Source organism: Rousettus aegyptiacus, unplaced genomic scaffold, assembly GCF_014176215.1.
Source record: "Rousettus aegyptiacus isolate mRouAeg1 unplaced genomic scaffold, mRouAeg1.p scaffold_m13_p_8, whole genome shotgun sequence".
Taxonomy (NCBI): domain Eukaryota; kingdom Metazoa; phylum Chordata; class Mammalia; order Chiroptera; family Pteropodidae; genus Rousettus; species Rousettus aegyptiacus.
Window position 1 is genome coordinate 102,816,954 of NW_023416311.1, and position 72,089 is coordinate 102,889,042.

Below are 72,089 nucleotides of genomic sequence, written 5' to 3' on the forward strand. Positions count from 1 at the left end.
ACCCCAATGTTATGTACCTGGGAAGATGACCATGAGTATACTCAGGGCCCCAGCTGACTTTCTTTAGTTTGGACACCAGTCAAAACTACATTGATCTCCTGATGTTCTGAGCCCTAAGAAATTAGCATTATTCCAATGCCAACATCAACCACTTCTGGAAAGCCTGGGTGTTTTCTGTTCACCACCACTACCCATCACCTATGCAAATGACCACAGGTCTTACAGAAAGACTAACGAGACATTTTCCTGGATATTCTTGTTATGTTATAGGGTCCTTCCCTAAGGAAACACAATTGTTTACTTCTTTCAAACTATTCTGCGTCTATGAACACAGAGGGTTTATCTGATGTTAGAAGAAGGGCTATATAATCTAGATCATGTTTAGTCAAGTCAATCTCTACTTATGAGAGTTGTTTTTCTTGCATTAAAACAATTGATGAAATATCAACATGATTCAATCATCATTACCCTTGTTAGATATCTTACCATCGTTTAGCCAATGTGAAAGAGCTCAGCTGATCTTACAAATCTCAGAGATCTAATTAAAACGCCAGTCTCACTTTCCATTACACAAATACATCCACTGAACCGTTGATAGTGAATAGGCTCCTACCCATCTCTACTTCACTATGATTGTCCCATCCCCATCGACCACAGGGTGCCTGTATCAGAGTCCATAGATTCTTCTCGGCCTCAGCCTCCAGGGTTGTGGACCAGAACCACTTCAAGCAAGCCACAAGAGAAGGGATCCAGTCTGTATGAGTTCTGACTACCTCTGTGTAAGCTTAACCCAGAAGTGCATTACCTCACGCCAGCAGCCCACATGTGCCTCACTTCCTGCCCAAGCACTTCCCTGAGGAATTTCAGATGTAGCACTGTACAGACAGGCTTGGGGACTTCCAATGTGAAATGAAAGCATGCAAGGGACACAGTAGTTGAAGAATAAATCTTCTCTCTTTATCCTTCTGGGTAGACTGTCCTCTGACGTAGTTCACAAGACACTTCCACAAGATCCAGTTGTCAGCTTGATTTAATACCAAACAGTGACCAGTTTGTTGTCAGACCCTGATTTTTGTTCTCCCTCTTTCCCTGTCTTACCCTTGCTTTCCTTGTTATTTACACCCTGGTATCATCATTTGCCATAGGCTCTTCTCTCTAGGATGAGACACATGTGATACATTTATTTAATCCAGACTTTGAATATTTCTCTCTATATTTTAAAGGTCTTTCTGAATGCTCAGTGTCTTTCATATAGGTCAGAGTTTATATTCAAGTTGCTGCCATTCTGTACTTATGAACTCTAAGGGGAATGTCATTAATCACTTACCCTGACCTTCCGAGAGCTTCCTTCCCGTTGTCTTGGAGATGAAATCAAAGCACTTTAGCCTTTGACACAGGATTCTCCTCATCTGGCATCGGTGCATCTCTCTAGTTTTAACTTTTGTTACTCCCAACCCTGCACTTTACAAATTATTTTCAGTTTCCCACACGCATCAACCACACACCTGCCAATGTAATTTTGTTCATACTGTTCCTTATTCCAGGAACTTCAGCTGGACACTTGCTCTTCTTGTAAACTTTTCATTCATAAAAACTGAGCACAGCTTCACCTTCCTCTAGGAAACATTTTCTAGATTTTCCTCCCCCAATCTGTGTCACCTTAAGGTTTTATGTTACATGAAATTATATTATTATGGTAAGATTATTTATTTCCTTGATGCCTCTCTAAATATGTCAATTTCTTTGAGATCAGGAACCAAGTTTTATTTGTGTATATATTCCTAGGACTCTGAAAAATGTTGGTTATACAGGAGGTGTCAAATAAATATTTGTTAAATTGTTGTCAAAACACCCAACTGGGGAGATTCAATGGAAACCATTAGATAGAAGCACAATTGACCAAGGACAGAATTGAAGAAAAAAAAAAAAACATTTAGATTTAACTATAAGAAAAAGACACAAGGAATGGTGGAGAAAGCAGCCAAGAGAGATCTGGAAGAAATTAGAGGACAAACACCAAAGTCCTTCCTAATCATGGGCATTTCCCTAGCAAACTCTGTCTCCCTCAACATTTCTCTACGAAACACTCTTTATTATAAACGCTTCATTATAATATCTGACTCCCAAAGTGATTCCACTTTAATTCACCCTCTAAGACCTTTTTATTTATTGCCCACTGAATTCTCCATTGTGATTACAACAATATTATTGTCAAATATCTTTGTTTTGTAACACTTTGTACACTTGAACTTAAAAATTCCATCATTTAAGACCATTTACTGTAAAAGTGTTACAAACAACAAATACCTCAAAGATTAAAACAAATGATTATTATGTTAATATAAGATATAATAATCATAGTTGTTGTCATGTGTTTAGTACCTACTGTGTAGGAAAAGTTCAATATAAGATACTTTATCTTTAATTCTCATAAGTACAATATAAATATATATATATATATTTACTTTACATCTAAGAATAAAGAAAATATCTCAGAAATTTAAGGGATTTGATCTGAGTTCAGGTCTGTTTGAGGTGAAACTTGTGCTATTAAGAGAACAAATGGATATATTATAATGGAATTGATTTTAATAACAATGGATATAGCTCCATGATTGTAGAATTTCGAAAACAAAAATAAGAAACTTTCAGCATTTGGTGCCAAGAGACAAGATTTCTGAAGAACCCACTGAACTGTACTTCTTGCCATTTACTGCTGGCATTCATTTCCGTTTCGTTTGCTTTAAGTCTTGTATTTCATTTCAAATTGCTTCCACTGTTACTAAAAATGAATTCGGAGCATAAAAGAAAAAAAGTACTGACAAGTTATTTCCAGTTCCTTAGATGAGATTTCCAGGGCTTCTCTCATTTTAAAACATGGTCTTTTCTCTTTCTACCCGTAGGAAAGCACATCACTAATGATTAAAGAGATTGCGGCTTTTTTTATATTTTAGATATTTCGGAGAAATTGCCCCTTATGAACTTATATCCCTCTTCCCCCCACTGGTCTCTCAAAATCTTCTTAATGGAATCCAACAGATAAAAATATCCAAGAGAAATATCTTTAATTTATGCTTTAGAAAATCAGATTTATAAATGGAAAATTCGGTTTTTGTAAAGAGCTGAGAGTTTCATTACTGCTTCTGAATGAAAACCAAGATTTAATAACATGTCATTGAAAAACGAGAACTCCCTCTGATAGACTGAGATTGCCCCATCCGCAACGGCAGAAAAGGACATCAAAGGCCCCCAAAGGGGACTTTGGCACGAGGGAAAAGAGGTCAGAGCTGACGACTCAAGTCTTACGCCGAGGCTGGCTCTGGGAAAATGAGCGGCGATGGCTGGAAGCCCAAGCTGGACAGGCCAACCTGGCTAAGAAACCATGGCCTGGGAACAATGTCTGAACATGTGAGTCTTAACCAATAAACCTGACGGGCAAAGTCTAAACAAGAGCCTCTCCACTCGCCAGGCAGGCAGGGTCCATGCTGGCCTGCACAGGTCGTCCCCACTCCGGACCGCACGGAGAGACTTGCTACAGCAGCAAGAAGAGCACGAACAGGAAAACTCCTGGTCTCCCTGTGCGCTGACTGAACGCTCCAGTTTGTCTTTCAGTGGAACTGGGAAGTCTTTGTGGTACCCGCACGACTCAGGCAGGGAGGGAATTTCTCTAGGAAGATGCCAGACTGCGTCTTAACCTGAAAAATGGCCTCTGCCGGGTTCAGTTTTTAAAATCAGAGAGAGATGTTTGTATCTGCACTGTGATATGGTAATGTGTGTCCTATCGATCGCATGTATATTTCTGATAATCAAGTACACTGCATATAGTGTTACTATTGAGTTATATGTAAGCAATTTAAATCCATCATGTTCCTGTATTGCTTTAGAATAGGTGGAACTTCCCTAACCTGAAATTAAGATTACAGTGTCCAGAATAAGCAAAATTGAGGACCAGTACCTAACAGAACATGGTTTTACAAAACTTATTTTAGTCTGAATATGTTACCTGTTACAAAAACACAGTTTTCTTAAGCTGGCCACATGGCAATGGTTTTAAAGAAAATATTCTTTCCCTGAGTTAACATCAGTGCTTCCTAACATCGGCGCTTCCATATCCCTATAAACTGAATGATTCCAACATATTTTACAGATTCTTAATGCAGTTGTTTTTAAGAACGTGGGTTCATGACCTTGTATTTTGATAACCGTAATATTCTTTAGTAATGCCTAACTGTACTGTTCTTTTAGGAATACATAACAGTGTAACTGTGTAATTCAAACACGAAAATTCTAATTAGGGCTTTATGTTTCAATGTAATATACAAACTTTATGGAAGATCGAACTGACCTCTTAATTATACTTACTATATACTACCATATTACATATTTACAAACTATACTTCTCATTTGTGACCTCATTTAATCTTCTCATTGCTTAACTTTGTAAAGATGAGTGTTATTATGCCCCCAATTTAAGGATGACAAAACAGAGAACAGTTTCCCCAAAGTCACATAGATATGAGCTCTTATCTCTATACCTTTGGGGGCCATTGCTGAGCCAGGAAGACTAATCTCTACAATTATTCTGGCTTGACATTTGGCCTTACATAAAGCTCCAAGCATTCAGAGAGACTAGGACCTTCATCACAAAAACCAGTTCATCATCTGGCACTCCCACCAAAGTCCTCCTGGAATTACTCCTTCGGCAGAGGTGCATTGCAACCCCATTGCTATTAGAAAAGGAAGCACGAGCTAGGTCATCATGCATGACCCCTTCCCCTGACAGAACCAGAATACCGCACTGGTCACTGATCACTTAATGGAACAGCAAAAATTTTTCCTCAATCGAGCCAAAAATCTAGCTTTGAGATTACACAAGTTTCCAAAACTGAGAAGAACTTACTAAGACCCTTTGCTCAACTGCCTGGCCAGATTTGAAACAAGGAACACATCCTGACTTTTTGTTCCTCTACAAAATATTAATGCTGAGTTTCCGTATAGCTATCTATCAGTAAACAAAGTTAGGCATTTGTGAAAATTCTCAAGAATCTTTAAGGCAAAAGAATCACTGATAAGACCAGGTTTTTTGCCAGATGTTTTTGAGAACTCACTCATCCAAAGAACTTTCCTAAACTCTGCCAACGGATATGTGAGTGCTATGAGCTAAACACACGAAGTGCCAGCTTCCACCCCGGTGTTGTGTTGGCTGCCACATTATCTTGAGACTTCTGGCCATAGAGGAGAATATTTAATCAAAAAGCACACTCAGCAGTGGTTTGACTTAACCTGAGATTGATTTCAGGGGCTACAGAGGTAAGAAAGTCTGATTTCGTGCTTAGTAGTTTAGTATTTGTTAATTTCACATAAGAATATGGTTTTTCCCCCTCATTTCTCCTTTAAGATTACATAACTACCTATACTTCTTTAGCCATTATTATATTAGCATTTTCCAAAGTGGCAAGCATGGTTCCAAATTTATCTCTATTTGTGAAGTCAAATGCCCTACCCAGATTGTCTTGTTTTGATCAAGAAAAAAATACTGTTTTTTTCTATGCCTCCTTAATTGCAAAACCCTTTTTCCTCAAATGCCAGAATATAGTTATTTCTATCTAGTAAAGCACAGGAAAATAGCTGCCTTGGAGGATAATTAGGAAAATAATAACATTTTGGTTGTGTAATACATAAAGAAAAGATGCAAAATGCTAAACAGAAGTTTTCCGCAAAGGAATTATAGATAAGAAAAAAGATAACATTGGCTGGGAGTAAATTCTCCAGGGATCTGCCATTTCTGCACATCTTTTGAACAAAGGTCAGTGACAACTATAGTCAAGGACGTTTGCAAAGCTATACCTGGGTAGAAGGCAGATTTATTTAAATTCCAAGGTTATAAAGCTAGAGACTCCTTCTCATATCCTCACACATTCCAGGATAATGAAGAAATAGTGTCTCCGAGGGAAGAACAGGAAGATGTACTAGCAGTCTCTTTATAAGATCAGGGCTTTCTTGACATTAGTGTTCTTCAGGTGTAGCGAGGATTCACTGTGTATGCAGCATGCCCTTGGGCCTGCCCCATGCCACCACTCTGTGGACATGAGGACAAGGAGAAGCGAAGCACACATAAAGCCCGTGCTGTCCTCTGTGCCATGAATGATGAGCTGTCCTTTTCCAGTTGGGCTGGCTGTGTCCTTGTGCAGCAGTGTGGCAGGCCCACCTAGTAGCTTTAGTGGTGGCCGCTGCTCAGAAATTGCTTGAAATGTAGGTATAAAAAAGTAAACATTAGTCTTAGAATTACACTCTTTGCTCTGTTAAAAAGGAGAAAGCCGGAAAGTGTGCAACAAGGCATGATGGCACAAGCTTCGAAATAAAGCTTTCGCAGGAAAATATCTATCTATGGGTGGAATTGAAAAACACCCCATGTTTGAGTCTATGGCCATGTCGCCCTGAACAAGCCCGATCCCATCTGATTTCGAAAGCTAAGCAGGGCCAGGCTTGGTTCGTACTTGGATGGGAGACCACCTAGGAAGACCAGGTGCCATAGCCGTAAAAAATAAAAAAATAAAGGATTGTAAACTGACAAGTTCTTTGCAATCTGTGAGGTCAACCAAGGGTTGTCTCACCTAAAAAGAAAAAAGAAAAAAAAGAAAGTTAAAGAAAGAGAGAGAGAGAGAGAAAGTAAAACACCCCATCTTTGCTAAGTTTAAAGGTTATCCAATAGGCGTGCACACAAGGATGAGTGTGTGTTTGTGCATACATGTGTTTGTGAGTATGTGTTTTCATCTCAAGCATCCAAATTATTCTGTTCAGTCTGAGATCGTTGAATGGATGAAATGGGTATTTCGAGCCAAAAAATCAGAAATGTTCCATATGTTAATATAAGGAAAAATAAATTTTCACTATGTATATTATCGAGCACACACACACATTTATAAATTGGAAGAGATTCTGAAAGTTTCTGTTGACCAAGGGAACATAAATTAAAAATTGGTAGCATACCTCCTATTAATATTATTCGATAATATATAAAATAATATTGAAATTCACCTAATGTTATGACTTATTATTTTATTCAGGAAAAATAAAAATATGTTCGCATAGCTTTATAGAATTACTCATTTTATTGACCTTCCAGCCTGTTTTTCTAACACAGTTTAGGGTCTTCAATGAGACTCCGGTAAGGATAGAACTAACAACTTCAGTGTTAGGAAGGAATTAACATGTTTGTTTCCCACTAGAGGAGAAGTGGCTGATTAGAGCTCACCTTTGGAATTTGGTTTCACCACAGTTTTGTATTTTTTTTTTTTTTTTTTGCAGGGAGTTTTCTAAATCTGCATAAGTCTGAAGTATTCAGTGCACTGTCCTAAATCACTGTTTAGTAAATCAGAACATTGGGGAGTTATAAATGTTTTGGAGCTTGGAGAGAATTTAAAAATGTCCTATACTGATTAACTTGCAAACTCTAATTGTTATTTTTATATCTTTAAAGACAATCATACTAATAGACTATCTAAAAGCTTACATAAAGCAAAGCCAAGGACTTTTCTTAGCTATATTTTCAAAAAATTACTTCCTTCAATTAATTAAAGATAAAATTTGATTTAGTAAAAATGTTTAATTATTGTTTATTATAATTTAAATTTATACTAATGAAAGAAAGTGAGTAAAGTGATTTTATCTAGGCTATATAAAAGTTTCAGATATTTGTGCTAATTAATTTCTATTTGAATCTGAATTCTAAATCATTATCTTCATCTCACCGATGTGTCAAGTTCCAAAAATACCTTGACGCTAATTGAACCTCAGACCACATTTTCTCAGGGAAACCAGTACCATAAATTGTACTTAGATTTCTAAACCAATGCACATAACTTATTTCTCCCTTATATGCAGATGTCACTGCAGGAACGGTACTGTCAATCATTTTGTCTTCTAAGGTTTGAGGATCTCTCTTCCTCTGAAGAACAACACATCCCTAAATGAGTCACACGTTCCCTTGAGCTGGAAGCCAGTATCCAGCAATTAGATACTGTCTAAATAGTAATGCAGGTGAGCTCTAACGACGAGTAGAAGAGGGATGAGTCGCAGAAGAATGGACGGCAAAATAGTCAAGTTCACATTTCAAATAGCAAGTACACTTGCCCCTAGCCCAGCCTCCAAACTTCGCCCACCACGCCACTCAGCACATCTTTTCTGCTTCTCTTCACTTTAGATTCTAAAGTTTAACGTGAATTCTGAATGACATTTGTGCCGAGTTTCCAGTTACTAGCAATGCTAACAGTTCAGAAATATTTTGAAATCGAAAAGTCACTAATCTGTATTATTTCATTTCTTCATTCATGTATGCAATTGTGTACTGAGTATACACTATGCATGGCAGACGCTGTAAGATTTATTCCTTAGCCACGCATTCTCATTCATATCTATGGCCCAATTAGTGTCTAAGTTCATCAGATTTGTTGCTGTAGATGTCTTACAAGGCCAAGGTCTTTAATTGAAGCAGGGGCCTGTTATCTTTACACGGTAACTGTTCTACAACCTGACTCCTAACTCTTCCCAGCCATGTGCTCAGTCACATAAATGAGGACATAAAGAGTAGAAAATAAAACATACCCAAGGGTAATCTGTTACCATTTCTTCATAAACAGTTCCAAATGCATATCTCCATCTCACCTGTAATGCTAAGAATATTGTTACAAAAAAAAAAAAAAAATCCACTAGACTAACATCAACAAATTACTATTAGTGTGTAAGTTTTTACTTCTGTAAAATTCAAATATCCCTAAGAGAAACAAAATTGGTAATAATTATCAAAACTGATCATAATTAGTCAATTTTCCAATAATTTAGTAAGAGTGTTTTGGAGGGGGAAAGGAACAAGGCAAAGCGTATTATAACAGGTACCGAAATTGTTGACCAACTAATATTCCAAATGGATGAATTGATACGCAAGGTCATTATTCAGGAATATTGCTCTAAATAGAGGAATATCTGATAGAAGTTGTGCCAAAGAAGCTTTCTCCTAACTAAGCTAATTTGACTGAAGCGTTTTAAAGAGCTAAAGCTTTCAAGCTACTGAAACATTGGTGTTCACTTTCTGAGTCAAGATGCTTCCCTTTTCTTGTCTACATATCATTTGTCCATTTCAATAGTCACTTTGATTTACATTTTGTCCTCATGTTTGGCCAATCACATCCACTGCTTACAGTAACGGCAAACCAAATTCCCCAGAACAATTATTCACACTGTGAAAAGGGCTCAAAAACAGCAGAAACCTGAGCAAGTATTCTACAAAGAAAGTGAATACTATGAATTTGAATTTAAACATACAAAATAGATATATGTAGTTATATGCTGATCTGCTATTATTTCTTTGCCACTATTAGTGTTTATTGTTTAGAATCAATTTTGTCTAATATTTTTACTGAGAAAACAAAAATTTCTTCTTGAAGTCAAATGATTGTGCAGTATAAATCTGGCCATCATGAGGAGATGACAATATTTTAATATCTTAATGTTAGTTATGTGATGACTGGCCATGAAAATATTTTGATGTATATACCTTTTTTTCAGTGTGCCACGGTTACATTCCAACACTTAGGATAAAAAGGAAAACATTAAAAACTCCTCTCTATGTTATTTTCTTTAATGTAAACTTAATGCATTTTGACAAATATATAAATGAGATAAAATATATGATTGTTAACAATATTTCTTATTTAGTATCTACAATAAACTTTTTTAAATAAAAGAATTCAGATTTACCTTCTCAAAGTAAAAATAAAATAAAAGACAATTTCAGAAAATTCGTTAGTTCTGGAACTAATTTTGACAAATTGCTGGTATAAAATTGAGAAATAAATATTTAAAGGATACAAGTGAAAAAAATTTAAACTTTTACAAATAAAATTCTAGTATGGGGATATCAAAATTCCAAAATGTTCATTTATTATTAGAATTATGTTTTATTTACACTTTTGCAAAGTTGAAACTTGAAATGATTAAAATTTTATGTCACGCTTACACAATGTTCATCTAATGACATGATTGTTCCATTCCCGCCCTTCTAATTCTAGCATATTTTCACCTTTAAAGGCATTAATTTGTTTTAATTCAGCACAATGATTCTTATGACATCTTTTAAATGACGTTGTATAATTAACAGATTCTGTATTAAAAATATAGAAAAGTTCCAATTTATTTAGCACTACCCAGGCCTTTCCATGAAATCTGTGGCCAGTTCTGAGTTTTCAACTTAAATGGGTCAAGGTTAATTAAAAGACAATTCAGAGAATAATCTGATTTCATTTTCTTTGCATGTTGTCTTTGTTTTGAAGACCAACATGATTCAGATGGACTATTTTTCTCTGGCTCTAGGATAATACAGATAAAAATGGACCCTTTGAGGCTATGGAGGAGACTTTTCACTTTTTTTGCTAATTTTCCCTGGGGGTTTTATATTTTAATCCCATGATCAAAACTGGTTAAATTAGTTCCTAACTAAATGTGCATCTTTCCAGTCTTCACCTTTTTAAAATACCAGAATAACATTTCTGAACACAATGTTTTATTTTGTCATACTGGTTCTTAAAATGATATAAGAGAAAATACCTACTAATACTTAGGAGTATGAACATTTATTTTTTAAAGATTTTCTATTTTGAAGCATCTCCTATTAAATACTTAACCGATCACTTAGAACTATTAAGAAAATAAACTCCATGTGTTAGTTTCATGTGTATTGAAATTATATATATTTTAGGCAAGATTTTATGAAGTCCAAAACTTTGCTTACGTTTTTTTAAATTTTCTTAGTCTATGGCCATGCTACCCTGAACAAATCCAATCCCATCTGACCTCGGAAGCTAAGCAGGGTTGGACCTGGTTAGTACTTGGATGGGAGACCACCTAGAAAGACCGGGTGCTGTAGGTATAAAATATAAAAATTAAAGGATTGTAAGCTGACAAGGTCCTTACAATCTATGAGGTCAACCAAGGGTTGCCTGGCCTAAAAAATAATAATAATAATAAAATAAAATAAATAAAAGTAAATTTTTGTAGAGAATTGGAAATCACTTTAATTTCCATAAATTCAAGTCCCTAAAGGGTTGTTTTGTAAACTCAAAAATGTTAGTTAATTAAACTCAGGAAAATTAGCTTCCAAAGCATTTTAATTTGATTCAATGATTTTATAAGAACTAGTGTGTATGTGTGGCGGGGGGCGGGGAGAGGTTGGTCTATGTTGGTGTTTGTGTGTTTGTTACTAGAACCATCTTCTCATTCTTTTTCTTAATGTATAAAATTGAATTTAATTGCATTCCCATATTTGAAATCATATATTAATGAAAAATTGAAATGTTATTATAGAAATTGCTTAAATGACTTTTTACCAAATAATGTCATGATTACATAAATATGCTGGCATGATGGGTGGAAAATCACACTTAAATAGCACCAAAATGTATGTTAAATATACTTATGAATAAAATATTCTGTTTCAAAGCATGATATGTATTTAGAAAAAAATATTTTGTAATCAAATTTATTTTATCTATCTAATGTTAGTGATACCAAACACTGAAATGACATATGCTCCTCTGGAATAAACTCTGACTTGCATAACTCCTTATGCTAATCCATATGTTCTAATTTATATAAATCAATCTATGGCCAAACTCTATTATGTAATGATTTAGATATCAGATTTATATAAGATTAAAATAGCTAACCAAGAGTACCTTTAAAATAAACTCAATGGTAAAACAATCACTCCAAATAAACACTGCGAAATAGAGAAAAATGGGACATATTCCTCATAGGTAAAATGACAATATATATTTTTAATTCAGATTAAGTGAATGAGATGGATGAAATACTGATTTATGTGAAAGAATTATATATAAATATAGAAAATAACGTGTTATCATACAACGAAATTTTTTTATTATCACAGTTCTATTCCATATTTATCCTTTTAGTTCTATTTTTTAATCTCCAACTCTTACTGTCAAAAAATCAAATCTTCTTAAATTAAACATTAAAACACAGCGATTCCTTTAGATACCACACAATTCCCCATATGGCGCTGTCATCACATTCCACACATTACTATCTCAGACTTTTGCACATATTCTGTTGTGATGGCCAAAAATGAGTAAATTTAGCCTATGTAAAAATAAAGGACCCCTACCCATCAGATGCATGCGTCCCACTCAACTAACAGGTTTTCTTACTTTCTCCTCCTCAAGGATGAATTTGTGGAAGAAATCCTACATCCTCTTGAATTTGCAACCAAAAGATCTGATAGATAAATTATATATAAAATTCTTCTAATTGTTATAGTAGTGAATCTTTGTTAAGAAACAGGACTTTTATTTAATTAATCATTTTTATGATCTATTCTGTGCCATGCATTATGGTAGACAAAAGAATACAATCATGAATAAAATAGATACAACTCCTGCTCTTAAAAAACTTTTGTTTGTATATGCAGAATAACATATGAATTAAATAATCACAGGGGTGAATTATAATCATACAATGTTTAATAGTATGTGACTGCTTCCTACTATTTTAAAAGGATCACAGACCGGTGGCTAAAAGAACAGAAATTTATTGTCACACAGTTCTAGAGGCTAGAAGTCTGAGATCAAGGTATCGGTAGAATTAATTCCTGCTTCTGACTGTAAGGGAAAATCTGTTCCATGCTTCCCTCCCAGATTCTTGTGGTTTTCTAGGAATCGTATTTTTTGGCTTGTAAAGACATCATCCTCATCCCTAACTTTATGTTCCCATGGTGATCCACATGCTGTGTATGTGTCTATGCGTCTATATGTACACATGTACGCAAGTTTCTTCTTTTTATAAGGACACCCGTCACTATGGTTTTGGGTCTCACCCTACCTAAGTTTGACTTCATCTTAACTAATTATATCTTCAATGACCTTATGTCCAAATAAGGTCACATTCTGAGGTGCTGGAGATTAGGACTTCAACATATGAATTTGGGAAGCATGGACACAATTCAATCCATAACAGATCATAAGTTCTTTTAAAGAAAGAAAGGACCACTATTCCATAAGTGTATAACAACTTGGACATGTGTGTGAGGCCTGGAGATTGGTTAGAGACAATTTGCCTAGAAAAGTGAAGTCGCTCGATGAAAAAAAAAATGGAAGAAAAAAAGAGGGAAAGAGTCATCATAGACACTCCTCAGTTTCAAGCTGATATTATCCAATTGTGCCCAACATCATAAAAAACCATCTTATTGAAACACTGAATGGGACTATCATAGTTGGCAACTAAAAGATCATTGGTAAGATCTTCTAATGAAATTGGGATGAATACCTGCGAATGTTTATGGTGTAGACAACACTTATAGATGGAAAAACTCTTACAAACTCACAAGTAGGAAAAATAGTTATAAGTGTCCTCCGAAGACTAGAATCTCCAGAGAAAATAAAAACAGAAGTATAGGAGGGGAAATTCAATGATGAGACCAAAGCGTGTAGAACTTCAGTATATGCAATTAAATTTATACAACCTGCACTGGTGTCACAGAAAAAGGTTAAGAAAGATAAACCTAGAAAACCAGGTGAATTCGGCAAGATAAAAATGAGCTAAATAATTACAAGACAAATATTTTATAATAAGTCGATATGTTAAAGGGAAATTGGAGTAATTTTGTAAAGATGTGATGAGATGGAAGCTTGAGCAAAGCTTATGAGTGGGAACAGGGAGAGGAGACCAGTTTTAGAAATATCAACATATGGCAACAATTTCTGATAAAGTCTAAACTGTAGTTACCTCAGATTTTGGCATGTGTCGACCTTATAAGACAGTTCTTGTGAGTTAACTGGGAAAATCTTATAAGAAATAAATGTTACTAAATGTTTAATAATTGGCTTTCTGAAAAAATATGTGTACACAATACATACGTATAGATATTTATATAGGTAAGCAAACCTATCTATTACAGAGTTAACCAATATGAAGGATGTATAACATGTATTTTACAAATAATAAGATATACATTACTCTTTAACGTAAATTCCTTATAGCCAATTGATTCTCCCACAATGCTTTTATTGATTTTTTTCCAAATTCTTACATAGCCTATTTAGGTTTGCAATTAAATTATTATAATCAGTTGATATGAATGTTGGTTTATTAATGAATAAAAGGACATTGAAACAGCATAGACATATGTTGGAATGTCACTCACTCACCAAGGACCTGAATGACTTCTTTGCCGATTGAATAAGAGTGTTGGGTATCAGAAGAATATTTTCTCTATTTACAATGTATAGCTACAGACACAAGTCTTAATTGGAATTATTAACATTGTCTCCATTATATTCTTCAATTCAGACCATCAAAAATAAATTAGGGAGCTTCCAGATTGGTAAATGCATTAAGGTGCTAAGATGATGTATCTGGAGAGGGCGTGGAATCTCCATGTGCCACTCCCCAACCCACATACCTTGCCCTATGCATCTCTTTGATCTGAATGTTCCTAAGTTTTATCTTTTACAACAAACCAGTAATGATGGGTAGGTAGATAGACAGACAGACAGATGACAGATGAAGGATAGATGATAGATGATAGATGATAGATGATAGATAGATACGTGCATACATAGATACATAGATACATAGATACATAGATACATAGACATAGATACATAGATAGATATATAGGTACATAGATATAGATAGATACATAATAATCAGACTGATTATCATAGTGTTTACCAATATACATAATGTGAATACTGTCCTGTAGCTGATTTTAAGCTACCAAACTGATATCACTGAATGCAAAGTTGAGATGTACAAAAGCACCACATTATATAATATTTTTACTATATAGGTAGGATAGACATAGTCTTAAGAACACAAATAGTAAAATAATTAGGAAGTCATAAATGCTGAATATTTATTACTTTTTAAAAATTAAGTATAAAATTTTATAATTTAATGTCTAATAATGATGACGTTTAACAACTGCCTCAAAAATTTGTAAAAATTTGACAATTAGCTCTCATTCGCCTGTGAGACCTTCAGCATAGCACTAGGAAACATTCGCCCTGAAAGTAGAAAGCATTTAGCCATCTAAATACAAGAATAAGAGAGAATAGAAGATTCTGGCATATAATAATAATAATAATAATAATAATAATAATGATGATGATGATGATGTCTGCCATTCCAATTAGCACCAAGACACAAACTCTGGCCATTTTAGAATGAAGGGATCACAAAAGTAAAAACCGATGGTTGTTGCCTTACAATAAGAATGATATTTGGTCATTACAAGTTTAAATCTGAAAACTGAGTCAGGAAGGAGAAATACAGAGAGGTCTCATTATTTCTTCTAGTAAAATACTGAGACTGAATGTGGTCAAAAAGAGTTAACAGAGTGTCAGTAAAACCCTAAGAAAAGCAACGAGATAGCCATCACTCAAAAACTAATAGTTTATTGAATTTTGAGAACTATTTCCAGGAAGCTTGCGTCCAAAAATCTACTCTTGTTAATGTCACCAGTGACCTTGAAATTACCACATATAGTTGACAATTTTAGTTTTTAACAGACTCGATGCCTCATCAGTATTTGACATCGATGTCTATTTCCTCCTTCTTGACGTGGCCGTCTCCTGTCTTCCACGGAACCGTTTTTGCTGCTGTTGTTCTACTTCTGCCTGCTTGACACTTCTCCAGTGTGTCTTCGCTGACACTTTTTAATGCCAATATTTCCCAGAAATTTCTTATCAGGTTTTTTTCTCACTTCACATAATCCAGTGGTTCTCAACTGAGGAAATTTATTCTACCTCCAAGGGGTGTTTGGCAATACCTGAAGACATTTTTTGTTGTGGCAGCTTAGGGTGTGCTACTGATTTCAAGTTGGTAGATCTCAGGGATGTTGTGGATCACCCTACGATGCACAGGACAATCCCCCCACAGTGAAGAGTTATCCAGCCCAAAATGTCCTCTTCCACCTACACATTGAAAACTTTCAAATATGTGTCTCCAGAACTGAGCTCGAAACCTGCAGCCCCTTTTTAAATTGGATTTTGATCAGTTTTGAGTCCTACAGGCATCTCACATAGAGCATATCTAAGACAAAATTCATCATCTCTTTCCCGAATCTGCTTCTTCCCAAGCCATCTCTAATTTTACCATTAACAAAACATAAAAAATAAAACTCAGATTTTTCCTAGTCTAGTCCATTTCTTTTACCCTTTGTATCTAATCAACCTCTAAATCCTGCAGCTTCTGTCCCCTATGCTTCTCTCAAAGGCATCTCCTTTGCCTTAGCGCTAATATTTATCATATCATATTGAGAAGCTCTTAACTGATTACCAGTTTTCTAGCTAGCCCCATTTAAGCCAGATTCTTACATTACATTCCTAGATGTGTTTCTAAAATGAAGATCTGAGTGTGTTGATGGTTTTCCAATCCTTCAACATTCAGTCTCCTTAATATGAATTCAAACATTTTATGACTCCCAACCTCACGTTGACACTTTGTGCTAAATTTCAGCTTTTCTGAAAAATACGATATTCTGAGAACAGCATTCCTTTTACCTGTTCTCCCTCCCAACTCAGTTGCACGGTTAACATTCATTTATGCATCTTGACATAATAAAAATACTATCTGTTTTCTAATAGAATGGCAATATCTTCAAAGATAATATCCAGTTTGGTAAGAGCATGAATTAAAAAGCATTTTTATACATTATTGATAGATTTCTAAATTTCAACAACCATTTGAAGAATAATTTGACATTTAAAATGTTAGCATTCTTACTTTTGGCAATTTTAAATATTAATTTTATACATAAAGTTCACGTGCAAGGATATATTTGAAAAGATGCCCTTTGTAGCATTATTTGCAAAGGCAAAAAAAATAATAATGGAGTTGGTGAAACAGAATGACTTCAAAATGTGTATTAGCATTCTTGGAATAACTTGTAGGCATTTTAAAAAAGAAGTAGCTTTGTGTTTATTGGCCCGAAACTCTATCCTATATTTTTGGAAGGGAGGGCAGCAGTATGTTAGTATGATCCTACTACCAGCAAAGGAAAAAAGACTTTTACTTTTTGAAAAGAAAACATTTTAGTTTGGAATAATTTTAAATTTACAGAGGAGTTACAAAGATAGCACAGAGAGTTTCTGGGAACGCCTCACCCAGTTTCCCATTGTTAACATCTCACATTGTCTAATATAGTTCTCGGATCTAAAATAACCGACGTGGATGCATGGCTAAACTAAACTCAAGGGTTTACCTAGATGTTATCTGTCTTTCCACTAATATTCCTTTTCTGCTCAAAGATCCAATCTAAGGAAGCATGTCTCATTTAGTTCTTTCATTTTTGACTTTATACACTTCTGTGTTATTTGTATTTCTTTTTCAAAGTCCATATACAACTTTAGCAGTGTTAATAAAAGCTCAAGGGTCACTCTCTGAAGTCTGCCCTTTCTGAATCCAACGACCCCCTTCAGTTCCTCAACAATCCCGAGTATATATCTTGTTATAACGACTAATTTTCTTTCCTGTCTTCAAAACCGATTTTAATTAGGCATCTCTGAAAGAAGAGAGCTCTCAAAATTATAAGCTTATTTTGTTTCTTTACATCATGATACTCCTAGAGCCAATAAGCAAGCGGATTAACAAATAAAGAAAGAAACAAACAAACAATAAACATCGAACTTTGCAATAACAGAACCAAGGGATAAAACTACACAAAATATTTATACCTACATCTTTATACATGGTAATGAAATAACTGAATGGGGAGAGGAAAGGTACAAATCTCACCAACAGGGGTTCAAAATCAACTAACAAAATTTCCGTTTAAACTTAATTGGGTCATGAGATGATTTCATAACCACATTTTAATGTCATATAAGAAAGATATTGACGAAACTCGATTATAAAAAACTTGATCATAATTACAGATAACATGTGCATAGCAAAGTAAACAGTGCTTATCAATTTTCAATAAGTGACAAACATTAATATTAATCATTAAGAGGTCTTAGTTAAGAATTCTAAAATGTTCTTTCAAAATATTCTCTAGGAACCATTTTATTGATTAGGGATTTTAGAAAATCCTTGAAGGATATCATACACCTGATCACTGAAGAGATTTCAAATATCCCAAAAAGTGAAATACAATAAACTCTGTTTTTAAACTCTTGATGAGTTTTGTAAAATCCATTTCAATCAGACCTTGTTTTAGCACAAAATATTTCTAATCTACTGTAAACACTGTAATAATCAGATGAGTAGTGAAAAGGAAGTAAAAGAGATTTAAAATTCTGTGGACTATGATGAGATCGAACACTTTAAACAATAACAACAAAAGTATTAAAATTTTCAAAGTGGCCAGTGTTCCATTTCACGTAAAATTAAAGAAAATCTCTTATATCAAGGGGTTACAAATAGCCACTCTTTCTTAAATAATTCTAGAGTAGTAAATTATGAATCAAACCAATTCTTTTTTAAGTTGTGATGTGTGTTGTGAGCCATCATGTAATTAAAGGAAACTACTAAATATTACTGGGAGTCAAAGTCTTGGAAGAAGGAAGTTAGTATAATGTCGTGGGGTCAGAAGAATTGGGCATGGACACCACTTTGTAAGTAAATTATTTTAGAACTTCCACTATGAAAGCCTGTCCAAGAAAGCTCCACTGCCATGTAAATGGTCTACCTACTCCAAAGTATGGATCTGTATGGAGAGCCACTGATTAACCCAAACGAGTCACTCAAATTTAAAGATAGCCAGGCAGAGTTGATGAGCAACGTGGTGATTGTTCTCGATATTGTAAAATAATCACTTACAGAAAAGCCATAGCATAAGTAAAGTCTAACGATTTACATTAGACCAAGCAAATGCCCTGTCATGGATAAACCAAGGTATATCATCTCATTCCAACGTCAAACTAGACTCATCCTTTGTCCACTTTAATATCCAACTTTAATTAGGAAATACTTTTTATAAACAAAATACTGGAGATTATTTGTCAGTAAACTTAGTCCTCAATCCATATTATCTGTAAAACTCCTTGCAATGTTTATGTCAGTATGTGTGTGTGTATGTGTGTGTGTGTGTGTGAATATATATGTCTATATATATATATGATATGATATGTCTGCAGATGGATAGTTGGATGTATGGATGGATGGGTGGATGGGTAGATGGATGGATGGATGGATGGATAAATAGATAATAGATATTTGTTTGGGTTAATAAAATGAGCCAAAATATTAATAACTAGAGCAGTGAGACCTTGGTTGATTTTTCTTTTCTTGCTATTGCTTATTTGTAAACCCAAAATTTTCTACTCTATTATTTCTGTTATAAGGAAAATGAGATTAAAATTTTTACTAACATAGTTTTCATCATAACATATGTGCAAAAAAGAGAGTATATAGGGATATGATGTCTATGGCTAAAAACATTTGGAAAAGGAATCAGCAGGAAACGTTTTCAATAATTAGTCTTCATTTCAATATTTACAGATGATAACACATGCAAACATAATCACTTGCAATCCTATGTAAGTTTAAAACATGCCAGTTTTCAGTTTTACATTTTCTACTAATGCCTCAAGCAGATGATAATGAAGTCCATTCGCAAGATAAAATAATAAGGAAACAGGAATCTGAAAGTCCACTCTTGCAGGCACCATGCTGGGTATTTATTTAATAAAATAATATCACATAAGGTAAGCTTTATAATTTCGATTTTGCAGATGAATAAAAAGACTTGAGAAATTAATAATTCATTATCCCTCCAAGGTCGCAGATTTAGAATCCTCACACAGCACATGATACTCCCTCCCCTGGGAGCTGTGACCTCCCAGGTAGCATGCAGGCAGGACTCCAAACTTTGATCATTTTCTTGGCTCCGCTTCTCTTTTCTTTCTAGTCATTTTTTATGTATGCATGTATGTATGTATGTATGTATGTATGTATTTTTTGCGCCTACAGCGCCTGGTCTTCCTAGGTGATCTCCTATCCAAGTACTAATTAGGCCTGACCCTGCTTAGCTTCGTAGATCAGACTAGATCGGGCGTGTTCAGGGTGACATGACCATAGACTATCTTTCTTGTCATTTTCTGATGAGAGGTAGTGCTAGTGGACTGGGGAAAGGTCCTCTTCCTTTTAATTCAGAAAAAAATTCATCTTTTTCCTGACCTTATTTCAAAACACAAAATTTGGTAGACCTTGATAAACCAAAGACTCACAAGAACTTTTGAAATTACAAAGACTGAATTAAATACTTTTAAAAAGGCAATGATTTATTCTGAATTTGACTTCAGAGAGAAACTTCTTTTTTAAAAATTAAATTTATGGGGGTGACATTGTTAATAAAATTATATAGGTTTCGAGTATACAATTCTGTAATACCTCATCTGTATGTCGCATTATGTGTTCACCACCCAAAGTGAAATCTTCTGTCACCATGTATTTGACCCCTTTTACCCTTTTCTACTTCTCCTCTCCCCCTTTCGCTGGTAACCACTAAACTGTTGTCTGTGCCTATGAGTTATTGTTTATTTGTCTTGTCAGTTTTATTTTGTTGCTTTCAGTTTTATATTCCACATATGAGTGAAATCATACAGTTATCTACATTTTCTGCCTGGATTATTTCACTTGGCATGATAATCTCAAGATCCATCCATGACATAAGAAAAGATGAAACACTGCCATTTGTGACAACGTGGATGGAGAAAAGGGGGACTTTTTGACATTGAGTTAATGTCATGTTTCTACATTCACCTGAAAAGTGAATAGTATATTCCTTGACTTTGAGAAGCAGTAGGAAAATTAATGAAAAGATGGTTAAGCACGAATTAGTGACATACGATGATAAGATATTTAAGTTGTATAGTTTATAGTTCTTTTCGGTGCACAAAGCGATCATTAGAAGAGGAGGAGGAGGCGGCGGGGGCTATCCGGGAACCACCACACGCCGGGCACTGGTTAGGGACTCGGCCTGCAGCCTCACGCGGTTCTCGCAGTGAGCTCCACGCAGGTAGTGTTCTGCACTCGTTTTACAAATGAGGACAGGAAGGCTCACCTAGCTGACGAAACCTGCTCACGGTTAAAGAGCTAGTCAGTCCCTTATTGGAATTGATTTGTGTCATTTCCCCCTTCTCAGCTTAATTTCACTACATTCAAGCTTATAGAAGAAATCAAATCAATGTAAGGAAAGATATGGGGAAACCTACTAAAGCAAAAGGGTTTATTTTACATAGGGAAAGATTTGGGTTGTGTTTGGTATAGATAGAAACACCCAGCTGCCCAAATATCTTTCTTTCATTTTATATTTTATTTTATCTTATCTTATTATTCTATTCTATTCTATTCTGTTCTGTTCTGTTCTGTTCCATTCCGTTCCGTTCCGTTCCGTTCCATTCCATTCTATTCATATTTAGGTTTTATAATAGTGTTGGAAAGAGGCATTGAAGTCCAGCCTGTGTCCAAATTGTGGCGAGTTCTGAATTGGTTAGGGGTTTCGTGGTGGTGGATTTGAAGTTAAGCTGGTGTTCTGTTTTCCTGGATCCCCTCCCCTGCACACTTCCCGGTGAGGACGAGCCCACCAAGCTGCGATGCCCGGATTGGGAAGGGGGAAGGGAAGCAGCTGCACGTTCCCGATCTCAGAGGCAGGGGCAGCTTTTGGAGCTGTTCAGTTACTTTGTTGTTGCTCACCTGTGCTAACCCAGTGCGTGCCCATATGCCCCTGCGACGTCTACTAGGTCAGCTTCTGCAACACCTGGGCCCAGCTTCACCGAGCACCGTGCGGACCGCAGGAGCTTGTCCTGCAGGATGCCCCAGCATTGAAACCGCAGGCTTAGAAGCACCTGGTGTAGGTTCTAGTCTGTTCTCACGGGTTCCAGTTGTGCCCCCACTTTATCCATGAGTCCCCTACTTTGCTTTTATTTTTCCTTCTAGACTGACTACCTGCCCTGTAGATTTCTGCCACCGATGTTGAATAGAGAAACATTAGCCTCATGTAGACTGTGTAACTGGCCCGCACGATTGTGAGAAGGCAAATCCAGATAATGACTCCCTTATTATATAAGTATTCTGTGGAATCTCCCTTTCTGATTGAACCCTGAATGATCCACAGAAAATTGATGAGTTTACAAACAGGAATGGGAAAGATTTAAAACAAAACAAAACAAAAAAGAAGCAAAACAACTCGATATTCCTAATTAGAGTGAAATCTTGATCAAAAGTTGACCACAGTAATAGCAGGAGAATCAGTGATGATGTATTGGTTTTGACGATTGTAAACCATCTAAAAACAGTATTAAACGACCCAACAAGTAAAGCATATTGAAACAAGTGCAAAAGGAGGAATGTACACACCGATATTCAATGGCCTTTTTGATTTTTAAGGGAGATATAACTTTTACACTGGGTTTTCCTTTTATCTAATTGGAGATGACGATAATATAAACATAACATAAATTACTCTCCTTTCAGGATAACATAATTTCAATTTTGTAGTGTACAATTTTAAATGAAGCTTTCAAGTAAGAAAGAAATATATCAAGCTATTTCTTATTCTGGGAGATATTAGAGAAACTGGGCAAGCTGTGTGCTCATTTGTTAGTTTTCCACCTCCTTCCTTCTCAAAACGACAGACCAGAGAAGATCTCTCTGGGTTGTGTGATCTGTTTATAGTGGAGTTTGAGTACGTCAATACATTTTACTGTTTCTGCTACAAACAAAAACTGCCATTGAAAATTAATTGTTCAGCGCACCCCAGTTTCTAAACTTGAGACACAACTAATCCACTAGCTATGAAACAAATTGCCTTCAAGCATATTTATTCAGCTAATGGAGCCTGGTTGTTTGGAAAATTTCTGTGATATGTAAAATAGGGACCGTGACCTTTTAGTTGCATGTTGGCACATAAAAATTCCAGCTTCACTGGCTGGTTTCTTCGATATGTCAAAATAACTGCCTTTAAAACTGTAACTGTTTACTAACAAGAATATCAAAACATGATGCGTAGAATAAAGGTCAGTCATGTGGGGGAAATCAGTTATTGAAGGGCAATTAAATCAAACTTAAAAGGAGACACAGACAAAATATATCATTTGACATTACAGGAAAATATATAAAAACTGCTGGTTACTATATAAAAATAAATTATTGATATAGCTAATATTTACCTCTCCATTTAAAAAGAGGTCTAGTATTAATAAAATATGGCCAAGGTGTTTATTGAACAAAAGCTCATGTCTCTTTCCATTAGTAATCTTCCATGTTTGGCATTCTGTCTACTTGATGGCTTGAGCCGTACACTCGGGAGTTATCCCACCCTAGGAAAACCAGGGCCTCACACAAACATTCTCATTTTCTTATTTGCCTGGCTCTTCTTTAGACCAAAATTTCTTGGCCACTTAAAAAACAGGAAATAGAAAAATAAGAAATTTGTCTGTTTAATTACAAAGAAGGAGATTAAGGGGACTTTGTCATAGGCACCTTAAATTTTCCTTTTCGCTGACAAAATGCCACATTCCATGGTTCTATTCATCCCATTAAAAGTGTGTCAAGAACTACGAAGGGCCTGAGGTTTTTCTCTACTTGTATTATAGCAAGTTATCCAGCTACAGTTTCATGGAGGTTGACCAAAGATACAAAACTCTTGGGACAGAAATCAAGGATTTTACTATTCATCGCACATCAGGAAGAATGAGCTTCATAGTTGTATTGGTCCCTCTTGCTTTTCAAGTCCCATGGAGGTGACACAGAGGGGCCCAAGTGGATACTGTGCATGCAGTGAGTCCCCATCACAGCTGAGGAACCTCAAGTTTAAGAAATGCCAGTCTTTTCATATAATGAGCTGTAAGCAAATCGGGCCTTTGCTCTGGAGATAAAATGATCTCTGTCTTCCAAGGCTGATTGTTAAACAAATATCTTAGGAAAGCTAACCCAGATAAAAAGATTGTCAGTGACACTGCTCACAAGATGTGTAGAATTGCGAGAAATTCATAGAGAATTATTTCCCCACAAAGGTTGTGCTGAACTTATCTCAACACCTTCAAAATAATGAAGAGAAACCATCACCTAAACTCGTTTTAAAGTAAGTTTATTGAGATGGCATTGGTTAATAAAATTATATAGGTTTCAAGTGTACAATTCAATAATATGTCATCAGTATATTGCATTGTGTTCACCGCCTAAAGTCAGATCTTCTTCCGTCACCATATATTTGACCCCCATTATTCCTGTCCTCCTCCCCCTCCCCACCTTCCCTTGGGTAACCACTAAACCGTGGTCTGTGTCTATGAGTTTTCATTTGTCTGTCTTGTTTGTTTCTTGCTTTCAGTTTTATAACACACATATGAGTGACATCTCAGATCTTAACCTCAAAAACTTGAAACTGTGAAAAAAAATAATGTTCTCTCTAACAAGAACTAATTGAGGAATTTATTGAGTTTTCAATTACATATGGCATTGTATTAAGACTAAATCAAGCAAATTACCTGTTAAAAAATAGTTTGTTCCCTGACTACTTCACTTTACATCTATCAAGAGTAATGTTCAAGGAATATGTTTATTCACATTACTATGAGACTAAAATTCTGCCTTAAAAACTAGGGCCATTCAGTAGATTAAAGGAAGCAGAAAAATAAAGAGAAGATAAATAAATGATAGATACATACAGACATAAATATGTACATACATACATACATACATACATACATAGACATAGATAGATAATAGGGTTTTGTTTTGTTTTGTTTCAAATTTCACACTAATGCAAAGCATTTATTAAGGATTAACGAATGGCTGATTACAGTGCTATGTTTTTGGGGTGCGAAAGAAAGAAAACTTGAATTAGGAGATGTGATTGCTATCAGCAAGGGCTCAATTTCTCTATGTCAACAGACAAAATTGTGTTGACTCCTTTGGCTGCGTTCACAAATACAAATTGGAATGTCTTCACTCACTCATAAGAGAAAGTTAAAAATGAATTTAATAAAAGTTCAGTTTTGTTTAAATTATACAAAAATAAACAATTTGACTTTCCATGAGATATTTGTACATTTAGGAGTTTAATCTTGCCTGTGTTTTTGTATGGGTTGTTATTTTTTAAATATTAGGTTTATGGCTTTTTTTAAAAACACAATCCAGTGTATCTATATGTAAAATCATGGTTAAATGCCCATTAATTATAGACTTTTTATAGAGTATAAATATAATGCATTCAAAATTTTTATAGATGAACATATGAAACCCAACATTGACATGGATTAGCAAGAGCAAATAGCCTCTGAGGCTGACAGAATACAAAGGGGAGATGTCTCCCTTTAATGTGGCACACCCCTGTCAAAGTGAATGAGGATAAGGTGAGGAATCACACCTGACTGTGTATTGATGACTGAGCGAGAAAGAGGACAAGAAGGTGAAATCTTTCTCTCCACTTAGTCATCTATCCTGGATCTCTGCTCTGAGCAAAGCGAATAACCCATCTACAAATGGATTCAAGGGCATCTCATTCTATTCTACCTCTGACAGCATATTCTTATTTGGTTATTCTACCAGTTTTTTTAGCCCCTTAACATCTAAGTTCTCCCTGCAAACAGAACAATTTCTCAGAATTTGGCCATCACATACAGTTGTCTGTATTTTAATGATTTCTCTGATTACTCTCCAAAAGTCAATGCGTGACCTAAGAAAGTAGATATTATAACCGTGAAATGCTTCACCTCTGACTCCCTCTTATTCAAGCCTGCTCTGTTCCCATGGCCTTTAGGTTAATAGCTCCTTGCACATAGACTTGTTAATCATTAGAGGAATTCTGCTTGTGGCTTGAATTTTCCAAAAAAAAAAAAAGGTCCTTCTAGAAAGTGCCTCTCCCAAGGAGATAAGGGAAGTATGTATTGTTTATCAAAGATCTGCAGGAATCTCGTGACTGAACTCAAATCAATTAGGGTCAACAGACTAAACACAATCTTTCTTGGACTCCTGCTGATGTCCAGATGTCTGTGGTTGTCAGTTACACATGCCACTTCCATTCCCCCTCCCCCTTCCCCCTCACCCCCTTCCCGCTTCCCTTGACAGAGAAGAAGCCAGAACTCTGTACCTTCTTAAGATGGATTTGAGGCACCACTAGGTCTCCCATCTTCTTAGTTGACGCCTTCGCGATTAATAAACCTTTTCTTACTCCAAACTCTGACATTTTGAGTTTTTGAAACATCAGACACACAGACTTTAGAGTGGAAACAATTCCATGTATCTACTAAACCGCAAAGAAAGGAAGACCATCAAATGTTACCTTGTAACATTACCTTGTAACCTGATGAAAGTGGGGAAAGAAACTTAGATTTGAATACATAAAGCTGCGTAATTTCTTATAGTTTAAATATTCTGCATTTAAGAAATTCAAGATATAAAACTTTTCCTATGAACAAAACTCACATTGTGCGTGTACGTATGTATGCGATTCTGTGTGAAAGTAATTACCTCATGTCATTGAAAGTAAAATCATGACCTAAATTAAAATCTAACAATTATTTTATTTTCTGCGTGGTTCCTAAATAATAAAAACATCACCTTACCTCAGTGTCTTCTACACACGTATATTCATTCTTCAATATAAAGTACATGAAAATAAATTAATACACTGAAAATAATTTGCTTGGCCATTAGAAGGAGAAAATGCTTTATTTGGTTGTAGAATGTTCAAGCAAGCAGCATATTATTATATTTCACTTCAATAATACTTGTTCAGAGCTTCATGTTGTTAAAGAAAATAAAATGCCTCCAGCACAGAATATGCAAGTTCCTCAAGTTGGCATAGTCTAGGCATTTGGGTGATTGACAGCTGGGAGAATTCTCATGATTGGCAGGAGACAGTGATGCCCTCCAGGGGGATATTTTGCATACTGACATTAAAAATGATGCCAGCCTCTCTCTCCTACCTACTCCTTTTGCCAAAATATTTTATTAGTAAGGTTCTCCTGCTGTTCTACCTGAACCAATGAACACATTATAGGCTTGCTTTCCCAGAAAGGAGAAAATAATATGTTAGCAAAAGTACAGATTTCAACAGCAGCACCCCCAAAACTGAACCACAGTGACATATCAGAAAACCAGGTCAAATTTCCCAGGTGACAAAAAAATTGAAAAGATTTTTTCTTATTCCTTATTTCTGAAAAGGTGCAAAATATTCTAAATTTCTCCCACAATTGTTCTCTTTTTTCCTCAAATGTTCCCTAATATGAGATGAGTCTTGGATATGAGCAGTGGTTAAGAGAAGAAAGACATATAAAACATCTTTCTAATCCCAATTCTTTCTGAGATTAGAATATAAAGTTTTGAGTATGAGACACATTAACACCTATTTGAAGAACATTTTGTTTGGTACCATAGGACAAAGGAGCTATATTACCAATAGAATTTAAGGCAAATGGAAGAAGTAATCCTGAAGCGTTCGGTAACTTGATAAAGTCTATATTTTAAGATTCACTGGGTCATTGCATTCAATATGAATTGAAAGATTTGGTTCCTAAGGATAGGGAAGGCAATTGAAAGCCAAATGCATTGGTCCAAGACCAATCATAGGAAAGCCTTAGATGGACTAGGATAGATAGTGAGAGGAAGGGAAAACGAAAGAGCTCAATTTAATTCAAAGGCAGCAAAATCAGAAATAATTAGATAACTTATTGAGAATACATACAGAGCAAAAGACACATGTCTGACTTTTCTAGCCTAAGACATTGACATAAATGCTGTTTTTAATAAGAATGGAGAAAACTTCTGTAATAACTTATTAACACCTCAACAAGAGCCAGGAATTGACTGTTTGACTGTTGAGTTCTGTCACTTCCTGGAAAAAAATTAGTTTATTCACAGTAAAAAAAAAAAAAAAAAAAAAAAAAAACTTAGAGAAAGGGATTTATAAACAGACTCAAAATTTTCTCTTTGAAAATAATTATGCAAAATTTTGAACTCTGAAAGAAATTTATTTACTCTGTCTTCTTCAGGTATAATTTACATTTACTTTAGCTGCTTGTAAGATACTGATAAAATAAAAAGACAAGCCACAAACTGGGGAAAAATAAATATTTGCAAAATAAATATCTGATAAAGCATGTATATCTAGATTATATAAAGAATTTTTACAACTCAACAATAAGATAACAGCCCAATAAAATTTAGGTTAAAAATTTGAATAAACACTCAACAGAGGAAAGAAAAACTGATGTCAAATCAGAACATTAAAAAATGCTCAACAACATTAATCATTAGGGTGATGCAAATTAAAATCATAATTAAGTCCTACAAATAGTATGCACCTTTTAGAATGTAAAAAAAAAAAATTTTTTTTCACAGATAAAGGCAAAGAGCAACTGGAATGTTCATAAGGCTTCTTGACCTCTGCATTCTGATGGCTGATTGATACTTGTGATAGAATAGTCTTCATTTGAAAGCAGGACCTTTTCCTTCATTACATTGCTCAAGAACTATCTTTCAGAAATAAGCAGGCAAATTCCCCCATTTTGAGCAACCTCATTTTGTATAAGACATTCTATAAAGACATTTGTTGTGGTTAGTCTTTGTTGGCCATCAAAGGCATCCTAATTACTGTCTACAGTAAGTATATTCAGCTTTAAAGAGAGACAAGGGACAGTAACAGAGTGGCAGAAAGAGAGGAAAGGAATGAGGGAGGAAGAGAGGGAATAAGGGGAAAAGGGAGGGAGTTAGAAAGAAAATAGATCTAATTCTAACCCAGAAGCTTGAATAACATGGACCTAAATGTGTCCATTGGGATTCTGAATCTGTAATCCTGAACCATCCAAATACAATAGGGACATTTAAATTTTTTGAGACTGTTTCATACTATTGTGGATTGCCTTAAATCCAGAATGCCATTTGAAATTTCTTCTTTTTTAGTTATCTTTTCTACAACATGCTCAAAAAGGCAAAACTAGGGATCTTATTGCATGGCATATCAAACCCCAGAAGTGCTAAATTAAGAGTTCTGATCAAAAGACTCATTTTCTACTTACCTAACCCATATTGAAATGAATGTTGCTGCCTGAACTGAATTTGGCAAGAGTTGTTTGGGTAGTTACATAACCCTACATTTGCTTTGCCTACATATGTCCCCACTGACACCTACTGCCAGGCTAAGCAGAATTTAGCCCAGGAATTTGCAGAGTCAGTACTAAAAAGCAGCAAGTGAGCAGCAGGTTCAGTTCCTGGTGAAGACCCAGGTCACAGGGGCTGGCAGGGGCAGCCAGGGGTCAAGGAAATCTAGAGCCAAGTGGAACAGATGCCAAATGCCATGATCAAGAACTGGAGCCAAGGAGCCATCAGGAGCGCAGGAAGCATTTACAAGGACACAAAACAGGCAAGTTTCTAGAGATCAAACTCTGCCAGATGCTCCAGGTTAACGTGCCTGAGCCAACTCCTATTCTATAACGTTGGAAAGATACTATTTCAACTATAAAAACTGGGGCTTGCTGTGGATATTTCTGTTGGTATTTTGTTGTTTATGATAATTATCTCTTTCAATGCGCACAATGAAATAGATAATTTTATATCCTCATTGCTTCCTCAACCACATAATCACTAACTCTTCAGATTCACATCATGTTTACCTTTGCAAGTCTCTTCTGGCCATGTTCATATATTGCAAGATTAAATAGTTGTTAAAATATCTGTTTAATTTTTTTTCACTTATATTTAAACATAATTCTAGGTAGAAGAAACACAATTATATTAAAGAAAGACAGTTTGGGTACTAGCATTTTCTCAGTAGGTTTCTTGGGAATTTCTTAAATTTTATAAGCCTCAGTTTCTATATCTACAAAATGTAGCTAAGTAATACTTCGGTTGCAGGAATATAGACGATTAGACCAATACATGATGTGATAGCCACAAGGGTAAAACAGTTTTTGGAACGATAGAAGAGAATTACATTAGTTTTTAGAGAAACTGGATTCTGGGTCCTGAACCTTCCAGTATGAGCTTGTGTAATTGCAGAAAATATAGGATGCATTTACATACAATTCTATTTCCAGAGACAGGAAAAAAAAAAAAGGGGGTTTCATAACAAACAAGACCATTAATCCCACCCATTTCAATGAGATGCCTAATAAATTACTTGCACTCTGTCACTGTGAACCTGCAGATGTTAGACATACTCAACACTAACTCTATAACTTACATTAAAATTGGCAAACTGCATTGGTGATGTATGAGAGCTTAGAATGCCCTGGAAAGAAATTATTGGACTAAGGAGCACATATTGAAAAATCAAATTAATTGTTAAAGGAACCCAGTTTCAAATTTCAGTTTCTTACTGACATATTGATCTAGATACATTTCTTCTTTTTTAATTGTAATCACCAACAAACGATTACATGTAAGAAAAATGAAGAGAAAGAAAAAAGACATACAGAGACAGGTGCTATCAATGGACAAGAAATTAAAGAAATTTATTGATGATATCAAGTGGATATCACTCATTACTGCACTCAAGTAGAACAAAGTTATACTAAAGATTAAGTGTAATGTATTTTTCAACGAAATAACCCAAAATTGAGTTGAAGGAGGAGGTGGCAGGGAGGTCATCTGGAGCACTACAGAGTAACTGCAAAAACTGTCCCATCTCAATACACACGTGACCGTAGCCATCTACACTATGCTTGGATCTGGGTTGATCTGATCTCTAAGAAATGTGAAAATTTTGCCGAAGCAGATTTCAATTATTGGTGTTAGGAAAGAGAGAAAAAATAAATAGTTCTCCAGCTAACTTCTAGTCACAACGCATATGCAGGATAAAATGACTCAGCATAGCAATAAAATCTCCAGAAACTTTAATTTCTACAGTAAATCTTTCCCTACATTCTTACCACTGACAACTAAAATTCAGGCCAGAAACAAACACTTCTAAAATCTCCCCATCAGAAGATGAAGTTTGGAAAGTATACACTGAGGAACAAACCAAAAAACTCTTGACAATTCTCCCATGACCAGGAAAAAAAAATGGCTTCTCAAAACATTATGTCTGGTTTTCCCAAAGTGAAAAACATCAAAACAAATAAACAAACAAACAAAAAAGTGTCATAGCTAAAAGATATGCCGGTAGCAATGCAAATTTATTTTGTAATAAAAGGAGTAACCATATTTACCTGTTGACACAGCTACAGAGACTCCTAGCTCAGTGCTGTGTGGAGGAAGTCCATACCAGCTGCATCATATGGATCCACACCGTCAATTCCAAAAATTTGTGATATTGTCAGATAATGTGACATTGGAGGATACTCAATATCCTGAAAAGAAGCTCAAACAAAGACAGTAAAACAGGATTAATACAGGAAAGTAGAATGTTAGTATTCTCAGTGGAAATTGAATACATATTGCACCCGTAAATCAAGGGCAAGCCACTATGACAAATAAATCGAAAAGAATCAAAAAATTTAAAAACATAAGTGCTGAAATTTTAAAACATTCCATCTAAGCAGCAAAATACATCATAAATGTATATATTTCTTTCTTTCTTCTTCAACTACGTGTTAGTCTCTTGTTCTAGCAAAAAAAAAAAAAAACTATCTAAACCTATCTAAACACATGTATTCTGTAATCAGTCTTCTACCAAAGAATGCTGGCTGGCAGCAACAATAAAATAAAATATAAATTAATACTTTAAATGAACATACTAAATGAAAGCAAGCTGATTTTTAAAAATACTAATAAAATAGAAATCTTCTTAAAAATGTTTCCAAGAATAAAGAAATGAGAAAAAAAAATAACCATAAGAGCAAAAAAAAAAAAAAAAAGGTTAAAATATTGTATAGGAATAAAGTATAAAGTTGCATCAGTAAATTTGTAAACACAAATATTTTATTGGAAAATAGAAATGACTAACCTCACCTAACGAAAGATTTAGAAAGCTTCAATAAAGCAATAACAAAAACACCAGACCCATAAGATTTTACAGGTAGGTTTCAGCAAAGGATAGAGTTCTGTATTTTGCCTCAAAGAACAGAAAAAAACCTTCAAATATTGTTTATAAAGCTGATATCACTCTAAAATCCAATGAACAAGATAGCACAAAACTATCACAGGTCAGCATCATGTACATGTAGGTGATTTATTAATATCCTAAAGATATTAGTTTATAAATTCCAACAGAAGTAAAAGAATACTGTACCAAGAAAAAAGTAGTGTTTGCTACAGGAATGTAAGAATATTTCCATATTGAAAAATATAGTAATATAATTCATTGTATGACACATTAATGGGGAATGCTAAACTAAGCCATTTAAAAAAATTAAGCATTTATTATAATCAGTACCAGCACTTAGCATTTGTATTATTAATTTATGTTCTACAAGCCTTTGTTATTGCAGTTTGTTAAGAAAAATAAGTTATCTGTATAAGTATTGAAATTAAAGAATAAATATTTTATGAAAACTATCAGAAAATCCAAAAAGTATCAAGTGAAAAATATTAGAATAAGAAGGCTTGGCTGAGCTGCCAGATTTTTAAAAATTATACAAAAATCTTAAGCATTTAAATAACAATTATCACTTATATCACATTAAAAATATTTTAAAATTATATATAATATCAAAGGTCAGTTGTAACATGAAATACACAGTTCCAAAATAAGAGGTTGAAAACAAAAACGAAACAAAACAAAAAGTTGAATAAATGAAATGATATGTTTTGTGCAGTGGAAAGACTCAATATTGTAAAGTATAGAACTGAGACCAATTTGTAATCACATTTTCTCTTTGTTCGCCATAATCAGTCTTTTTTACTAAGTTCCACACAAGCAAGGGCCTTATCTTTCTTTCTGCCCACATACTCCCAGGTCCTCACGCAATGCTTAAAACATACAAAGAACTGGGTAAATGAACAAATGTATTATAAAGTTGTTATAATAAAATCATATAATAGTGGCACAAAATATATATATATATTGATCAATAGACAAGATAAGAGCCCAGAAGCAGGAACAAGGTTTATAAAACTCCAGAATATTTATAAAATCTCTAGAATAGAGATTTTTATCTTAAATCTGTGAATAAAAAAGTGAACCAGATAATGTTTTACGCAGAAATTACAGTAACTATTTTTTAAAGTATTACACAACTTCTTTTTATGCTCAGACTAAATCCATACAAGTTGAAGACTTACACGTAAAAACAAAAAGATATTTTTATAACTTTAGAATGAAAAAGGCCTTCCTAATAATGATAAGACACCCAGAAACCGTAAAATAATTGATATATTTGAGAACCTAATAATTAAAATGTTCTTATAGTAAATAGTCCCATAAACCAAATTGAAAATATCATAAATAAAACTGAAAAACAGTAGAAGAAACTTTTCCAATACATTTTACAGGTAATAGGTTACTATACAAAATATCAAAAATGCCTACAGATAAATACAATAATATATTGACAGTCCTAGTTTTAAAAACAAAAAAAGAAGAACAAACAATTCACAGACTTTCCTATAAACGTGAAACAACATGCAAGAAAGAATTTACAGAATTGGCCAATAAACAAATAATAAGTGGCTAAATTTTAATAATCAAATAAATACAAATGAAAACAATGAGATATTTTGGCAAAAGTTAAAATATTTTAATACGTGGTTGAATATGGGATAGACTAGGCACTCTTAACTGTTTAAAGAGGGTCAAATGGTACAGCATATTCTGCAATACCTATTTTGCCTTCCCTTGTGATTCTATAGAAATTTATTCAATGCTACAGAAATAGAACACTCATCACAGTAGTGTTTGTAGTTATAAGAAGGAAGGAAGGACAGAAAGGAAAGAAGAAGGGAAGACAAAAGAGGAAAAAAGGAAGCTTAAGAAGCAAGCTACAGAGCAGCATATACAGAAAAATGTTCCCAGGTGTATGTGTGCACATATTTGTATAAAAATATGAAAGAATAAATACCAAGTTTTAACTATGCGTATATCTGGAGATTTAGTAAGGGAAGCAAAAAGATTTCATTAAACTTTTTTCTGTGTTTTTATTTTTTTTGGCAACAAAGTAATCCACTATAAAATGTTGAATATACTACCTCTTGGAGTCGCAGAAATTGGTAAATGATAATTATTAAGTTCAAGAACATAAGCTATATCTGTAATCTGTGAGCAAGGCATAGGAAGCAAAATTCTAGCTTAGTACATGAAAACAGAATGACAAAACTTAAGTTTTTCAAGAGAAAATAAATTATCTTTTTTACATACAACTTTGAGCAGAGGTTAAAAAAACAATCTTTTCTTCTAAAACTGGTGTTTTTCTCTGGGCAGAACCTGAAAGAATAACTTGTCCTCTCAAGGTAAAAACAAAACCAAACAAAACCTTAAACTCTCACCATAGAAAACTGGCAGAGGGGGCGGGGCATATGAAAGAGTTGAATTTGGGCACATATATTTGCCTTTCATGTACACGCATTTGATACTTGAACGATGCAGAGGTTGAGGTGCCCACTTACCCTCACTCTCCCCCACCATGCCCACGGTCAAAATTCACATAGGACTTTTGGCTCTCTAGAAATTTAACTACAGTTATCCCTCAGTATCCATATGTGAAAGCCTCTTAAGTAAATGGAAATACTAATTTTCCCAAGCATGTACTCTTTCATGGTAATTTTAGAATAAGGGCACTGCTATCAATTTAATTCTATTTTTAAATATTTTACTTGGAAAATTGCATTCGTGTAAACAGACATAAAATCTACAAATACTTTGTATGATATATATTTTTAAAAAAAGAACAAGAAAGCCAAAATCAACATCCATTTTTGATTATCTACAGCAGACATGATATTGCTGAGCATTAAATAATTTTGCATTTCAAATCTCCAAATTCATTTAATAATGATAAATAGATGTCCAAAGGATTTGGAAATCCTACATAAGCGAACCTTTGGAATCTTATGTTCCATAACCATGCTTACTGAAATTTTCTTTGCACTGAGAATTTTCACTCACTTCTCAGTGAACTTCTATTTGTCATGATTCTCTAATGAGCCACCTCATTCTTAACAGTGTAGCAAGAGAGGGAAAAGTAAATTTATTACATACAATGAGTTGAAATGTTATTAATCTCTTTATATGGCTAACAGTACCAAGGTAAATAAACTCTGTTAATACTAGCTAGACATATTTACGAAATATCCCCATCCCCTTTCCATTTCTGGAATAGTATCACATATAGATTTTATGCTCTAAGGAGACAAAGGGTTAATATATTGAGCACTGACATGGGTTCAAAACACATCATATGATATTTTGATATAGCTTATCTATAAACCAAGAAAACGAGTTTGTGTGCTTTATGATATCCTCATGGAAAATATAGAGAAAAATGCTATGAATGGCATGTTTGAACAGACATGTAATTGAATGAATGACCCTCTCCAAAGGTAATGATCGATTTAATGTAAAGAGATATTTCTCGTGGCTTCTCCTCACTCATGACTGTGCATTTTGATCAATAGCTTTGATTTGAAGATTGCTATCATGCTTATGGAATTCCAAGGTGGCAGAAAGTATAAGGAATATGATGTGTTATAGGATAAATAATACAACGTGTGGTAAGATGGCCTGAGTTTTTCAAATAGAATAAACTCAGAACATATGTAAATACCTATGCCTAGATTTTTAATTGCCTATATAAGACAGGGAAAGAGGAATTTTATTACAAATAGTGGATGTGAAAAAGTCTTAGATTCAAATCCCAAAGGGCTTGAAGGGCATAGCCAAAGTACCTTTGAATTTTATTTAACTGAATTCGAACTCTTCATTTGGTTTTCTTGAAGTTTATTAGGAATCAACAGAGTGATATAGTTGCCCAAAATGTTAATGTCATCCTGAAATTCATTATCAAGTGTTGTACTCAGAATACAGGAACTCAGAGCAAATGCAGCTCTAGTCGCCGTTACTCAGATGGTTCTGGGAGATGTTCGCTTTACATGGGGGTCTCACTTATGAACACCAAGAAACTAGAATGCACCTAGAAGGTAAAAGCCTGCAAAGTATTACCTACATATTGAAAAGACTGATGAACTGAGAATATTTATCCTGAAACAAACAAACAAACAAACAAACACTTGCTGTGTTAATTTGAATTTCTCAGCAAACAGATGTCAAGATGGGATTGGACATACAAGATTTATCGGAAAATATCTGTGAAAGATAAAGGGAGAAGGAGCCAAGGTAGGTAGAAAGAGTCTTAAGACTGTGACTCAGCACAGACTCTGTGAAAGAAAAGAAAGGAAGAATCTTACAGGAAGGGCCTCAGACCACAGTGCAGTTCTGAAAAAAAATCTTGACCAGACCAATAGAAAGTCACCAAGCCAAACTGGGATCTTAGAAGAATTTCCTTTAGGGAAGGAATAGCTTTGTTCAAGTATGGCAGTGTGTTTAGTCATTGGGTGAGAGCAGCCTGGAGAAAGAATACTCTATCATTAGTATCCCAGTGGATCCAAGGTGTAGCCTTTGGAATCTGTCAACCAGGTGACTGGGTCTTCGGAAGGCACACCACCATGACCACTACACGTGGGGATGCAAATAGCTATTTTTAGTCTTACTAAAAAGCTGTAATATGAACAGAAGTCTAGATTTCTTCTATATGACTTTGAGATACACAAGTAGAAAAAAGAGATGGATATTATACTCAGACTTTATCAGAATATCAAGAGTTTATAATAATTAGAGCTCAAAAATGGAAAGAACAATTTCATAAGATAATGAGGCAGAAGTTAGACCAAAAGGCCTGTGAAGCCCCTTAGTCTTGAAATCTGAAAATCACTCTAGAATAAAGGCAGTAAAAACAGGAGAAATTCAAACAATTAAGGAATGTGGTTCATTCAAATGATTATACAAAGACTGGGTTCGGAAGCTTTTATTTTTTCTTTTGTAATAATGATACATTTTGCATTTCTATAGAAAACAGCAAAGAATATACTAAAAATCCATTGCCTATTCTTAGTGTGAACAAATTATTCTCTACGTTGAATTAGAATTACAGAGCTGTAAACTGAACTAAAATTATAACTATTCTGAAGCCTCGTATTCTGAAAAACATCAATAATGCCTGTCTCCCTTTCAATTATTTTTTTAAAAATCAATCTTATTTATTGTCCTTATTAATACAACATGTGTCCTGGCGAAAGAGTATTTCTAGATGTCAGTCACATGATAGTTTCTGATTCATTTGAGAGATAAAAAAATTTTTAAAGCTTTTACACTCTCTATTTTTTCAGGCCCATGAAAGAGTTAAGTAAGTTACAGTAGAGTCTTGAATTTGGGAACTGAAAATCTGGCAACCAGCCCAGAGTCCGTTTCCAAAAAGAAGCAGCTATCCTGGGCCTGTACAAAGGAGGTGGTTGCCCTAGCAACAGTATCTGATAAAAGAAAATATGGCTGACAGGTACACATACAGATTGCTCCAGAAAGAGCAAAGCCGCAAGGCGGCTGCTGCACTCAGCGTTGAGGAGTTATGCAGCAAATCTTGAGTTTTAAAGCTGAATCCTCTCATTTCTGATTGCAGAAATGTTCCATGTGATATTTATTTAGGTCATGACCAATGTATTTTATAATCTGCCATTGTGTGGTCATTGCCGAGGATGAATATGCCTTCCATCCTAAACACAACCAACACAATAGAGTTATATCGGCTAACTCAAAAGGCTACTTTCAAGAAAGATTTGCTCAGGTGTGGGGAGGTAGATGGGGTAAAGGGGGTCAAATATGTGGTGACAGAAAGAAATCTAACTATGCAAGGTCAACACGCAGTGTAAATATATGTATGCCTTACTGTTAAAAAAATAAAAAATAAATAAAATAAAAATAAAGATTTGTTCAAAATAAACATTGATTTTTTTGTCCACAATCTTGAATTCAAATTTTTAATTGTATCCCCATTTCTTTTTTATTCTCGTACAGAGCTGTGACTTTCATTGAAGTATTCAAATTGCCCAGAACCTTCATTATTTTATTTTATGTTATTATTTGTAATTTATGCTGTCATCCCTTTTATAAAAGATTGACCATTTCTCAATGTCCCATGTGTCCTGATGGCCATTTTTAAAACTGAATATTGCCTGATAAAATATTTTGTGAAAATAACCTTAGAGATTTTTATAAGAGGCTTTAAAACGTGTGTGGTCACTCATATTGTTTCCTTGATTATAAAGGATGGGTGCATTTTTTCTGAAAAGCTTGCAAAGATTGTATCAGTTTCCCTAAAACTACACTTTAGATTGATCTATTTATAGCTTTTACCATAATTTATTAGTGTGGTGTTGAGAAATTCAATCATACAGCGATCAGAATCTGAGCAAGAAAAGTATGAGTCGCTGCTTAGTGAACCATTTTATAATGCATGCTTTACACCCCACTCCCACCTCTAAACAGCCAATTCCGCTTTCCAAAAAAATCTTCTAAGACATCCAGTCCTAATCCTCGTGTCTATTAGCATAGAAAATGTCCTTAGTAGAGCCCTAAGCCTCCCTGAGATCCTGGAAACTGAGACACTTGATGTAAATGGGCCATCACTTCCTGTGTTCTGTTTGAGCCTACCCATTCGATTTTGATTAGAGCTTCTTTATCAAGAAACTTTTCTTTACAAGTTTTCTCTGCACAAACACTCCTGATTTTCCTCAGCAAATTATATACTACCAACTTTAAAATTCTAGGTCAACAGTTCATTGTGTACAGTGAACGAAAGATTCCAATAGATACTACTCCGAGAAATTTTAATGCCTTTTGATCTGTCAGTTCCATGGACTGGAACACAGAATCTGTGGAACAAATCTTGAAACATGCAGAATGAGTGTATTGGATGCTTCTTTTAAAAATGTGAAATAGCAAAAATTGACATAGCTAGTTTTTCCTGACATAGGGGAAGGCTAAGGTAATTTCAGGGTTGTCCAAAATTAACCTGAAGGGCCCTCCAATACACTGTTTCTAAAATTTGAATGAAACTTCTTTAAAGGAAAAATATATTAACCCATAAACCCACTGTTGATTTGCATTGTTTTGACTATACTTGTAAACATGTATAAATATAAAACTAGACATAAACATCTTATGCTCAGAAGGTTTAGTCAACTGTAGAAACATACGAATTAAATATGAACCAAATTATAAAGCAGATAAAATTAAAATTAATCTTATTAATTTAATGTAGGCAATCATCTTGATATACTAAAACATAATCTGTTTGAAATTTGAATATTGTACTGACTGCCACGACATGGTTTTGAAAGCATTTAGTCTGCTGTGCTACCTCAATGCATCTACCCCTTTTCTCTACTCAAACGCCTGTGAAATCTTTATTTGTATAGTTTTTCATGATATCACTTGACCTTCACTTCTAAGAAAGCATGATGTACTTCCTTAATGACATTCTCTTCTTTTCTTACTAGCTGATGACCATCAAAGATGTGCCATTGGTGCCAACATGATCTAAACATCAAAAAAAAAAAAAAAAACATAAAGAGCAGTTGAAGTCCAGCTATCCATGTGATTCAACAAACGATCATATGATCCAGCATTAATTTTTTTCTCTATGATCATAAAAGTAAAAATAAAATCAAGACATCATTGTAGAAAACTTATAAAACTCTAATTGGAGAAACAGAACCTTGGAGAATAACTTTGTCCAAAACAAATTATATTCTTCTTGGTTTTCAAGGAAAATTTTCTCTCAATCCGATGTCTTCATGCATTTGCACTGTTAATCAAACAACCAAGCAGCATTCCCCATCCTTTCCTCCTTTTAGGCCTCTTCACAGGGTCTGAGAAAAACCGAATCTTCCTTTTCAGACTCCCTTACAGATAAGGGGGACAATATGATTTTATTTTGGCCAGTGAAACAGAAGTGGAGAATTGCTTTGAATTTGCTGGGAAAGTGTTTTTCTTTCCTGATAAAAACTACAGGTACAGAATGATAAACTGTGTGTACTCTCTCTTCCCTTTTGTTTCTGCCTTGAACATAGACTTATTTATTTATTAGTTTATTTTGATTCCTGGAGATATGTCAGACATCTGATAACCATGAGAAGCCAAGACATTAAGTATATCTGAAAAGAAAGTTAGGAAGAGCGTGTGCCTTGGTGATCTCTAGGTTTTTTCTAGATTTCTTGTTAGGTGAACAATATCTGTTCATAAGGATTAAACCTCTCTGAATCGTGAGCTCTGTTTCCCATAAGCCAGAAACATTTCTGATATGGAGATTTTATATCACCTTTCAAATCACCATTTTTTTTTATTAGATAAAAAATAATCATGGGACATGATGTGGGAAACTTAAATAGTGAAGTATATCCCATTTATCCCATGTGCAGTTCACATAGCGTTCAATATTTTATGTTCCAAAATTTCATGTTATATTGGCTGACTTTTTTTCCAAAATTAAATACCTGTACCTGTGTATAATGTTGATACTAACATGCAATAGGAAAAATGACTTTTTTTTTTTTTTTTGCAGAAGTTATCAAAATGATTTATAATGCTTGGTCCTGTCCCTGAGTACATTTCCGCCCCTAAACCATGCTAACTTTTATCATCTTGACACTGAACTCAACACAATTACCTTCTTTCATGTCTTACGTGTGGCATTGCCTCTCTCACCTGGGTTTTGCGTGTGCTGTTCCTCTGCCTGGAGTGCTCCTTCCAACCCACTCCTACTCTTCGTTCAGCTCCAATTAACCCTTCAAATCTAAACTAAGGCTTCACTTCCTCAAGAAAGCTTCCCAGACCACCACCCCCAACGAAAATCAAGCTCTTTGCTATGACTCACGGAAAGCCATGTTCCTTTCTTTCCAAGCACATTTATCAACCTGAAATGATAGATTTATTACTGTGTTTGAGTGTCAGGTCTTTAAAGAAACTTTAAACTCCATCTACCTAATGCTCATTAATGTGTCCCTGTACCTAAGATAGTGTTAAGTATCTAGTAGGTACATAATAAATATTTGTTAAATAAATAAATAAATAAATAAATAAATAAATAAATAAATAAATAAATAAGAGAAATAATTTAATGATATTTCATTAACTAGTTTTATTCATATGAGGATATCTGACCTCTATTGGTCACAAGAAATTATTATTTTAGTATGTGTATATGTGTTAGGACTACTGGGCTTCAGATTAACTCTATGGACACAAGCATTCATGTTCATTTGACAATCTAGTGTCAATGCTTTGGGAATTTAGCAAGGAATGTAAGTTAAATTATGATTCCATATATTAATGTATAAAAAATTAGGTTCTCTGTGAAGAATGTTAGGTTGTCTATTACTTACAAATTAAGTGTCTCTTTTTCTCAGTCTTTTCCTAGAGTTAATCATCTTTACCCTTTTAAAGGTCTTTTGCATCATAAAATAATAATTAAAGATCCTATTTGAGATCATTTAAATGCCTTGAGAAGTATTATTTCCACTGAATGTCTGAATCCCACGGCAAGAATGAAGCTTTTTAAAATTTGCAGTTACGAAGGCAAAGAATTCTTACTATCATAAGTTCTTTTGTAAATTTCTTAAATGTGACTTTTTCTTCCAATATTACAGTTTGCAGGTCTTAAATGAAAGTCAAATATATCATCGCCTAACTTTTTCCATTTACAACTAACTCTGAGACCCTTCACCTAATTCTTGAAATGAAGAGAAAATTGTGATTACCTGTTCAAGTCTCTTCTTTAAGCAGAAATAAGAAAGGATAGGAGGTTAAACAAAAGCTGAAGAACAAAAAAGTTAAAATATAAAGCTGGAAAGAAAAAGCTTTCAAACTATATTTTTAAGTGGTTTTTATATTCTGTTCAATATTAAACTATACATTTTGAGAGATAATCAAAATGTGTGTGAAGAAAATATTAGGTATGATAATTAATACAGAGAAACAGAACACAGTCATTTGATCGATTGATTGGTTTCTTTGCTTATTAATTTGCCTCTCACTAGAATTGACATTGGTTTAGTTTAGAGGTGTTAAATAAGACATTTAGAAACATTTAGAAACCACACCAAAAACTAATAAATCACCTTATCATTTCATAATTTTAAACTTTATTCTATTCAACCTGATTTTGAAGATCATCGAATTAGTATTTTTGTCATAAAAAATAATCCATCATTTTCATATTGGCCAGATATCCCCATATTAATAACATTAGTAAATGTCAACATAGTACTAAATAGTGAAATTGTATAAAAACTAACTCTTACCACCAAGGAAATAGAATTGGTTCATCAAAATAAATAAATAACTGTTAACTCATATTAGGTCAACAATACATACTAACTTGCTAGAAAGTTGACTTGTTAAGACATGTTATCCCATCAGATGATGTTATGACGGTTGAGGGAAAAGAAGGACTTACCTCTGTGAACATGGGTGTCATGAGCTTTATTATGAAATAAAAAAGTTGTAGGTTTTGAGAGAACTGAGTTCGCTATGAAGAGCATGGGGATTATGAGCTGTATGATGGGTAAGAGGGAACTCATTAAATCCAATTCAACTGCAGACTATTTCATCGACATACTACTGATATTAAAGGATTTTTACCGCTATTAAAGGGCATCTATGGTAGCATAGAAACATATAGCACATTTAAGAAATTAAGAGAAAGCCCCTTGTGTCAGGAAGGAGAGGAAGAGGAAGGAAAAGGCATTAGGCGAGCAGTGTGAGAACACCAGACTCCAGATATGTCAGGGCTTTGCAGACCCTGATGTCTACTCTTTGATGCTAAGAGTAATGAGATGCCATGGAAAGGATTTCGAAAGAGGTGGGGGAGGGGATAAACACAATTAAATTGTATTCATAAAAGATCATCTGTACCATTACCATAATACCCAAGGATTGCACTCAGGCAGTTAACCCCGGAGAGATAGAAATTTAGGTTCACACAACAACCTGTACATGAACATTTATAGTATATTTATTTATAATAGCAAAAAACTGAAAACAAAACAGACGGCCCTCAACAAGCAAATGGTTAAGCACACCGTGGTCGGTTCCTACCATGGAATACATGGAACATTATTCAGCAATAAAAAGAAATATGAACTATTTATATATGTAATAACTTGGATAAATCCCAAGGATGTTATGGCAAGTGAAAAAGCCAGTCTCAAGTGGTTAAATATTATACGATTCAATTTACTTAACTTTATTGAAATGACGAAATCCTAGGCCGTGAGAATAGGTTGGTGGTGGCTGCGGTGCGGGGGAGGGGAAGGAGCAGGTAGTGGGGAGGCCAGGGGCTGTCAGAGAGCAAGCAGAGGGGCCCCTGTGGCCATGGGACTGTTCCGTGTCTTGAATGTAATAGTGGGAACAGGAACATGCAGGATAGATGAAACCGCATAGAATTACACACACACACACACACACACACACACACACACACACACGCACCCCAGTACAAGTAAAACTGGGTTGTATCAATGTCAGTGTCTTGCTTTTGATATCACACTACGGTTTTACAAGTTTTGCGAATTACCATTGTTGGAAACTGAATAAAGGGTATATGGAATCTCTCTGTATTAACTTTTACAACTTCATGTGAGTCTACAATTAAGTCAAAAAAAAATAACTTATAAAGACCTTCCGGTCAGAGCGGTTGCAGTGGGAAAGAACACATGTCCGGAGAAGAGACGGGGGCTTTGCTCGTCGTTCGGTGTTCGCCACGTTTTATGCTGGTGGAAAAGATTCCCCTTGAATGGTAGAATTTAGTGTGTACAAATCACAACCTTGCGACCTTGTATTTTATATTTTTGTGTACCTGTTTTAGTGCTCTGATGAGTAATAGTAAAATTGTAAGAGCAGAGATTGTCTGATAAATGTATATAACTCCTATGACAGCCAGCACCAGGCCTTAGATATGAGTTCTGTATTTTTTAATGAATTACTGTGTGCGTATGCATATGCCGAGTCCATGGACCTTCATTACAATTTGATTGGACTATAATTAGCTTCTACAAATAAAATTACAGAAAACATGAAGGCTACTGTTCTTTCTATTAGCTCTGAATAGCATTCATGGTTCTCTTAAGTGTTTATTTAGGTTGTGGTTTATTGAACCTAAAGTTAAAAGAGTGTCTTAAAGAGAATCTGTCATCTATCTCCCTTGTTTTACATGGGAGAGATGCCATGCAACCTTCCTGAAGACCCACAGGCCAAAGGCGGCCAAGAAACAGATAGTGACTGGAGAACACAAGAGTTGATTTACTTTGAAGAGTGTCAGGTTAGGAGAAAAGCATCTCAGTAAGGGATTAAAGTTGTTTCTAGGTGACTGAAAGTAGATCCCTCAGTGAGCATCTTCTGGAATGAGGCAGTATGTATTTATCAGCAGATCGGTGATGTGTTCCACAGGGTCTAGGGATCCCGTAGAAGCCCCGATAAAACCAGAGAAGCCAAAGAAATTATCGCATTCCTCACATACTTGAGTGATGGTCATTCCGCTTTGTGAAAACCCATTTTGAGAGAAAATATACGGCAACAGTAAATTTTCTTCTTTATAGGAAACATAATTTTCTTATTTTAACATAAAGGATGTTTGAGAGATGTAACATCATGAACCCTGTGAGCCACTAGGAATTATTAAGGAACTATCAGGCTATAGCAGGGAACCATAGATCAGTGTTTTTCAGCCAGGCTGCATATTAAAATCACTTAAGGGTTTTAAAAATATGAAGTTCCAAATACAAAACTGAACCAGAATATTTGGGGTGGGATCTTGGCCTATATTATTATTATTATTATAGTGCCTCAGAGGGGTTGAATGTGCAGACAGGTATGAGAAGCATTGACACAAAGTGAAGGCAGTTAGACGTTCAAAAACGCTGCATTCTGTCTAGAAAAACATTTTCCTCCATTTACCTTACATTCTCTCATCTTTACTAAATAATAAGCTTCTTGTAGATCAAATTTCATGAGTTGTTACCTTCAGCCCTTGCCTAGAATTCCAGAAGTTTAAGATAAAAGAGGCTATATATCAATCCACAATTGTTATTTGACTCAAGACAAGGAAATTATTACAAATATAAATATTTCAACAGAGGCTGTATTATTAGATGGGTGAAGAGAAAAATGAACTCAGCCCTTGACTTTTTTTCCTGCTTATCATCTTGAACCCCAACGTGAATACATCCTTTTACATAAACCTGGTTCAAAGAAGAGCTCGAGCTCTTCTCTACTCTCTTCTTTTGAAAATAGTTCTAATTTCAGATTATTTAAGGGGGTACTGGTTGTGCTTTCCAGGTTACAGAAACAGAGCTTTTTCATAACATCCTCAGACAATATTCCAAAGAGCATTTCATTAAATAATGCCCTGACCAGCATTGTCTCCAAATGGGAGAAAAGGCCAAAATTTTGAAACGAAGAATGAATCAGCAGCATGGCATGGTGAAATTATGACCAAAGAACTGGAACCCTCCCAAGATAAAAAGCAAAATGATACCTTTGAATCACGAGATGCCAGGTGCATTCTGAGTAGCACCAAATTCCTAGAATATGAAATAGATTTGTGCCTTGAAGAATCACTGCCAGGGTTAGCCATTTATTCCTTCTGTTATTTAGAAAAGCTTTGAGGAGTGAGAGAATAGAGGTAGCCTGAATAAATTTGGTGGCAATAAAATAGGGAAAAGCTCAGTTTTTTTTCTTTCTTTTTTAAAAACTATCTTTGATATGTCTGCATTCTTCCTTGGAAGCATGACCTATAGGTAAAAGAATTCATTCAGTATCTCTTATTCTGGAATAAGTCCTTTGGGAGTGTGGGGAATCCAAAGATCATTTACAAAGATTTTGTGACCTTAAATAGCTCACATTCTAGTCAAGAAATGAGAGAGTAATGATCATTAAGGGACCTGTCAGATTAAATCTTCAATATAGAAGTGAGATGAGAAGTTTCCAGGTATCATTCTCAGTGGAATGAGGAAGCAGGGACCATGAAATATGACAGTCCTGGAATTGCACCAAACTTTTCTTGTGATGTCATTTGTCCCTGAGCAATTCCAGTCAATGCTACACAGTTTGATTTTAGGGCAGAGAAGCTTCCTTACCAGAAATCAAAGATGGAACAAAAACTTTACCTATATTGTGAGTTCTCCAGACAAAATTCTGGTCAGTGTGATTCAAATGAAAAAAGGCTCATGTGTGATTTAATCTTTGGAGACTGAAAGTTAGGCCACAGAACTGGTTCATGCTTTGCCAAGAAATCTGCCTTGAATCGATTTGCACTTTTATCATCATCATTTGGGAAGAGTCTTCAGCCCTGGCTGTCCAATTTGGGGAGTCTATTTTCTATTCAGTTCTGGCAAAACATGAATGACTTACATATTGAAGATAAAGGCCAACACAAAGGTAAATATTCTTGGTCTATTGGAAAGAGCAGGAGTAGATTTTCTTGAAAAAGTAGACTTAGGGCAAGGATGAAGGAGGAAATAAAATTTTATAAAACTTCATATCCTCTAGGAGTTGCTGGCAAAGTATTCCAGTAGAGGAGATCATTGAAGAAGAGAGTCCATTCGGCAACTGCAAATGAGCGACTTCCACTGAAATCTGAGCAGTAAGACCCAAACATTTTATTTTAAGTACTAAGATAATTCCCTTGAGACAGAGGATGGGTGGAAAGTCTTTATCATCATAACACTAGATTCACCGGAAGCCATAGCACAAGAGCCCTAGGTATGGATCACGACCCAGAGAGTCGGGCAAAGGCTTAGACTCTGATAGTTCATCAAGCTGGAAAACACTTTTTAAAAATTATTAAACCCACTATGGGCAGCAGTACAGAACAAAAAGTAGTGAATTCTTAAGCTATCAGTGGGAATTCTGCGACTTCTGTCAGAATGTTAGCATTATACCTTTGACCGGAAATTCCATTTCACAGAGACTGCTTCCCAAGTAAGTAACCAGCAAATGTATAAAGACATCTGTAAAACTGTACCCATCCTGATGTTACATATGATATTAAAAATTAAAACTATGTCAATGGCCATCAGGAGGAAATCAGTTATATAAATTGCGAGAGGGCCAACAGAATCCCAGGTGGCCATTAATAACATGGTGAAAACCTTGGGCTGTTGTGTACATGAAAAGCTGTAAGTGACATTTCTTACAGTCAAGTCAAAATGCTGATAAGGAACAGTACGAATAGTAAAATTCCATTTTTATTTTAAAAATGTATATACACAGAAAAATCTCCAGAGAGTATACATTTAAATGTTAAAGAATATATAATAAAGAAGAAGCAATAATTATCATCGAGCAGGACATTTTGTCTTGAGATTCTTTATGCCCTTCATTATACATTATACATATTTAGACTTCATTACACATCACACATATTTAGACTTCTTTTATTTCATATTTATATATTTTGTGAAATTTTACGATGATGATTTAATACTTTATCATTAAAAAAAAAACAATTACTTGATTTATGTTTTTTTTTAAAGCTCTTAATTTAACAGACTTTAGAGGTTTGTAGTTCTCAGTGGTCAGAAACAAGAAACAGTTTAGGACTATTGAGTGCCGCATCAGTTAGAAACAGTGTCATGAGTGTCATAGGAGAGCAAAGGCTGCCTACTTTGACCAGGGGCCACATACATACTGCAGGTGAAGCTAATTACTTAATTACTCTCCAAGAGTAAGGTGCTCAGAGGGGTCATTTAGTAATAACCACCTAGGTCTACATAAATTTTGCCTTATTTGACGTGGCCTGTCCGTCATTTTTAATACTGTTAATTATACTTTCCTCTCCGGAATTTTTTTCTTCTTAACTTTCAATCAATCACTCTCTCCTGTATGGTTAAAAGTAAATTCCAGGCTTTGAATCTCTTTTTAAACTCTGCTGATTCCTCTCTTGCTCTCATCCTGTGAAAATAAGTGTCCCCCGGATTTCTCTCCTTAAAGCTGCTCTGTTCCTGGAAGTTCTTTGTACTCAGTCTCCTTCACCCCTCATTAGCTTTGCCCATCAACATTAGGACTCAGACCTTGATCTTTTTCCTGGGTTACCACACCACAAACCCATCTGTTCTTTGGACATTTCCCATTAAATGGCCCAACGGCTTCTAAAAATCAATGTAAGCCAAAGTAAATATGTTACACACACGCGCGCGCACACACACACACACATACACACTTCAGCCACGCATTATCCTTCTGCATTTTTTCTTTTTTTATGATAACACTGTCTCGGCCTCTCCAAATATCAGAGCTTTCAGAGTCAACCACAACTCTTTGTCTCTCACAAAGTCCTATAAATTCTACCTCCTAAACAGCTCACATATTTGTTGTCCACTTTCCACCTCCACTGCCACCACACTGGGTTATATTTCTTGAGATTACTTTAATAATTCTTCAAAAGTTTTTAAGTCTTTCACCAAACTAAGCTTTCTTCTGATATGTGTAACTAATCATGCCGTTCCCCTATTTGAATTCTTCATGGGATCACCACTGCCTTCAAATTCTCCATAAACTTTTCTAACCTTTTTTAGACTTAACTACGTTTACCTTCACACATATATTGTGCCCCTAAATTCTCCTAAATGTACTTTACTTTCTTAAGCCTTCGTACGTTTTCAGTTCCTCTACTATCAGGATTCAACTTGTCAAGGACCCACTCCAAAGCCACTGGAAGGTTACCTAGGAGTGCCTTACACAGGAGACGATTCTATAGTAAGGTCATTTAGAAGGCCTAAAATAACGCAATCGAGTAGAGAACCAGAATTATTGTCAAGGAAAAATTAAGATCAGTAAAGTTATAGTTTATAGTAAAACAATGTTGCCCAGAGGGGAAAAAGGGGGAAGGATAGAAATAGGAGATGTTAGTTTGCAGTCAAGAAAGTTTAAAGAAAGAAGAATTAAGGTTCAGAAAAGAGACCTTGGGTAGTAGTTCAGATTGAGCCAATAAGTTGACAGTGGGTGCTGGCTAGCCACTTTTATTTAGAAAATGAGAAATAGAAAAAAAAAAAAAAAAGACAAGCGCGATTGTAATCATTCTCCCCGCAGTGGATTCCATCAGTCTCCTTGACCGGGGTTGATTGAATCAAGTGTAGATCCAAGCTGAATGTGATCCAAGTAGGACCCAAACACTTTCCAAATGAGGTGGAACAGGACAAACTGAGACAAAAGGCAGTGCGAGCTGAGTCATATCATGACAGTGGCCTACCGAGTGCTGCTTCTGGCCTCCCCAGAATGGCCACGGCTTCCTTCCCGGAGATTAGGTTTGGACTGCCCAGAACCTGTCACTAAATTTCTTTTCTGACTTGAGTATACGAAAACGTCTCTAAATCATTTGGGAACAAAGCAAATTGGAGAAAACTATGTTCAATATGATTTCTTTTGTCAAAAAAATAAAAGAAAAGAAAAGAAAAGAAAAGAAAAAGGCACTTAAAGTTCAGACTTAAAACAACAGATCAATCCATACCTGAAGAGTATGTTGAGTTCCAGTGTTGGTGGAAGGTGCCTGCCGACTTTCATGACTGTAAGCCAGCTGCTCTCCTGGTTGGTGTTGTGGCCTCCAGCTGGTAACATGCAACTTGATGGCAGGTGTTGCAAAAGTACTCAACAGAGATGGGCAGACGTGGGAGAAGAGCGGCCTTCGATTGAGGGCAGGGTGTGTCTTACATGAAGCTGCAGCACAAGCGCTCTTTATGAGAGGATCCCTCAAGAAAAAGCGTTCCTACACCCCCTGCCACTTGAGTTAATGAATAGGTCAACAATTTAAAATTTTGCTTTCCAGTAGATAAATAACTGAAATGCAATGCTGAAAGAAACAAGCCAGGATTACCTAGTGAGAGAAGTAACTATACAATGATAACAAAGTACAACAATTCCAGGAGAGTCATTGTTCAAATTGACTTTGGTAGCACAAGCAGAGAGGAAAAACAGAATTGAGATAAACCAAAGTTGTACTAGGAAAATGACACATCCAAAGACTTGAGTGAAAACAAGAAAACAAACGGTAGGTCTTCAGCGTGAGACACTGAGGATGACTCAGGAAGAATCTCTCTGTTTGGGAAACACTTTCTGATATGTTCCTCAAACTGCAGGTTCATTACTCCGTGGCAGCATTTACCCTACTGAGATCACTGACTGTCCTGAGTTCATGAAGGGAAAGGACGGCCCAGCACATAACACAGCGCCTGGCACGGTGGGGGGGCGGGGGGGACCATAAATGGTTGCTGAAAGCACGTTGAATGAATTCGGCATCAGGATACGATTTGGAGCACAAAAGTAGCATTTTAATCTCATCTAGATAACCGGAAGAGAATGATGGAAGCAAATATACTTAAATAAAGGTACTTCTAAAAATGCAAATAGATTGCCTTCACACAACTTTCTTCTTCAGAGTATAAATAATTGCCTTATTCATCAGAGAAACTTTCAAACATGAAACTGTTGCTGGAGATAGGAGGGGGATAAAGCAAATCCATCTTTCTTGCAAAAAATTAAAGTGTGAATTGTATTCTTTTGCCAAATCCTCATATTCTAAGAGAATAATGTCTTTGTGCATATTTACGACCATGTAATGGAGTGTTTGTTAAATCCTTAACCTACCTGGAATCAATCACAGTATACCTTCACACCAAGTAAAACATCTGCACTGCTTTATTAGACACTGAGGACTGTGCTTCATAAAAACTGCCTATTCATGATGTGGTCATATCTTTAAATATTCCAATATATATCTAAGAAATATTTATTTTAAAACATCAATTCCAGCTTTGAAACATCAGAACACAGAATTTAATTGGTAGAAGATCTGAAATCAGAGTAAATCTAATTGCATTAAGTTTTGTCCATGATGTAAATATGAGACTAATCTCACACAAGGTCCTAGTGCCCCTGCTGTATATATATCTGGAGAATATATGTTCTTCCTCAATTGCAAAGAATTACAACAATAACAAAACTAGTTATAAGATAGGTGCTCAAGGTTCAACTTTAATCAGTTTCTCTAGTATTTATAGAAAGATAATTTTTTAAAAATGTCAAAGGAATTGCCATGTATGGCAAAATCTTTCTTCTTAATATGTATAAAAACGCTTCAGCACTGTAGTGAATTGGAGCCTGGAGTTGCATTCTACTTGTGAAAAAAAATCCACAATAACAGAACAAGAAGTCCTCCAAGAGGCTTAATTTAAATTTTTTAAGATTCCATCTGTTTTTCTTCTCCCCAATATTTTAATGTTCAGAAAGGACATATTTTATTAGCATTATTACAAAACTTTAGAGAAATCATAGCATAGTGAAAAACATAGCCTTGGAATGAGTTAGAAGTCAGTATGATGTCAACCCCCATTACTTTGGACAAATTATATAATCTACTTGAGTTTCAGTCTACTTAGTTATGAGAGGATAAATGATATCTTACTCATTGAGTCGACATGAGAAATTAACCAAATGAGATAACATAAAATTCCTGATACAAGGTAGGTTCTGGAGAAATGTATCTGTTTGGGAATCTTACTTTTTTTTTTTTAATACATGAAAATTTGTAATACAAAGGGAAAGCACACAAAGGTAGAGAGAAAAAACAAACAGAGATTATAAAGTCTAAGAAAACTAATACGCTGAGGTCTAAATGTCACTTGGGGGTGAAAATCCATGTTGATTTCTGATGGCTTTACCATAATGTGGGGTCAGCCATCTCCCCATCCTTTTCCTAGCCCTTTGTTATTCAGAAAATGATCACTTAGCCCCTGGACTTATGCTTTGGTGGATCTAATAAAACCTTTGCCTTTTCATGTTTCATTGTCTCTGTAGAGTGAGGAAAACCCTGAAAAAAATAATAGCTGGCATAATTTGGGGAAAATAGCCTTTCATTCGCTACCTTTTAAACTGATTTCAGAGAATCTGTATTTTTACATGCTTTGCTTTGGACAAACTCTACTTGAAATGAAAAATATTTCAATTTTTTTTTATTAGTTATCACTAACATTCCTCCATTTGGCTGTTATTTATATGCCTTTAAGGTTTGGACCTAAGTTTTTTAAACATTTGAAAAATATACTATCTGAACAAACAATATGATAAGAGTAGTCCATTAAATTTCACTAATTCCATCATCTTGACCAGGAATTTAAAAAGAGAAGAGAAGAAAAGAAATTTTCTCATGTTTCTGCCCAGAGGAGTACTAATGGGTTATGAACCCTTTCAGAGTCTTAGAACAGAGAGAAAAAATAGTTGCCTTGGTAACAAGGCAGACCAATCAGCTGCGTACAGTCTCCCCAGAGCATCTAATTTATTCAGCAAATGCAGGCTAGAACAGGTGGCCAACCTAAATGATGCCAAAAGCTTCAGCTCTCCAACATACGTGCCCTCCCCTCACCAGGTTTTCTTGTACACAAAGTTTCATTCTTGTCCTTCATGAAGAGAGAGTTAAAAAGGAACATGTCAGTGGGCAGCTTCACATGTTAGTAGACGAACTGTCAGAACTCATTATTTTTTAATTTTCTAACAAAAAAAAAGGTGTGTGATTTCAAGAAATGATTGTACCGACAACTTAATTCTACTAGTTACTTTGAAAGTGGAGGTCATCCTAACTGCTATCGTAAAATTCTGTTATTTGCATTTTAATAAATCAAATACTATTGTAAGTTTTAGTAGCAATAGAGTTGATCCTAGAGATCACAATTATTGCTTTAGACAATAAAGTGTCACAGAAGTTCCAATTCCTTAAGCCCTCTGAAAGCACATAGGCAATTGTAAATAATTATGGATCACAAAAGGGAAAAAGGAAGGAGAACTACCAGCCTTGTTAAAGTTATATTTATTACAGCATTAAATAATCCCTTTCACTATATCTAAAGTTATAAAGGAAAAATCTGAAAAACTAACAGTAAAGCATAATAAACTTTTTTATGCTATCTAAGGACTTCTGTGACCTAGACTCAGTTTCCTTTTCCAACCTCATCTCCAGACACACTCTCGAATAAATGCTGATCGTCAATCAACGGAATGCCAATGAAATCTACTCTTCACATCTCTTGCTGTTTTCTGTGTCTTAGAATGTCCTTCCAGCGCTGGACTCTGCTTAACGCTTATCCATTCTTCAAGGCTAAGTTCAATTATTTTCTCTCCTCAAAGCTTTGCCTTACCTCCCCAGGAAGAATTACAAGCATCCTCGAGTGGTCCCTCTGCCAATGACTCCATTGTCTGTTTCTGTATCCAACTTCTTCATCAGATTGAGTCCCCCAGACCTTAAATGTAGGAACTATGTTCTATTTGTCCTTCATCTCCTGTCAGTACCTGGCTCATAGTCTGAAATGATAAATATTTCGTAGAAGGACGAATGAATGAATGAGTGAATGAATTGTGGTTTATTAACACAAAATCTGCACAAACTCAATACATGACAAAACATTTTTAGATGTTAAAATTTTAAAAAATCTCACTAACTTAGACAAAATACAATGAAGTGTGCTTGCACTAGTAAAGATCTGTATTTTTTTAATGAGTGGGAACTTTCTGCAAATGAAGCCTTAAATGCAGCTTCTCTTGTAAACTTGAATGTCAAGCCGCCATCCAGGCTGCTGTGTCTGTTCATTCCCCCTCTCGAAGCATTTCTACCAAAAACCACAGGCTTCTAAGAGCAGAGCTTGAAAACACCGGGCTAGACTTAGTACATATTCAATTTTGCCTTCCTACTTCCCAGTACATAGTAATCACATAAGCAAGTGTTTGTTGAAAATGACATGTAAGATAGGAGGCGACATTAGCTAGGAAGCTCAGGTCGTGGCGTTTCTCTATTGATTTGCTTTTGAAGTCTTCCAATTGTTTCCGAAGGTGACCCTTGCTGCCTGAGGATGTTTCCTTGGCAACAGGGATGACTGCTTCCAGCATGTAGAGAAAAGGCGTCTCTGTTTGTTTTATACCCAACTACCACCCAGAGATGCTATGTTGCTTCAAAGAAAGCAAAAATCCCTCATTTTTAAGTACAAAGATGTGCTCTCCAGTTCACAGGCTGCACATTACTCTGGAAAACAAGAGGTGGTGATAATTATCCAGCAATAGTTTCCTCACCTCATGAAAAGGACACGCCCTCTATGTCCATACATTTTTATTCTCCTTCCCTAACTATCCAACATGCCTGCCTATGCATGCGCGCGCACACACACACACACCCATGCACACACACGTGCACACACACACGCACATCCAGCACACACACACGCACACACGCACACACATGCACACACACGTCTAACACACACGCACATGCAACACACCATTTCTTTTTGCTTTTTTCATTTTCTGCTTTAAAGCTTTTTGCTCGCTATAAATTATCTCCTTTCTGTATGGTCTCTTTTTTTTTTTTACTTATTTCCTCTTTCCAGTAATGGCTTCTTTGCACATCTCTGTTTGCAACGTCAAACAAATTCCAAGTCAGAGTTTAGTATCAACCTTTATGTCCAAAAAAGACTTGATTACAGCAACTGACATTTGATCAAATTGCATAACCCAAAATTCTTGCAAAATGAGACGGCAAAGTAAAATAGGTCTTGAAATTAAGGTTGTTTCTGATCAATTCGCCTTTAATTTACATTTGCTTATATATTCTTTAAAGTGATATAATAAACAGTTTATTTGTTCTGCTTTATGTCTCCCAAAAGCTATTTGAGGACATTTCTTTACCATCAGTGAAACTCCTTTGTGCCAATTTCATACAATTGCACGGTCACATCACAAAATGGCTGGAAAACCTAGTGTCAGACATCTCCATATCAGTGGCATTATTTTGTCTGAATTTTGTATTTGCAAAGAAAGGAGATGATTAATAAGGTTGTATAGAGTTTTGATGGAAAAAAATTATTCCTAAAGGAAGCTTCCAGATATCATTTTTGTTCTAATTTCAGTGGGGAAATAACTAATAAACTAGATTTTTAGAATGGATAATAGTATATAAAGAGGCTCAAACTCCTAGTTCAGTCTTTTGAATGTAGAATGTATAAAACCCTAAATATAAACAGTAAAAGTACAATGACTTCTTTTATATCCAAAGTAACCATGGAATACAATTTTTAAAATGATGTCATAACACATAGTGTTTTAAATCCATAGATCTAAAACATATTTTATTTTAGTAAATTCAGAAAGATCTGCAATGGACTTTAGAAATAAGGTAATCCTTTATTTTACATATGAGAAAATGAACACCAAGGAAAAATAAGAAATATGCTTCTGCAAATTGGTTTTAGACCTTGGGCGAGTATCAGAAAATCTTCTGATTTTTATTTGCTTATCACATAAAATGTTCACGATAAAGTCATTGAAGACGAGAATTACATTTTGCTTTTTATTGTTAAGAGTTTTGTTTTATAGTATAATGCTCAACTTTCAACAATCTCTAATAATTTATGCATGTTAGGAATACTTCCAGCTAAAAGTAACAGAAAACACTACTTAGGGTGACAATAAATGTCAGTTTATTTTTCTAACATAACCAGGAATCCTGAGTGAGGCACTTGGCACAAGTTCAGTGGTCTCAGTATGTTAGAGCTGGCATGTCTGAAATTCTCTTCGAGTCTCCTCATATCTGCCTCACAGTCACAAAACGGCTGCAAAAACTTTCAGTATCCCAGTCCGCCTTCAAGAAAAAAGGGAGGAGGAGCCATGCCAGCCATGTCTTTCCTTTATATTAAGCAATCAAGTGCTATTAGCAAGTTCATGCTCTTGTCTCAATGTCCAGAACTAAAGAATATGCCCCCTCTTACTGCAAAGGAGACTGGGAGCAAGAGAACTTAGTGGTTTCAACCATTATAACAGAGGTGACAATAGAGAAATTAATTTAAAATACCCAAGGATAAGCTAAGAAGATTAGATGCTTATTTTTTGATGGACAGGTAGGTAGATAGATGATAGATGATAGATGATAGATGATAGATGATAGAGATAGATGGATGGATGGATAGATAGATAGATAGATAATAGAAAGATATCAGGAAATAAACAAAGAAAGAAACCAAGAAAGAGATCAAAACAGAAAATAGGAAAAATGTATTCCACTACATCTTAAAATAGAAAAATGAGGTATTCAAAATGAGAAACAGAGGTGATCCAAAGCTGCATGTGCATGCTTTCTAAATGCCTCCCATGGTAGGATCCTAGAAGAAAGTTCAGAGGACTGGCAACCAATGCAGGCCAACAGAGAAGGTACAGCAATCCGAGAGGACATTAGAAGCTTGTGCATTTTGCCAGTTGGTAAGTCAAGGGAAAGCTCAGGGAAACTATTGCCAAGAAACTTAATCACTTAGAAGCGTCTGAAATGTAAAATAATTACACAGTGTGAATAATTTAAGATAATTTTTGCACACTCTTCTTAACACAGAATTAAAAATGAACAATATTATTACAAACTATTTGTCATTTGGCTCTAAAGTCACTTCCAAGTATTCTGAAAGTGCTTATGAATATCTGCAGGAGCTTTCTTTTCCTCTGGGTCATCCAATATGAAAACCAAGTGGGCTGGATGAATTGCTGCAGAATCAAGTCAGCAGGTGTAACTTCTCAGTCACCTCTTAAAACGAGTGTGAAAGATTATGCTACCTCTCCATCCTCCGTTCCCTTCTAGAATGGAGTAATTGTGCACAAGGCAGTCATTCTATTAATAGTTGTTGCCTGAGTAGGTAAAAATTAATTCTTTGTAAGCCGATTACCTACTAGATTAATATTATTCTACTTTGAGATGAAATTCAAAAGATTCTGCAAAACTCTACTGCAACATGAGTTGCACAGAAGTAGAGTTAAACAACAGATCCTTCTCCAGAAAATAGCTCATTGACAAAAAGTTTAGACTATTAATGTCCTGAGAATGAGAAGCACATGCTTATCATTTTGTCTCCATTGCCAAGCCCATTGCTAGCGCATAATAAATGTTTGTGAAATGAATTGCTCATCTGATTTTATATTAAAGTGGTGGCAATCGATATTTTGGTTCAAGCCTTAAAGTAAAACTCTATTGACATGTTTCCAATGAACATTCAACCCTTTAACTTCATTCTTAAGAGTATTATTCGAGCTCCAAAGTATTCATCTTTCCAACCAGAAAGCTAAAGAAAATCTGAGAGGAAATTTATAAGACCTAGGTCCCAGTTAAGCATACATTCACACACGCGTGCATGCACACACTTATCATATAGCTCTTTCTTCTCATGTCATTCTGGGCTTGTAAAAGAAATTGTTCTCAGAGAGAAAAAGGGGAGTATAACCAAGAAGCCTGAGGATTTGTCTCTAAGAATACAGAACTAAATAACCCTATGAGGAAGAGGATTCTATAAAATTATGTTTATTAATTTTTATCTATGTAGTTCCAAATATAATTTATAACAAGTGTAAATGAAGGTAATATATTTCTTTCTGGCTAGAGGATTAAAAATATTGCTTTTTAAAAAATAAAATGAACTCTTTTATTAGTACTCTAGCCAGCCTAAAAGCAGAACTCCCTGTTGACGCTGTGGTACACCACACAGTTCTACGACAGAGCCCCAAGCAAGGTAAATATATGCATTGTCAACAAGTCAGACGTTGCATTATTGAAATAGTTTTACAACAGTCTCTACTCTTTCACTCGTGATAATTTTTTGCTTACATGCAAGCTTAAATAGGTGAGCATGATCCCATGTTAATACCCTATCAGTGTGAATGTGTACATTTTTTTAAAAGCACTATAATTCCTCTCTTATTGATTTCAGCAAAGCCGTGAGAAGTCCAGTATCCTTCTCACATAACTGCAAGCACAAGGATATTTTTAGAGCATTTTGTTCCATAATGAAAAGGAACCAAAAAGAAAAAGAAAAAGAAGAAAAAGATCCAAAGCAAAACATACAAACAAAGGACAGAAATAAGTCAGTTGAAAAACAGAAGGCTGCAGCGTTAATTGAACATTATTACCTTTTTTCTCAGGGTGAGGAAAATGCATCATGGTCATTTCTGTCTTTTCTCACAGAGCTGATTTAAAACCCCCAGCTGAGAAGGCAGCTGCGCAGAGCAGGGAACTGGTGAGCTCAGCAGGAGTCCTGCATCTTACTGCTACTTCCAGAAATTCATGCTTTCTTTCAGTGGCTCTGTTGTCGTTAGTGAAGCCAGAAATGTGAAATGGTGTCCTCTTTTCTGCAGCAGTGCTACAAAGATCACAGTGACGGTTTCTTTAAGGACTTCAAAAGCCTGAAACACCCTGTTATTGTTATTGTTATTTATTTTCAATGTAACCTCCAAAGAGCAGGCAGTTGGCTACTTTTCAAGGTTTTTGAAATTCTGGAGCACTTTCATTAATCATGTTAATGGAATGGATGGCAAAACAGACGTGAAAGTTGAAGCATATGGGAGAGGGGGTGGTAAGGTCTCTTTTTTCCTCCTCCCCATGGGGGTGGGGTGGGGAGGCTTCAGTATTATGCTGTGATTTTTTTTCCCCTAGACTGCAACAATGACATCCTTATCTTAAAAAACAAAACACTGTATCTTATGCCTCTGATAAAAGTAGCAATTAACTGCAACCTAAAATAAAGCTACATATCTTAAAAGCTCTTGAAAATTGAATGAATTTATTCCCTGTTTCCAGAGAGTGGCATCAAAAATGGTTTATGAAGTATTCTGAAAATGACTTTAAAAAAATAATTACAGGGGGACTACTGGGCAACAGAATGGCTGAAGTCGCTGGCTGCAAGATGAGAATGATGTCACAAGATTGTCATAGGCGGATAAAGCATGTCACATTCAGAGCTAGGAATTCTGGTGGGGTGTAGCCTTCTAAATCAAAGGAAAAACAATTAGTTATATTTCTGAAGGTAGCATTGATTTAAATATATATTTTAAAACATGTATAATGCATATTATATATATACATATACATGCCTAATGTATAAACTTACATTTATATGTATAAAATTTACATATGTATTGATAAGTATTTCAAGGACATTAGGCTCCAAAATCTAAAATAATATTTGCTATGTTTCAATACTTTAGTTATTAAAACATTTAAAATAAAACTTGAACAGTAATTTTAAATATATACTTTATAATTAAGTACATTTCTGTTACTACTTGAAGGCAGCGACCAGACATAACAGTAAAAATAACTAATAAGAAGAAATGCATTCTAAGTCATTTTAGGAGTCTCTTTTATTTACATTTAGTTAATTTTATAAGTCAGTTATAAGGAAAATGTAGAGCTGAAACATTAACATTCAGAAATTCTCACTTATCTAAGGATTATGTCATCTAATAGGTATTTTTGAAAACAAATTTGGTGTCCAGAATTTATCATGCTAGCTTAAAACCAAGATTACATAAAACAAATATTCAGATATATATATATATATATGATGGATATGTACCTTTCTTTCAGGAAGTCTCCTTTGTTTTTTGAATGAGTTTAACCAAAAATGTTTAGGAAAATAGAGAACTAACACATTTTCCACTGTTGCATAACAAATGACCACAAATTTAGCAGCTTAAAGCAAAACAGTTATGTTATTTTGGAAATTTATATGCGATAATTGTATAAAGAAGCATGCAGCCCAAAAATGTTGGCTTAGCTTGATTATAGTAAGTTTTTCTTATTCATTCATTCAGTTTCAATGGCTATTGTTGAGATTTATGCCAATATTTGAAATTTTCACCCTGGAGAAATTATTTAAAGATTTTACTTAAAAAACTCTATTTATAAAAATATCAAATATTCAGTTTTAGTCTCAGGAAATACATTTCAAGGCCATCCAAAGATGCTGCTCTGTATAGGAAAATAAAGATAATGCATGATGAGAAATTGAGTATATAATATCTGCAGTAGCAGTATCTTAGAAGTGTATTTTTCAACATTCTCCAAGATAATTTCAGACACCCACAAAACATACATAAAAAAATCAGCCTCACAAATAATTATAAAAACTCAAATAAGTTAAAAACTGTATTTAATTTTAGCCTATTAAATAATTTTTAAAATATGATATTTATAATAACAATGGAGGTACAGTATCATATATAACTATTGACAGTTCAAACTGGTATATGGCAATTTTGCAGGAAAATAATGGCAGTAGAGCGAGCAAAGGAAAAATGACCACAAACTGATACTAATGGCCACCTCTGGAATCTTTTTTTTAAAAAGCTATATTTATAATGGTGCTCAGCATATCACAACATAGAATTGAAAAGGTAGAAAAACTAAAAGTCCAATAATAAATAAATCATTTCGGAAAGTGAAAATTAGCCCTGGTAGTGGTCAGTTAGGGCAGGGCTGTGATGGATGAAACACAAAACATCAGCACTTGTCAACTTGTTTGAGGTGTGGCTGTGACCAGTCTGAAACAAGACAGGGACCAGGATGCTCTGCAACCACAAAAACAACTAAACAACCCTTCTTGGTACGAACCCAAGTGACTACTAGTTACTTACCAATGACAACACAGATTTCTTTATTAAAACCTTCCCACCTCCTAGAGAATGAATGCCAAGATAACCAGTCCCTGGATCGCCTCTAATTTCTGACAGCATTCAATTCAGAAATGCCCCTTCTCTTTAAGCCCTGCTTAGAATCATGCAGCCTTTAAAAAACCTCTCCCAAATTCTTCTACTGAGACCTCGACCATTCCTCTAGAGAGAACTCTTCCTTGCTGCAACACGCTAAATAACCTTACTTTGTTTCTCTCAGGTGTGTTCTCCTGGTCTTTGGCTGGTTGATTTCAGTAAGGTAAAATGTGATTTCAGTAAGGGATTATGCAACCATTCCAATGATGCTGTACAAAATGGTAAAATGTGACAATAACAACAAGGAAAACATTTAAAGAAAATATATCAGGTACTATGGTTAAAATACTGGGATTATTCTTATTTTTCTTCTCAGTAATTTCTTCCTTATTTTCCTCTCTATTTTTATAACTTCTTTAAAGTTTAGTAAATTCTTTTTCTAATAAAAATTGTTTTTGCTGAAAATATTCAAAATATGAATTTCTTAGTCCGCTTGGGCTCCTATAATGAAAATACTGTAACCTTGGTAACTTATAAACAACAGAAATTTATTTCTCATAGTTCTGGAGACTGGGAAGTCCAAGACCAAGGCACTGGCAGATTCAGTGTCTGGGAAGAGCCTACTCCCTGCTTCATAGACAGCCGATTTCCCACTGTGTCCTCACATGGCGAAAGGGACCAGGGAGCTTTCTGGAGTCTCTTTTATAAGGACACTAATCCCATTCGTGAGGGCTCCACCCTCATGACCTAACCACCTCCAAATATTGTCATATTGGGGATTAGATGTCAGCATATGAATTTTCAGGAGATACAAACATTCAGTCCCATACCAGTGAAAAAAACAAAATCTCTTTTCTCAGTTACATAGAGCTCAAATATATATCTTATGCACTCATTTTCCCCTCTATTCAGAAAGAAAAAAATGTACACAGAATCATTAATTGATATACATTATTAATTGACTTGATGGTCCTAAGTTAATAAACATAATGATTGATAATCCATCCACATAATTGGATGACTGATTGATACATGTAATGAATTAATTTATATGCATCAGTAATTATTCAATACACAAAACACTGCAATAATTCATTCCTTTACATGTTCATTAATTTATGTTTTGTGTCCATTCATTTATTATTTCATCAAATATGTATTGAGTTTCTTTAATTTTCCAGACCTAGGGCTAGGCATTGGTAAGGCAGAGTTGAACATAATTAACTGCTTACTAGAGAGAAGCTCACTCTGCAGTGGGGCGGTAGAGAAGAAATATGTTATTAAACAGTGGGATACAGGCCCTGTTCTCATACAGATGATGCCATGGTAACTGTTGAGAGGACACTTCCTTGGATGACAGAAGGTGGGAGTGGTCAGAGGTGACTTCAAGAAGGAAGTGATGCTTATCATGAGTTCTTAATAACAAGAATGTGTTTGTCAGACCAAGCAGAGAAAGAAGAGTATCCCAGGCTGTGTAAGAGTCTGTAATTAAGAGCTAAAATGAGAAAGAAAACTAACGCTTTAAGATTTTAGAAAAGTTGCGATCATCGTGGGTATAATCAGCAAAGGATTTGTAAAGGAAGTGGTACTCGATGTAGAATCTTGGAAAATGGAGAAGGTATAGAAGAAAGCAAGAGGATTCGACCCAGAGTGATGACATAAGCATTCATTTTAGTCTGTGACATGCTGGGTGACACAAACTGTGATAGCATAAGCTTGCTTGCGTCCATAGAGAGCCATCAGATAAATTAGGAATCTTAGTTTTGGAGCAATCACTCCAAGTGCCATTCTATGAATTACAAATTAAATTTGATCTCTCATGTGAGGAACCATTTCTATGAGAATAAATGATCATTTGCTCTAGTATCTTTCCTGAGCCAAGGGAGGTTCACACTCAAAAAGTCAGCTGAAAAGCTTAGATGAGAACTTTCTGATTCACCTCAATTGTCCCCAAAAGACATCACCTATCTACCAAGAATGCCCTCACAGGACTACAAAGAGATTTCCCTGCTACACTGACACATTTTTATGTTCTCTTAACTTTGAGTTGGGCCAAAAATGATACAAGCAGGAGAAAATACTTCTTTGAAATTAACTAGTTTATTTAAAAAAAAGAAAAAAGAGGAAAATCAGTCAGATTTTGATGGATAAAACTTATGCCAAGTTCCAAAGGCATAGAAATGCAAAGTGTAGGGAAGGATAGATTTCAAACTTTAAATTGGGTCTGGAAATGTTGCAGGGATAGATACATATGGCAGGCAAACAGAACACATGCCAAAGGAGGAAAAACGAGTTTGAGAAGGTGTGAAGATTAATCTCTGCCTATGGGGAACACTAGCCAAAGAAAACATCCGTACAAGAATGGGGCCACATTTGTATAGGAAAAAGCCAGTGGAAGGAGCAGTTCTGAATATGATATGGATCAGAAACCAGAAGAAACTACAGTTTGACATTTTAAATGGTCTCAGATTCTATTCGGTTTTTATTTCCCCCTCTGATTCTAAATGGTTTTTGCTTCTTTATCGAGAACCATCCCTTTCCTCTTTTCCACTCCATTAACTTAGAAAATGTGAAAGAATTAAAATGTAGACACGTCTAGAAGGAATCAGAAGACAGGACCAAACATTTGTTTCGTCATGTTTAATGTTTAAAGTCGCGTCCTTGTTTTTCCCTCTTAATGATTGGAGAGTCGGAGCTAATTGGAAGGGAAATCGCATTAAAATACAATAGAATGACTCATGTATTAAGAAAATTTGTAAAAAACATAATATATACTGAAAAATAATATCATTCTGAAAAGGTAGAAGGCATAGCATTCTCAGTGTCTAGTTTCACAACTGTCCTATTTCCAGAGATAACTCTGTTAACATGCATTGATCAATGACAAAGATATTTTCACAATATTTCAATATCATCTTTCTTATTTAAAAGCAAAAGTTCACCTTATGATTTGGTTTTAATGTTATATATAATATATATGATTGGATTATTTATATAATGTTGTATGATACATTATCTCCCAAATTTAGCAGCTTAAAACAACAAACATTTTTTATCTCACAGTTTCTGTGGGTCAGGCACCCTGCTACAGCTTAGCTGGGTCCTCAGACTCATGAGGTTGCAGTAATGTCAAGATCTGACTGAGAGAAGATGCACTTCCCTAACAGCCACCAATGTGGCTCCTGTTTCTATAGTGTCGTCTACTCAAGACTCTCATATAAATGGAGTCATAAAGTACATAGCCTTCTAAGACTGGCTTCTTTCACTTAGCAGTATTCATTTAAGATTCTTCCACATCTTTATGTAGTTGATAGTGCATTTCTTTTTCTTGGTGAGTGTTTTTCCTTGTGTGGATGTACCATAATTTTATTCTTCTTTGATCTTTTGAAAGACATAAGGATCACTCTTCCAGTATGGGGAGATTATGAACAGAAAACTCTTATGAACACTCATGCCCAGATGTGCAGACTTTTGTAGACATTCATTTTCAAGTCAATTGGGTAAATACCTGGAAGCACAAATTATGGGTTATAATATGAGTCTACACTTAGCTTTATAACAACTTTTAAACCTAATGATATACATATACAGTAAATTACACAAATTGTTTTAGCATGATGTGCTTTATATATTTAGGGGGCATTTCCTAGACTGGCTTCTACTGGGGAGTGGAGTAGTAGAGAATGCCTTGAATGAAGACAGAAAATCTCAATTAGTTGTGAAGAGGAAAGGAGACGTTGAGGAAGTAGCAGTCAAGAATGGAAGGAACGTGTTTCAGATCTCAATTTGGGTATTAAAATGCAGACTGGAAAGGAATAGCAGAGAGTCTATATGAAGAAAAAAAAAATCATCCTAAGGAGGAAAAGAAGTATGAGAAAGAGAGACACAGAGTAAGTAACTAGGGAGACAAAGTCAACAGTAGGGATGAGGAAAGCATGAGAGCATGAACTGGAGATGCACCCTAATAACTTGGGAGGTAAACCCTGACATCATTAGAAGGATGCGGATTCTGGTGTGACATATCTCCCTGGTAGTAAGCCTAATAGCCATCTCAACTTATTTGATTGACAAGAGACTTCAATGAGCATTTTCAAGACCGGTTCCTCCCAATGTCTTCACCCCTTTTGATGCCAATGTCTTTTATGAGAATGTTTAACAACTCTACTACCCTCTGAATCTCTTCACACTTAACCCTCAGCTCTTTTCATATATGTAGGAGCTTATTATAAAAGCTATACATATAATGAAGAATGAAAAGGGTCCATGAAACTGCCTTATAATCCAATCTTTAATGCAGAAATGTGATGTTTAAGATGTCATTTATCAAGGCCCCTGAAATGTTTCTTCTAGGAACATGTGAATGAATGGTGACCAAATAGGTAGTTACCAAAATAATCATATATAAGAAAATGGGATGCAGAAATGCCTCATCAGCAAATCCTGCATCGTGGTGCAATCATTTCACACAGGGAAAAGCGCACTTGCCTAGGTCTTGCTTTCTGCGCTTGCTACGAGGGAACTTCTTGACTTTGCCCTTTGAGTCTCTGAAATGATCGGAGAACTATTTGCTTCTCAAGGTCTTCTGAGAGTCAGAAGGCAAAACTAGGAATGTTATAATGCATGCATGATTATGCATATTTTTTGTTTCTAAAACACTTATTTCCCTTATATTATTCTCGTGAGGCTTGGTTTCTGTTTTGAGTTATCCTCTCTTAAACGTGCTCATAATTCTCAATTTTCACCAACATTTTCTCAGAACACTAAAGTACAAAGAACTAAAATTATCAACTACAAAATATATGCATAATTGAGGCAATTTATAATTCTGGCATTAAAAATTCTGTAATGAGCTATTTATAGTATTTTAATTAAATACCAACGACCTTTTTAAAGAATGAGTTAATGAGTTCTTTTTAACTATTTCTCCATCTCTATCATTCCTACTTTACTATTGTCTATATACACAAATATGAGGATAAAATAGAATTAGAGTCTCTTTGTTATAGCTGCCTTACCCTATACCCCTGATATATTTGTATCGATTCTTGATTTTGAATCTACTAATTTCATATTCAAAAGTTTTCAAAGTTACTATTGACTAGAAACAAAAAAGTATCCATATCCAAACCAACTAAACTTTATAAGTAGCTGAATTGAACAGTACTTCCCCATTTCACTGAACGGTAAAAGTCGATGGGACATTAAGTGGGCAGCAGTCATTGCATCTCCAATGTAGGATTCTTCTGTCATGTGGAAGAGGCATAGATCATGGAAGACACCACGAGAGACACACAAGGGCCCTCAGTAAAAACTCATCGATATTTTCAAAACACATTGCATTCCTCTTACGCTCCTTTGAGATACATTAACAACCCTATTAGATTTTCTGTTTTGAATTATCTCCCTGTCTTACTCCTTGACCTACTGATGTCTCAAAATTCATTAAGGCAACAAATAGTTACTTCTCTGCTCTGCTCTTCTATTTATGCTGATCAGGCACTTGGCACTCTTATAAGCATAATAAGACTCATTTTTCTTCTCCTACTTTGTGCGATAAGGTTTTTATTTTAAATGAATGAATATAAAGGACTGCATTATGTCAAACAACTTCAGTGAGAAGATGATGATAGTAGAGATGGAATAAAAAGAGACAAGGAAAATAAAATTTTAATTGAGAGAATACTGGCCTTTTAAACCTATCAAATGGAAAAATTTTGTCATTTTTTTACATTTGAAAAACTAAAGTCTACAGTTTACTTATTTTCACTATTTTTTCTTCAGCTGATTTTTCAGTATGCAATCTTTCCATTTTCTGGTACCACCCACAGAGTCTTCTTTTTGATATCTTGTGTCCCTATGATCTAAAACATCACTTCTTTATGTACTTTAATGATCCAGACAGAGTGCCAAGAATTCTATGTGCAAACGCACTCATGTATGTAATCAATTTATTACATACATATGTAATTAAACATATAGTCGTGGAAATAGACATTCAGGTAGACTCCAAAATTATTTCTGAATTATTGCCAAGTTGTTCCTTAGTCATGTGATAATTTCCTTGGCCCCTAAAAAAGAAAAGAAAAGAAAAGAAAAGAAAAGAAAAGAAAAGAAAAGAAAAGAAAAGAAAAGAAAAGAAAAGAAAAGAAAAAAGGAAAAAGAAAACAAAAAACAAAACAAAACAAAAACCCTTCTTATATCTTCCTACTAATCCTATATAAAAGCAACTAATAGTAGCTTCTAATCAGAAATGCACCTGTTAATGACACAAATATTCTTGAAGGATTTATGCACATGTCAAGTAGAATATGACTGTTAATATATTTACTGATCTAACTGAACCCCAAAAGCCTAGGGAAAAAAAATGCAGCCACCAAGTATTTTCTCTTTAAAAGCAAGCTTCTGATTGTTCATGGGCCACTTGACAACGGATGATCCAATGGTGTTGTCGGCATGGCAGAGGGCAAAATAGAAGGTCAGGAGAGAGTCTGATACTGTTGACCTGAGCAGCCAGTGAAGAGAAAGAATAGACAGATAGATTGTTAAACAGAGAAAAAGAGAGAGAGATGAATCTGAATGAACATCACTTTTGTGCTGGAACCAAGCAGAAAGAAGCATTGATTTCCAATCTTTGAATTTTGTTATTATTCTGGACTAGACATTTTAATGATTGAAGTGAGACCGTTCTCTGGAATTTTATTCGAGCTCTTTATTATCTAAGTATAACTGAATAAAAATCTGAGGCAAACCTGAGAGTTCATCCAGGGGCAAGGAGAGAATCATCTCATAGTCTAAATTTAAAAGGAAAAGTAGTTCGTTTTCTGTTTGCACCTTAACATTCGATCTTTAAAAGGATTACGACTTCAAGGTATCCAGTTTGAACTTCAACTGCCATTCAGATAAGGCTGGGCCTGTCTGATCATCTGGCAGGGAGGAGCCGGGGCATTTGTTTGCCATGATGGTTTGTGGTATCATCTTGATTGGTTTGGGTTTCTTTGGGGCCAGCATCAGAGAAGAAAAGAGTGTAGGAAACCAGGACTAAATTGTTTAGACGACATTATATTCATAATTTATCGTTCCATTCCTTATCTCAGTGAGCCTTAGTTAAAGCTATACAGACATAACCTTACAAATTTAACAATTTTCAATATCTGAAAAAAGAAAGATAAAAGGTGTCAGATAAGATTCTTGTCCTGCTTTTATTCATAGGATAAGATGTCTGTCCTGTGAGTCAAAAATATTTATGTTTTTACATAATAGTGAATAATATGAACAGTCTAAAATAATCCAAAGCTTGAAATATGACATAAAAAGATGAATACCCATCATTTAAAGTCTTTTAAACTTACTGCATAAATATTATCTCTTACCTCAATATCTTTCACCCATCTGATTAAAAATTTAAAAAAGCTATATAATGTACTTTATTAGACATAAGTACTTCTGAAGAGTTTCTATACTAATAAATTTAGTCTGCAATTTTGGAACTATTAATGATGTCTACTATATATTGTTCTAATAATTTATTGAAAGATAATACATAATGATTGATTGATGTAAGTATTCACTTTGGCCATATAAGATAATATTTTATTTATTAATAATGGACAATATAAAGAGACAACATGGGACAAAATAAAATTATTTGCTTAAAAATAATTAAAACAATTTTCAAGTACTGCTACGATTCTCTGAAAGATTTTGTAGGATGTTTCCTAAAGCAGTATTTGTTCTTTTTCTAAATGTGGAACAAGAGATCAGTAAGAGGTCTACAATCCTTCAAATAACATTGGGCTCAACGGCCTGTGTCAAGGTCAATGTCTACATCTTTCAGAAACTGCCATTTCACCAACAAAAACTAGTAACTGCTATACATCACCTCCATGTGCCATGAGTAAATTTGTGCAGTGACATATACATGCACAAGTATAGGTAGGTATGTCTCCTTGCATGGAACAGATGTAGCTGTGAAATTCTGTGATTTTCATAAAATTATAGAACTCCTTTCTTGTAAAGGTCTTCTATTTCAGATAAATGTTTTAAGACCCCTCTATGTTTTATTTTTCTCCTCTACATACAAATTAACTGCAGAAATGTGTATATGTCAAGTATACCTAATGTCAGACTCTTGGCAATGCTTTATCATAGATGCTAAACGAGTCTAAGGTGATAATTACGTGAATAGATAATCTGCCAGAATTAAGTAGGGTCTTATTAAAACAATGGGAAACAAAACGGAACTGGTTTTTCTACTCATATTTCATTTCTGTGCATATGAGAAATTGATAAAAATAACTGATTTTCAATGCATATGTGGAAGAGGAGTGTTGATTTTATCAACATTCTCTTTACACAATCATTGTTTTGTTCAGACAGTCCAGGTCTTGAGAGTTTCAAAATAGTTTTTTATTGAAAAGAGCCAAATAATGCTTAGTCGGCTACACTCAAGAATAAACCTGTCCAAAAAAAAACAAAAAAACAAAAAAAAAAACTGTCAGTCAAATAAAGAGGGAAAAAAGGAGCCCCCACTCACCTGCTAATTGCAGAGTTAAACTAATTTATACAATAAATACCTCCAACTGTCACTCTTGCTTCTGCTCCACTGAATCCTTCCTCGTGAGTACAAGTATCTGCTTTCCTTGACATTCTACGTGCTCATGAAATATACTTGTTTCCCCTGCCATTGCCTATAACTTGGCAAATAAATTTACACTCAACAGATGATTGACTTCCCATATGACAAGCTTTAAAGATAAACTGGTATTATTTTAACCAAGAGCCTGCGACATGCCTGGCATTACTTGAGACACCAAATCTGCTATTTCCATCCAGGAACTTTCCTGTGGGCCATTCTTCTGACTCGAATGGTCTCAGAGAGACCCAGACACCAGTCACATACAAAATTAGTGACATGGTGAGATGAAGCTGGCATTATTAGAACCAGTACAGATGTATCACACTACTCTCATTTGTTAAAATGGTAAAATATTAAAAGGAGAAATGACATTTGCTTTTTTATTTCACTTTCTGTTAGATAGACAAGTCCCTGTTAGTCATGTAAAAATCATTTATCCATCTGAAAAAAGTTACACCATTGATCAAGAAATCACTAATGAGGCAGTAGAAACACTCCTTACTTTCTCTGTTATTGGAAATAGCAAATTTCAAAAGTAGCAATTGAAGTGCTTCTGATCGCTGTTATCTAAAATCTGAAATGGATGCTATCACCTTAAAATGCTAAAATATTTCTCCTCACATGATTATAAAGCCTTCCATTTTAATACACAGAAAATTTAACTAATTAAATATTTCTGTGGTCCAAAACAACATGTTTCTGAAAGTGAAGAACTTTCTGCCATTTTCTCTGGCTTTGTCTTTTCTGTTCCTGTACAGAGAAGGAATAAAGTACACAAGGCCCAAGTTCTCTTCCAGCTTTCATATTCTGTGATTCTTTCATGTGAAGTACATCCTACTCAAAATGTAGTAAAAGATATATTTCAGGCATAGCTTTACTCAATACATCATGTAAATTTCTTAATAAGATAATGCCTATTAAAAAACAAAAATATCCACGTTAGTCTCAAAAATGATTTTTAAAGAATATACATTCTATCTAAGAAAATTGAAGCAAAATAAGATAAATTCACCTTTCTGTCTTGGGGATAAGCTACATAGGAAAGAAAATGGTTAACTCTGAGAACATATGTTCTTTTGTTAAAAAAAAAATTACTGCTTTTTCAAACCTGTACTTCATTTTTATAAAGAAAGCACAGAGAAATGTCCTCAGAGAGATGTTAGAATGCTAGCCCAAGAGAATAGAAACATAACTTTTGCCAGTATAAGAGCCAAGACTTCAGTACTCTTTTCCCACCAAATATATATATATATATATATATATATATATATATATATATATATATATAACTGAATGTTTGTGTTCTCTGCAAAATCTATATATTGAATCTTACTCCCAAATGCAAGGATGGTGTCACAGGAGGCTTAGTATAAAGTCAAGCATTTGTACCACTACCCAAGTGGGTAACGAGGCCACCTCACAGCTCTGGGGGTGCATGAAGCCATATGTGCAGTAGTAATGAGTTACTCTTAGTGCCCCCCCCCCCCACAACCAGCCAGGGAGGTGCTAATGGAGACCCAGTGGAGAACCGGAATCCAACCATCACCCACCAGTAAAAAAAGCTCCAACACTAACATGACAGAGATATTGGAATTAGTTAAGAAAAAATTAAGAGCAGACATTATTAATATTCTTTAATTAGCAATTACGAATACATTTAAAAGAAATGAAAATTAAAAATTCAACAAAGAGATAAAATCCATAAAGAAGAACCAAATGAGAATATTAGAACGGAAAAATATGAACTGAAAAAAAAATCTCAGAGGACAGGCTCCACAGCAGAACGGAGGAGACAGGAAAAAGAAGCAGTGAACTTAAAGATCACAGTATGAACTATCAAATCGGAAAAAAAAGAGAAAGGAAGAAAATAGACCTAAAAAAAAAAATTACCACAGTCTCAGAGATGGACAGGACTATATAACAAAAGATCTAATATTTGTGCTATTTGAGTCCTTGAAGAAGGAGAAAAAAGACTCTCATACTGAGTGAGGCATAACATACTAATCTCACAGAAATCCAAACCAAGATACATCATAGTCAAACTTTTGACCACCAAAGATAATGTCAAGGCGGAGCTGTGGTCAGACTCAGGGCGGTCTCCGGTCCAGTGGTGTGTTTCTGCTACTGCTCTGTTCTCCTGCACCCCCAGGTTCATAGAAAGATGAAATCACATTTCTGGGTCTCCAACCTATCTCTACATGGCTCAATTTTAAAACTAAGGGCAGTTCTATCCCCAAAGTCACCAATAAACCTTCTCTTGTACTTCATTGGCCCAAATTTGATTATATGCCATTTCTAAATCAGTGTCTGTGCCAAGAGAATGCCTTTTGCTCATCGGATTTTCTAAAATAGCTTGCATTTTCTAACTTAATCTTTATGGCAAAAGAGGAATGTCTTGATTAGATTAAAATAAAGCTCCGTCCTGATGCCAAAGTAAATTCCTCCCAGTTTTCCAGGAACCATAGTGACCTCTGTCAATTAAATATCAATCAAGTCTTGTCTCGTACTAATGGATGAGGCCAAGTTAATAAAGTCTGTCTCCAACTAACCTTCTTCTTTTTCAGGGAGCATGCACATCAACTGGTGTTTCTCTATTTATAATCTCCAGCCTCTGACATCTCTGAGAGTGAGAATTTCAACCCAGGCGGGCAAGGTAGCAGTGAGCATCCAGGTGAGAAAGTCGGTGTTCCTTCCTTTGCTTTTCTCCTTTAATTTGAGTATATTTTTAATGGCTTCCCTCTTCCCAGCAGACTTTTCCATGCAGATTGTCTATATTTAAGTTTAGTAAATAAAGTGCCCAAAACATCTCGTGACAAATTACGCAGAAGGAGGCCTCCGTGAGCCTGATGCGCTCCCGAGGAGAAGAAGCGCGGCTCCGGGCCCTGGCCCAGCATGTGTACACGCTCTTCTTACAATGTCAGTTTCTCACTATGCAGCAAACACGATTCTTGACGTGAA

General features: G+C 35.1%; 2 long non-coding RNA genes and 2 pseudogenes across 5 annotated transcripts in view; 2 read left to right on the forward strand and 2 right to left on the reverse strand.

Annotated features, from left to right (window-relative positions):
• LOC107501005 overlaps positions 1-6,484 on the reverse strand; it is a 10,475-nt gene extending 3,991 nt beyond the window's left edge. Inside the window, exon 1 of one of the 2 annotated variants that reach the window (XR_001594657.2) lies at positions 5,848-6,484. This is a non-coding gene — a long non-coding RNA (uncharacterized LOC107501005). Of the gene's footprint in view, positions 390-5,847 lie in introns of those variants that run through there. The other variant, XR_001594654.2, reaches the window with a different exon arrangement.
• LOC118607364 lies at positions 6,420-6,538 on the forward strand (annotated as a pseudogene).
• A 4,267-nt stretch (positions 6,539-10,805) lies between these two features.
• Positions 10,806-10,924, forward strand: LOC118607268 (annotated as a pseudogene).
• A 17,237-nt stretch (positions 10,925-28,161) lies between these two features.
• Positions 28,162-58,449, reverse strand: LOC107501015. 3 transcript variants are annotated; one of them, XR_001594659.2, is made up of 3 exons: positions 57,920-58,449; positions 49,452-53,290; positions 28,162-31,310 (listed from the first exon to the last, which is right to left on the reverse strand). It is a non-coding gene; the product is annotated as an uncharacterized LOC107501015 (long non-coding RNA). The 3 variants fall into 3 exon arrangements; XR_001594658.2 differs by lacking the exon at positions 28,162-31,310 and adding an exon at positions 47,427-49,310; XR_001594660.2 differs by lacking the exon at positions 28,162-31,310 and having other exon boundaries at positions 47,427-49,790; positions 53,128-53,290; positions 57,920-58,418.
• Positions 58,450-72,089: the final 13,640 nt, after the last annotated feature.